The following is a 69340-nucleotide window of genomic DNA, read 5'->3' as shown; positions in this document are numbered from 1 at the left end:
ACACCCCCATGTGTCATCAATAAATTGTAGATATAACCATTGGCCCACAAATGGAGTTATTTCTGGTTACCAACATGCTAAATTGACACCAGAAAGTTCAACACAGCTGTATTTTTTAACACATTAACACTCCGGAACCATTAGGTCCAGTAGACAGCAGTAGCACATATGGATGATTACCCAGAAGAGTCATACACAAATCAACATTCTTATGAAGGAAAGTTTATACACTTACAAGGGGAAGTTCAAATTCAATATACAAGCAGCATATGAAGTTTAAATTCTTAATTTTTTTAATATAACTGTAGAACCGAACCTAATTGTTCATTCAACTATGTCCTCGGCATATATAGATTGAAAATATACATTAAAATGTGGGAACTCTGAATGCATTAGCCTTAAGAAAGAAAATACCAGAATTTCAGTTCCCTAGAATCTCTATTGGCAACGTACAGCACTGAAGACCCTAAAGCAATAAAGGCATCAAAGACTCTAATTTGTTGCATTTATGTCATACTTGTAGTTTACATCTGCCTGGAGTAAGGCACTCACCTATACATGTTGCATAAAACCACTAGGCACCTGCATCAATTAACACGAACACATTCCATCCAGTTTCCACAGTCCATACGACGAGGATCTCAAATATGCAGCAACATCATGTAGGAAGAGAGCAAAAATATAATGTAATTACTCCAAGTTAGAATACTTCGGCATTTGATGCCCTACTTTTTCATGGGTGTAATCGTTGACCAACCTATCGGAATTAGGCTTGTATATATCTAAACTCCAAATACAGACATTGAGACATATCGTTGTTGCATGTATCCACTAAAATACACATCATTTTGGTTTCAAATTAGTACCAGGCCTAAGATAACCACCTCCTAAAAACTTGAACAAATCCTCACAAAGATGGTTCATTATGCTTAATTGGCCTCTGATAACGCCATTCAAGCCTCATGGACATATCAAGCTATAAGCAGCAATTTCCAGACCGCAGCAAATCCATAAGACATCCAAATCATAATATATAACTAGAACTTCAACCAAATGAACTCAAACTCCGAAAATTAAACCACAGGGGAAAAGTAGAGTCTCAAAGTGAAGAAGAAGAAGAAGAGTTACCTGAAGAGTTCTGGTGGCGAATTCGACGCCGATGGTGGACTTGGACTCCAAGCAGAACTCATTTCTGGTGAACCTGGAGAGAATGTTGGATTTGCCAACTCCAGAGTCGCCGATTTGAATGTCTACTTTTTGAATATATTGAGGAGAAAACAAATCCTCAACAATCACGACTTAACTCTAATTGGACTCCTAATAGGAAAGGTCTTTTAATAAAAGATATCCAATTAAAATAAATAAAGAGAGTTTCTATTGGGACCTCCAAATCTGCTTATTTGATCTCACTCTATTATGAATTATTAAATGACATAGATAACCTACTATAAAATGACTATTAAGGACAATAATTATACCAAAAAAATTGTTATATTTATTTTCTCTAGACTTTCCAATTCAATAATATTAGATTGCATTCTTTATTATTTTCCCTATCTATTTCCATTTTCCAATTTCACTACATACTCATTAAAGCATTCATATATATTTAATAAGAAATAAAACTATGATTAAGATAAAAATGAATGATATGCATATTGAACACATATTGGTCAGGGGGAACAAAATAAATTGTATTATGACCTAAATCTAAATCTATCCATTATATTTGCAAAAAGAAGGAAAAAAAATAGAGCTAGCAAATAAAAATAAATAAATAAATATTTACATAATTAATCATGAGGTACAGAAAATAGAGAAACATTAAGTAAAAATGATTAATCTGTTTTTTTTTTTGCACAGCTAAAAAAGAAAAAGTAAATAAAAAAAATCACATAATAGTTCGTGTTATTTTATTTTTATTAATTTTTAAAACTCAATACCTTGTGTTTGATTTTTTTTTTTTTATCGGATAAGAGATTTATGTTGTCTGATTAAGGAATGGACATGTAATTAAGATTTATACAGTAATTAAATCATTGAAATGACTAAGTTTTTTATTATAAAGATCTTAGTTTGTTTGTAAATTATATGAGTGAGGTTATTTGAGGAACTTTAGTGAGGTTTAATGAGTAAATTTAGTATTTGAAAATTTGATAGGAGATGGAAAAAGCATAGAGGTCAAGTGAGTAAATTTAGAGGTTCTAATAGAAAAACTCATAAATAAATCCTAAATCAATTTGACAAATCCCAAATCAATTTGGATTTTTAATGGTGTGACTTACTTTGTGGGAAATATCTTTGCACAACAAAAATCAAGAAACAGAAAGATACTTTCCTAAAGAAAACTTCCTAAGAGCTAGGACGGGCTCGGTGCATATGCTGACTCATGAGATGCAATTACCTTTAGGGTTTCTCCGAGACTAGTTTGTAGGCTTTTTTAATGTTTTGTATGGGAATGCCAACACAGCAAGTACAAATCTTGTACCTACAAACCCTCTTACAAAAATTAAAGAATTTATATTTGTCAGTCAATTTAGAACAATTAAGAACCGAGCAAAATGTGATTGTTGATTACACACATTTTTATGCGCGTAATTACGTTCTAAATACTAGAATTAAACTAATCTCCAAAGTAATTATTATGTAATTAATCTATTTTTATTTATATTATAGTAAATAAGCGGAGTTGTGGATTTCGGAAGAAGCTGTGCGAAATTGGAGCAAAATGAGGTTGGCGACAAAAGAACGAAAGTCAAGCTTAAGTCAAGTACATTGAGAGGTCAGAGGAGTTACAGCAGAATTAATTAAAGGGTTAATTACATATAAAAGCATATTTAAATATTTTTTTTGCCATAAGGCCACCAATTAGTTTTTTCCCTCATAAGGCCACTAGATTAAAAAATGTGTTATATTTTGGATATTAAAAACCAACATATTTATATAAATACCACTATAGTAAAAAGTCAACAATCATTCTCTCTCTCATCTCCGGCAAGGTCTCCGACCAACTTCGGCGGGTCTCCGGTTGACCTCCGGCCAACTCCGGCCGACCTCCGGCGACCACAAAAGTTACTGTCACTAACACCAAAAGCTATTGTCGCCAGCAACAAAAGCTATTCTTGTGAGATTTCCGGCAATCTCCGGCAAAGTCAAAAAAACTACTGTTGCTAACAATAAAAGCTACTCCGTTGAGATTTCCCGTGATGTCACAAAAGCTACTGTCACCAGTAACAAAAACTACTGTCACCAACAAAAGCTACACTCTCCAAAACCAAAAGTTACTATCACCAACACCAAAAGCTACGCTCACCAACACCAGAAAGCTACACTCACCAGTAAGAAAAATCTACTCTCGCATCACCAAAACTTACTCTCACCAAAACTCTGCAAGAACAAAGATACAATAAAATATTAGTATTTGAAATAAAAACTAAAAACAACAATGTATCGCTGCGCCGCAAACGTGGCACTCTTTATTAACTAGATAATGATAATGATGATAATAATAATAATAATAATAAGCAATCTAAAAAGCTACTGTCATAAATACAGAATGTCACTATAACATACATACAAAGCTACTTTGATCAATAATAAAAAGCTACTAACACAGATACAGAAGGCTACTATAAAACATGTATAAAGCTACTGGACCACTAATAAAAAACAACTAACATAGGTATATAAAGATACTATAACACGTACAAAACTACTGGACCCTTAATAAAAAACTACATAGGTACTGCAATTTCAAGCTACTGGACCATCAATCAATACGTTATGCAATTTCAAGCATTTAATAACTTCTAACACCATAAACAACATCAAGTTCGTTCATAGCCCAGGGAATTCAATTCCTTCAAATCAATTACCAAAAAACACAAACAACTCAAATCCTCAAGATAAAGAATTAGCCAAATCATACGGCCAACAATAAAAATCTAAGGCGATGAAACTTTGCAGAAAATTACAAGATCTGAAATAAAAAAGAAAACAAAAAATTACCTAGAGCAAGCTGTTGCCGGAAAGCATCTTGGTCGGTGTTTCGGAGCGGAAAATCGTTGTGAAAGGTTAAGCGGGGATGGCGGTGGTGGAGGCATGAGACGCGTTGAAGCTGTTGCTGGATGATGTATCGATAACGGCGACGGGAATACGATTGGAGAAGGTGAGCAGATTTTTGAAGACGAAGCACAGGCCTAACCGATCTCGGAGCGACTCCAATTTGCGCCAAGTCGGCGACGGCGAAATCTTGCGGATCGAGTACAAAGCACAGCCCAACCATTTTGGTTATTCTTCGTCATCACTGCAGGAGAATCGATCGCCGGTGACATGAGAGCGACATCGAGATGCTTCAATTCAACAAGCGCCTCCCCTGTGCTTGGTACGCTGAGACCTTTCGCCGTTCCCCTGTGCTTTGATGAAGGCCGTAGTCATCTTGGAACCGTTGCCGGAAGCCTGAAAAACAAAAGCGACGAGTTTCGTTAGAGGATGAAGAGGAAGAGAGAGGGCTTCCTCGGAAGAGTTGCAGGGAGAGAGAGAGAGGTTAATCTGATACCAGGCGGTTAGTCTTCTTAGGTAGAAGGGTAAAATGGACAGAGAAAAAATAATTTAAAGAGGCAAGTGGCCTTATATGCACAAAACAATTTAGGTGGCCTTATGACTAATATAAGTCTCAAAGTGACACTTCTTTGTAATTTTCTATTAATTAAACTAGTTAATTTTAGTTTAATTAGAGAATGGGGACAGCTTAACAATTAATTAAACCAATTTGGTTTAACCAAAAAGAGAGCTGGCATTGTTTTCTACTTTTCTTTTTGGCTTAATTAAGTTCCCCAGCCACATCTTTTTGGCTTACTTAAGTTACCCAACCGCACCATCATATAGTCTTCCTCTACTCCCAGTGAACGACACGTCCCCTGATCCTCTCTCTTAGGAAGACGCCAGCCACCCATCTTTATTCTCTCTAGCTTCAAAACGACCACGTTTTTAATTAGTGAGGGATTCTCTCTTCCTTCCACCCTACAGCCGCACACCTATATATATATTCCTTATCCTCTACACAACACAACAGAGCCACACCACCTCAAAACAGAGGCAGCCCTTTGGGCTGCTCTCTTCCCCATATTTCTTCACCATTTTCCCATTTTTTCTTTAGTTTATTTTGAGATTTGAAGGATTACTCACACAAAGCTTCAAGGATTTATCAAGGAGACTTCTCCTCTACAAGAATTCAATATTTTGGTATTTTGAGTTGTAATTCAAGGCTAGTCATGCTAGCTTTTTGCTATTTGTGACTATACTTGTTTTCTCCTACACTTCTCTACTCTTTACTATTTGAATTTTGTAGTTTTGATGTCTATAATTATGGGTTGTGAGTAATTTCCTTGTTGGGGGTTAGGGTTGTGTCCCTAACCCAAATTTTGTGTAAAAGATGTTTAATTTAATTTAATGATGCAATTTTCATATGATGGATGTTTATATCTATTTTTGTTGGGTTAAAATGCATGTCTAGGAGCCTAGTCAACTCTAGGGTGTGTATTTTGAGCATGTCTAGGACGGAGTTATAAGCTTGACCCCCTCTAATTCCTAAGCTAGAAACCTTCAATTTCGTATTCGAGGGATTATAAGCATGGTGATTGACACTCGTTGCATGATTGCGCGGGGAGGTCGCTTAGTAGTCTAATTCCTCGATCTCTACACCTCTTGATGTGAATTAGTGACCCTTGAACCGGCTCTAATTCATGTCAAGTGAGTCCCTACGGCCTTTGAACCGGAGTAGGAATACCATAAAAGGGAATTTCGGTCCTTGAGCCTTGAACCGCCTTGGATACGACTACCGCCAAAGTAGGGGTTTGCATCCACATTATATTAGCTTCCGACACATAGAATTTGGGTGAAGGAACCTCCCTAACACCCAACATTCCTATTTATTTGGTTACACTTTTATTAATTTATTTGCATTTTTATTAATTGCTTTACATTTCATTATATTTTGTTAATCTAAAATCAACTCTCAAAATATTGAACTCCAACTCATTGTAAATATTCATCACTAGGCTCTTAGTTTTGATTAGGTTTTGGTGAAAATCAAAGCCGAGCATTGCTAAGGCTTGGTGCCTTAGATTAGCATTTTTATTTATTTTCTTTTTCTTTTTCTTTTGTTTGCTTAGTGACTTTAGGTCCGACTACCCAAGGATTGTGGGTTAACCACTAATTCCCGTGGTACGATAACTTTGGGCACAATATTTCCCTATCTTGACAATGATACGTACGCTTGCGTAAATGTGTATCAAGTCAATTGTTTAGTCTAATTCAGCTGAAAAGTTACAAGTTCTATCGATTCTTTGCTAGTCATTTGATTTCGGCATTTTAAACGGGAGATGATCCTCTTCTAAGCAAGCTAATCACTTGAGCTCCCTAAGCTTTCTACAATTTCTACAAATGATGACGTGGGTCCATTTTTAGATCTAGTGGTCTACAATTTCTCCTTTTATTTCCCTTTTGTTTTCCTTCTCTCTCTCTTATGTTTTTGTTTTCTTTATTCACTCTCACGACCCAAGTTTGGCGAAGCGGTAGAGATGATGACTAGCCGAGTTTGGCGACTACGATTGGAGTAGGATAAAGGGTTATTGGTGGTTGGGATTAGGCAGACCTAGGTGGAAGAATCTTCACTTCATCATTGAATTAAAGGGGAGATGAACAATGATTTCCTCTTCCATTGAAGTTTCAACCAAATGGGTCGATTGGGAATGACCCCTAATGTTTAATTTTGTTGCTCCTCATAAAGAAAGCAATAGAGGAGGGAGAGAGAGAGAGAAAGAAAAAGCATGATAGAAAGGGACACTTTCAGAGGAAAACAATAAGAAAGATTGAAAGAAACTAGAGTTTTACAAAGGAGAGTGAGATGGAGAATTTGCCCAGTTTGCCTTCTCTCTTTCTTTCTAGCTCTCTCAGTAGGATGAGAGTGAGAACTTTCTCTCTTTAGCTATTTCCTTGCTCTGAAAATCTCCACCGATTAATTGGTCCTTTGCTTTTCTCTCTCTTATTGTTCCTTTATTTTCCTCTTGGGAAAATCGTCCGTACAGTACCTGACCTTTTCCCAATTCTAAACTTCAGTACCTCACGTTCAGAAAATATCAGAACGGTACTTGAGGTTTTGACCCCGACCGAAGATTGGTAACTGGTGCCGTTAGCTTTGTTACAAAAATTAATGGTTGGCATATTTTGATCATTAAATGACCAATTTACCCTTTAGTTTTTGTTTTCTTGATTTTTTTTATATAAAAAAAAATTCTATTAGTTTTGAAAAATTATTTAAAATTTTTGGTTTGTCAAATTTTATATTTTGAGCCCATACGATTAAACTAGATGCTGTTTCAAGATTGTAGAATTTTTAGAGGATTTTTTCGTACCCCCAAGCTATTTTTAATAATTTTGGAAGTTTGTTAATTATATTTTTCCAAAAATATAATTAAAAATTGAAATTAGAGGCGTTTTAAATTGGAGCATCCATTTTAATCACCGTTTGATCTGAACTGTTGGATTTGAGTATATATAAGTTGAACCAGCTTGAGGAGCACTAGATTACATCCCAGACTGACCTTAGTCTCGACTATTTTGTAACGATGGCCCCAGACCTAGGCCTCATCAAAAAGCCCTGCCCGGCCCGTTAAAAAGCCCGCCTCGGTGGGTAGTGGGCCGGCCCACCAAAATCTCGCAAAAACCCGCCCCGGCCCTCCAAAGGCCCGCCAAGCCCGGCCCGTAAAAGCCCGTAATATATTATATATAAATATATATGTGTGTGTGTGTGTTTATATATATATATATATATATATATATATATATGTAGATATTTGTGTGTGTGTTTATAAATACACACACACACACATATAGATTTATATTTGTGTGTGCGCGCGTTTATATATATATATATATATATATATGTATATATGTATATGTGTGTGTGTGTGTGTTTATATATATATATATATACACACACACACACACACACACACATACATAGAGATATATATATATACAGATCCTATCCAGAGCGGAGCTCCGCTTTGAAAATTAACGTGTGAAGTTCGAGTTTTTGGTCACTTTTCGGTCGCATATCCACATCTCGACCGTTCAGTTTTTAGGTACTAGTGTATAGATCATCTCTGCAAATTTTTAGCCAAACTGATGATCGTTAAGGTATCTAACTCGCTTAAACCAATGGACGGACTAAATCTGTCAACCTGAACCGTACTAGCTTTAAGGAAGTTATCAATGTCTTAACGATCATCATTTTGGCTGAAAATTTGCAGAGACTATACACTAGTACCTAAAAACTGAATGGTCGAGATGTGGATATGCGACTGAAAAGTGACCCAAAACTTGAACTTCACACGTTAATTTCAAAGCGGAGCTCCGCTCTGGATATGATATATATATATACACACACACACACACAGAGATATATATATATATATATATATGTGTGTGTGTGTGTGTGTGTGTGTGTGTGTGTGTGGAAGTTCTTATAATTTTATATAGAATATGTGCATTAGTGCATATATATATATATATTTTACATATCGGTTGACCAATTCGATCAGATTCGAAAAATTATGAAATTGGCTAAATTTTTTACTACACTCATAATTTATTGTAATAAACTCATCCAACGGTCGGTTTTTCCATTTTCTTTGAATTGATAGGGGTTGCTTTTTGGAGTGTATGATATATAAATATAAGTTTATAAGAGTAGCTAAGTTTGACCTAGTGGATCGAATTCGAAACGAGAACCAAATTGGCTGAATTTTCTACAACCACCATAAAACATTACAATCTCTCCATCGAGCGGTTGGTTTCTTCGAATTCATTTTCCACTTCATGGTTGCTTTAGAATGAACCTCAACAATTTAAATGTAATGTATAAGTCATACAACTTTAGGAGGAAAGTTGGTATAGGCCAATGTGTTTGTAATTTAAATTAATTTTTTTTTTTTATCTCATGTCCACACTAGGCCTCATCATGGGCCGGGCTAGGGCCAGCCCTCCCCTAAAATTTAGGGCTTAGGGTAGGGCCGGGCCGGGCTTTGACTAGGTCAACAGAACTTAGGGCCGGGCCGAGGCCTCAAAATGCAAACCCTTACCCGACCTTAAGGCCCGTTCTGCAAGGGCCAAAAGGGTCAGGCCGGGCCAGCCTTTCCGAATAGGGTCGGGCCGGGCTTTTGTCTAACTCTGCATAAAACCAAATTTTGCTAATTATCATAAACTCAAGTCTCAAACTCACATTCTCAGTTCCTCAGTCTCACTGATTAATTGCACTGAGGCACTAAGGCTACAAAAACTACAAAAACTGATTTGATACAAGAACTGATCAAGTCCTCATCAATTCCCAAAAACGTTGTAATGTTTGATACAAAAATTGTATCAATTCCCTTAAAGTCGCAAAGGTTTGTTGTTTGCACAATCAAGTCTTCACCAAACAAAGAACCTGCACAAAAACATATAAATAATTTAGAAACTGGACATATATTTCAGATCACACAAAAAAACACAAACAAAACATACCAACTAGACACATATATATAAATATTCAGTGATTTAACAGACTGAAAATTTTGCCCGTTGCTTTATATAAACTCTTTAAAGTGTCAATTACTCAAATAATCAATACATAACATTACTGCCATCAACAAACTGAATGGTAATGAGAGATTACCTCACCAAGTGGGTTAAATCCACATTCCATACCTGTCACTACATGTCCAGCATTTAGGTACAGCCAAACTGTGTAAAATTTATTTTGTATTAATTCTGGTAATAGATAGGAAATGTTGAAAGATTCCTTTTTAAATTTTTACTACTACTTTTACATTGCTTTCAGTATGTAGTTAGAAATAAAAGCATGGATAACCAATCCAATTGCAAAATTATGGGGAAAATTCACAACTTTCAGTCCACATTACAATTTGGATTTAAACACAGTTATCTTGCCTACATCATACAAGGCTCCAAACTTTGTGATCTCATTGATTGGGCAACCAAAGATTGAAATACCCAATAAAAAAGCAAAAGAAAATAGAGAAGTACCATTCAAGGAGCTTCATAAAAGCATGTTCAATGACAAATAGCAAGATCAATGAGAAGATGACCCAATACGTATTTATCTTGTGAGTATCTGTAATGGAATTTGCCTCGATTGCTCTAATGGAAGAATACCTGTCAGAATGATTGTCAGAATGATGATCAGGGAAAACCATCATAATCATCATGAGTTAAATATTACAATTGTTAAGTTAGAGAGGGACTTACAGAGGATAGACCAGAGCAAAGAGAGGCCTGCAAGTAAATCATAAACAAAACCAAAATTGTTATTACATTCTGAGAATTTTTTCTCAACTTTACCAATTAAGGTGTTCATCTTCTTAGAGAAAGCGTACCATGCAAGAACAACAAAGCATTGGAGCGCAAATCCAACAAGACCCAGTAAAACAAAGAGAGATTCGAACCCAGCTCGCGTCAACAAGAACATTCAAACCCAGCTCGCGTCAAGGAGTAACTGTGAGATTTCGAGAGCCAAAGAGAGATTCAAACCCAGCTCGCATCAACAAGAACGGTCTGAACTTGAGAATTATACTCAGGCCCTCATCTCGCCTCGCAAGCTCCTAGATCTTTGATCCGTCGCAAGCTCCCCACAGTCAACATCACAGCCTCAAATCTCCTCGAGTCTACTCCACCTCGATCTTCGATCTGACTCGTCGCAAGCTCACCTAGCGTCTACGGGATACTGGGATAGCGTCTGGCCATCTGCTGTAGGTGGTGGCTGAGAGAGGCGGTCTAGATTCTGATGAAGGAACAGCGGGTTTGAGAGAGAGGCGGCCTATGTTTGAGAGAGACATTTATAGTGGGAATGTGGGATAACATCTCTAGGTTTTGCTTTTGCCCTATTGCTACTTGAGTTGGACTTGGACAGTTGGGCTTCGTACCTTCAGCCTTTGGGCCTTAAACACACTTTTGAGACCAGTTTTGTAATATGACAGATTGCACATTCAAATAATTCATCAAAACTTCCATAGTTTTTTACACATGTAATATTGTAATAGAAAATAACAAAAATATAATATTAAATTTTAGGGCCGGACTTTTAGGGTCGGGCCGGGCCTAGCCCAAAAGGGCACAATCGGGGCGGGCCGTAGGGTAGGGCCGGGCTTCGTTTGTATGACCCATACCCTATCCTAATTTAAAAAGGGTTGGGCCGGCCCGCCCTAATGGAAGGGCCGAGCTGGCTTTGGGCCCAAGGGCCATATGATGAGGCCTAGTCCATATACATCTATCGATGGAATATTTACAAACGTAATGTGAAAAAATAAGCACATTTCGCGGTCGTTATGCCATTGGTCAACCAAGAAAACATATAAGTGACAACGGTTGACCAATTCGAACTGATTCGAAAATATGGTGAAATTGGCTAAATTTTTTACCACACTCATAATTTATTGTAATAATCTCATCCAACGGTCAACTTTTTCATTTTTTTTGAACTGATAGAGGTTGCTCTTTGGAGTGTATGATATATAGATATAGGTCTGTAAGAGTAACTAAATTTGACTTAATTGAACGAATTCGAAACGAGAATCAAATTAGCTGAATTTTTTACAATCACCATAAAACATTACAATCTCTCAATCGAGCGGTTGATTTCTCTAAATTCATTTTCCACTTCATAGTTGCTTTAGAATGAACCTCAACAATTTAAATGCAATATACAAGTCATATGACTTTAGGAGGCAAATTGATATAGGCCAACATCTTTGCAATTAAAATTGAAATTTTTATCTTATGTCCACGCACATCTATCGATGGAATATTTACAGATATGATGTGAAAAAATAAGCACGTTTCACGGTCGTCATGCCATCGGTCAACCAAGAAAACATACAAGTAACGACGGTTGACCAATTAGATTGGATTAGAAAATATGGTGAAATTGGCTAAATTTTTTACCACACTCATAATTTATTATAATAATTTCATCCAACGGTCGGTTTTTACGTTTTATTTCAATTGATAGAGGTTTCTCTTTGGAATGTATGATATATAAATATAAGTTTATAAAAAATATTATCTTTAAAGATTTATTTGTAAATAAAGCCTGCAAGGCCCGCCCCGAAAAAGCCCGCAAGGCTTAGCCCGGCCAGGCCCTAAAAAGGTCGCGAGGCCCGCATTAAATGGGCTTGGATCCTTCAATTTACAATAAAGCTCAGCCCGGCCTGCTACTATTTAAAAATGGAGTAAGACCCAGCCTGGCCTGGCCCAAGCCCGCTACCAATGAGCAGGGCTAAGCCCGGCCTGGCCCGTTGATGAGGCCTACCCAGACCGATGGTATCTCCACTTTCGGCCAACACCCGACGTCAGACAGGCGTCGTTCGACTCCTCTTGGCGTCACTAACCGGAGCTCGGTCGTCCCTGCTCCGAATGACTGGGGATGGAGGCAGGAAGAAGCCCGGAAACTTCTCGGGTTCTCCGGCGAGTTTTCCGATTCCATCTTGATCATAGCGTCTCACTGGTGTCAGAAGCTTCCTTTCGACCTCGCTGACCTATCCATAGTGTTGCTTTGTCCAGATGATAAGACATGAGAGAGAATCGAAGGGGAGAATAATTTTGGGATTTCCGGCAAGTTTCCAAGCTTCTGGCCGGCCAATCTGTTTTAGTTTTCTTGCAATTATTGTCTTTTGAAGATTATGATTTTTGGGTTTTGATTGCTTCAGTGAATAATTGTAGATTTGGGTGCTGTGATTTGTTGGGCCACTGTGTTCTTGAATCAGAATATGCTTTGGATTTTGATTTTTGTGTGAAATAAATAGATAGGAGAGATAGCTGATACAGATTCATAATCAGAGAAGAGAAATAGAGGAAACTGATAGCGGAGTGGTTAGTCCAAAGACTCCAAACTTGAATAGACCAGAGAGGATGAGAGAGAGAGAGAGAGAGAGAGTTCTGGGTTTGAATGGGGACGAGAGAGAGGAACAATAGGGAAAGAGAAAAAAAAAAGAAAAAAAAAGTTTAGATAAAAGAATAATGAATTAAGACATGAAAAGACAAAATTATCCTTCAGCCGTTAATTTTTGTAACAGAGCTAACGACACTAGGTACCAATCTTCGGTCGGGGTCAAAACCTCAGGTACCGTTATGATATTTTCTGAACGTGAGGTACTGAAGTTTAGAATGGGGAAAATGTCAGGTACTGTACGGACGATTTTCCCTTTCCTCTTAATTAATCACCATGAACCCATCTTGGGTGAGACAAGATCTAAGAAATTGGCAAAGCAGAAAAGAGGGAGAGAGAAAGATGGTGGGGGGTGACTTGTTTTTTGCATCAGCAGAGATTAAGAAAAAGATAAATAAGTACAAATTTAAGAAACTCCATATAGGCCATTGGATGTAATTTTATACTAGTGTTGCTTTGTCATCCAAAGCTTAGGCATGTTAGGCAAAATTTGAGCTCAGGAGAGCATCCTCTCCCATTTTAAACTAGGTCTAGGCTATTTTTTTTATATATTTGTGTCCAATCAATATAGGTCAGTAATATTTAATATATATATATATATATATATATATATTTTATGTTTTACATGTATTCCCGGTTACTTCATGTATTAGTTCTCGACTTTGACGAATAGATGCAGATGGTAGCTCTCTGATGTTTTTTTTTTTTTTTAGGGGTCTTTTCCCTTTTTAATGAGGTTGTATTTTAACCAAAAAAGAAAAAGAAAAAAGAAGAACATTGGTTTGGGCTTGGCCGCTCAACATAAAGTTGAACTTAGGGTTTGGTTTTGGTTTTGGGTCATACCTTTTGGGCCAGGGACACGACAGTAATTTCGTTCACTAGGTCTGTACTAAAAGCATTGCTCGCTTCATTCAGTTGCCTCAAACCCTAGCCGCGTTGCCGCAGCTCCCGCAACAGAGAAACCTTGGAACTCTCCTTCTGCCAAAATGGGTACCTCCCTCCTCTCTTCTTCTCTCATTCTCATTCCACTTTTCGATTTCTCCACTTCCTTTCAGTCATGGGTACCTCTGTTTTTGCTCAAATTGTTTCAGTCTCTGTTCAAGTTTTGATCTTTTCTGTGATGATAATCTTGAAATCTGGTGTGATTTGTTAGGTATCTCTCGAGATTCCATGCACAAGAGACGTGCCACTGGAGGCAAGAAGAAGGCGTGGAGGAAGAAGCGAAAGTATGATTCTTTCATTGTTCTTGGTTTTGATTTATATATATTTGTTAGATCTTTCAGTAGATTACTATGCGTCATGTATGTAAATTCGTTATACACTGTTTTGATTTCTTTGCTCTTGAATGTTCAATGTATGTACCATGTTATTGTTATTATTATTATTTTTTTATATCTTGCAGAGATTAATGAAACCTTTTGATGATTTTGGTTATTGAGTTGATGATAGTATTCCACTATTTTGCAAAAATTTTAATGGGTTGTTTTGATTCGTTTTCATTGTTATTTTCATTTTATGGTGTTTTTGTTTATGGATTCACCGTGTTAAGAACACAGCACCAAAGCATCCGTTTTTGCTAAGTTTTGCATGATTAGAAAGCAGTGAAGTTGGAATGATTATGTGGTGCTCAATGGTTGATGTCTATATTTTGCGCTGAAGTATAGGAATTGATTTGGTTCTAAGTGAGTGATCTCAAAATTGATTTTGTTTGAACTTTCTGTTTGAAGGTATGAGCTCGGAAGGGTGCCTGCCAACACTAAACTGTCCAGCAACAAGACAGTGAGGAGGATCAGGGTTCGAGGTGGAAATGTGAAGTGGCGTGCTTTGAGGCTCGACACAGGAAATTTCTCTTGGGGTAGTGAGACTGTGACCAGGAAGACCCGTCTTCTTGATGTTGTCTACAATGCATCTAACAATGAGCTGGTGCGTACTCAAACCTTGGTGAAGGGTGCCATTGTTCAGGTTGATGCAGCACCTTTCAAGCAGTGGTATTCTACCCACTATGGTGTTGAAATTGGGCGCAGGAAGAAAACTGCAGCTGTTATCAAGAAAGAAGCAGAGGTAGGGCTCTACTATTTCTTTTGGTTGATGGAAGTTATAATTAGGCAGTATTTTCCATAAGGTTGCACCTGCTTTGTGATATTTTCTTTTAATTTATGTAGTTTTATAGTTATTGGATCCGACATTATGTATGTGTGCTAAGTGTAAACTTAAATTTATTTGGAAGTGTTGCAAGAGGCAACTAAATTTATGATGAATAAAAATTTAGTTACACATGCTGATAGATGAACTTAGGTGTGGTTTCTCTAATCATTTTTTTACCTTTGGTTTCATAGGATGGTGAGGCCGCTACTGCTGCTGCCGCTGCTGCTGAGGAGGTGAAGAAGAGCAAGCATGTAGCAAGGAAGCTAGAGAAGCGTCAGCAGACTCGTGTGCTGGACCAGCATATTGAGGAACAATTTGGTGGTGGTCGTCTATTGGCTTGCATCTCTTCACGACCTGGTCAATGTGGCCGTGCAGATGGGTATGTTGCTTTCTCTACTTGTGCTTCTCTCTTATTGGAATATTTGATCACAGGCACATTCTTCGTAGTTGCATTTACAGTATTTTGATTCTCATTTATAATTTTGCAGATACATCTTGGAGGGCAAAGAGCTGGAGTTTTACATGAAGAAGCTCCAGAAGAAGAAGGGAAAGGGAGCAGCTGCCTAAAATTTTGCTGTTTGAACTTAGTCATTTTAGACTCAGAATATGCTGTTTCCTTCCTCCTTTCTTACTTTTTAATGGATTGCAGTTTTTTCAGTTGAAGTTGAAAACAATCTTTTTATGGTTGAATGTTTAATCAGGAGTTACATTCTTATGTTTGTTTTTGGACTAATCTCATTTTGGGTAAAGTATGAAACTGTAAGTTTTATTGAACTGTGTGTTGTAGGATTGAGCTCGTTTCTTTGAGGATTACTCGCTTTTATCTCAATGAGGTAGAACAGGAATCCCAAAATTCTTTAGAAGTAAAATTTTTGATGGGAAAAGAGTATATCTTTTGATAGAAAAGTGAAACAATTGGTATGGAAGCTATGGACATTATCTGTTGTGAAAAGAATTTTTCTCAACTGAACAGTCAGTTTTTGGGTTTTCCTGTTTTCTGGGTTTCATAGTAGTCGTGGCAACACAGACCTAATGTTGGATGTACCACCAAGTATGTGTTGTAGTCTGGTTTCCATTTCTCCATACTATCAGCACTGAGGTTCTATTGTTTCTTTCCTGTTGTAGGAGGTTGGATTGTCTCTAATTTCTTTTCATGTGTTCCGAAATTTAGATACAAGTTAAATTCAAATTCAAGCCCTCTGCAACCTGAGATCCAAGTGATTGCTGGACTCCTTTTTGAAATCCCCTTTGCACGGCTTCAAGAAAACAGCATTAACCATTCACCCACCTTTCTCACAAACGAAACTGATTCCTTGACGGCTTGCAATCAATATCAAGTTTTTGATCTTGTTTAATTATTAAAATTTTGTTCCTCCAATTGGCTAATTCTATGGCGATACTGGGACAGAAGTAAGATTCACTTCATTTTAGGCTCTAATAAATTTGAGTAGGACAGAAGTAAGATTCACTTCATTTTAGGCTCTAATAAATTTGAGTAGGACAGAAGTAAGATTCACTTCATTTTAGGCTAATAAATTTGAGTAGGAGATGGTGCAAGTCAAGTTCTGGAGCTGTTGAAACTGCTGAAATTGAAACTGATAGCTATGTGGGATTGTGGGAGATGGGAGGAGATCTGGCATTCCCAAGATACTGAATTTTGTGGAACGAATTTTTCACCAAAGCCGGTAATATATTATCCAAGAATGAAGCAAATCCTGAAAGCAAATCATCCTAATTTCATTCTTTTAGCAAGTATACATTCTCATTTTTCCTTCCTCCTTCCTTACTTTTAATGGATTGCAGTTTTTTCAGTTGAAGTTGAAAACAATCTTTTTATGGTTGAATGTTTAATCAGGAGTTACATTCCTATGTTTGTTTTTGGACTAATCTCTTTTTGGTAAAGTATGACACTAAGTTTTGTTGAACTGTGTGTTGTAGGATTGAGCTCGTTTCTTTGAGGATTACTCACTTTCATCTCAATGAGGTAGAACAGGAATCCCAAAATTCTTTAGAAGTAAAATTTTTGATGGGAAAAGAGTCTTTATATTAAAATTTTGATAGAAAAAGTGAAACAATTGATATGGGAGTTATGGACGTTATCTGTTGTGAAAATAATTTTTCTCAACTGAACAGGCAGTTTTTGGTTTTTCCTGTTTTCCTGGGTTTCATAGTAGTCATGGCAACAGAGACCTAATGTTGGATGTACCACCAAGTATATGTTGTCGTCTGGCTTCCATTTCTCCATACTATCAGCGCTGAGGTTCTATTGTTTCTTTCCTGTTGTAGGAGAGGTTGGATTGTCTCCAATTTCTTTTCATGTGTTCTGAAATTAAGATTCAAGTTAAATTCAAATTCATGCTCTCTGCAACCTGAGATCCAAATGATTGCTGAATTCCTTTTTGAAAGCCCCTTTGCACGGCCTCAAGAAACCAGCATTAACCATTCACCCACCTTTCTCACAAACTTCATATCAGTTTCTTGCTTCAATTGCCATGACCTCCCTGAAGGCTTGCAATCAATATCAAATTTCTGATCTTGTTTAATTATTAAAATTTTGTTCCTCCAATTGGCTAATTCTATGGCGATACTGGGACAGAAGTAAGATTCACTTCATTTTAGGCTAATAAATTTGAGTAGGAGCTGGTGCAAGTCAAGTTTTGGAGCTGTTGAACTGCTGAAATTGAAACTGATAGCTATGTGGGATTGTGGGAGATGGGAGGAGATCTGGCATTCCCAAGATACTGAATTTTGAGGAATGAATTTTTCACCAAAGCCGGTAATGTATAATCCAAGAATGAAGCAAATCCTGAAAGCAAATCATCCTAATTTCATTCTTTTAGCAGTCCCATGAGGCCACTGTACATAATAGACCAACATAGTCATAAAAGAAAATGGGGGAAAGATGTTCATATATGGGGAAGTTTACACGAAGAAGGACCATATTGTTAAACCAAACTTACCAGTTGCATAGAAGCAAATCTTACAATGTTAGTGACAGTACGAAGTATAAAACTAGTCCTTTCCTTCAGGTAATTGTAGAACATAATGGCAATCAAATCATGATCACGAGCATTCTGTATCATCCCAGAATTGGTGATCACAAGGGATAAAATTCATAAGCATGACAAAATGATCCGACAACCTGAACTCTGACATCGCAACCTGCATGCTCATTTCCCATATTTCTGTTTCAATCGTTCTCTAACAAACTCATTTCGAGCTTTGGTTCGAGCTTGCTGAGGTGCAACGTTGACATAGGAGAGATGCACACCGTAAGCGAAAAGAGCAGCAGCCGAAATGAAAAATCCCACAGCCAAAGCTTTCTTCTTCGGCGTGGAGGGATAGCAAACCACCATTTTGCACTTTCCAAATTTCTATATGCAGCAAACAAGGAAGAGATATAAGATAGTTGACGCATTGTTTATGTTCATGATTACCAAAATGCATAAAACCGAGCAGAATCAATTGAAATGATGAAGAAGTTAACCGAATTGAGCGAAATACGCGTATACTCATCCATCACTTGGAAGAAAACCCAAATGCAATGAGTTCTCAGAACAAATATTTCTCTGGGGCATTTCATCATACATTTGGAAGGCATTGGGATTTCCCCAAGAGAAGTCTGGCTCTCTGTGAGTGTAGCTGTTGAGTTGTGTAGAGACAAAGAACAAGATTACCTGAGAGAGACGACTGGTTTTCGAATACAGAGGCAAAGTGGGTTCCCTTCTCTGGTGAACGAGTTCGGACTTCCGAGTTTTATTTAGACCCGTTTGTGAGGAGGGAAGGGAAAGTGACTCGCAAAAACAAAATAGGAAAAGGTTTTAGCGGGTCAAATATAAATCGTTCAGATCATGAAATTTCTTCACCTAGCTCAAAAGAGGGAGATTTGCCTAATTTTTCTCCACAAAAATTCTCTCCACTCTTGAAAAATTATCGATATAAGGTAAACTAGGTATGTACTATAGCTTTTTTGTTTTTTGAATAATCATTTTTTTGAATTAAAACAGAAGCCAATATATTGATTACAAGTCAGAATGACCATTACATACCCTTCTGCTACCAATTATGGATAGTCAAGAAATTGTGCTACCCACATTGGTACGTAGAAACTAAGAGACTTATTTGACATCAAATACATTGGACTAACATGAATATTCCTTCAGTACTACCCCAGAAGATCTGCTAGAAGCACAAAAAGTGCATTGGTTTATAAAAAAGCTTAGTAAATTATTGAAAGTAAACTATTTACTAACATAGAGTAGGCCTAAAACACATGCCCCATTCACTCAACCCCAAAAGAGAGGAGCCTAAAGAATGTCCTCCTCAAAACCCTTGCAGGCCGGCCCAGAACCAGGCCCAGTGCACTATACCCCTACGCCACAGCATACGATTAGCCGCCATGCCACTCCACGCTCCAGCCTCCACGCACACATCTCTAGAGACCTGCGCCTATCCCAGATGTTGCCGCGCTGACCACCGTCACATGAAAGACACAGACCAAGATCTCGTCCTCCAAGCGCCCCAAGATTACATCCTCCAAGCACTGCAACTTCGAGATCAGAACAGTCTGATCTTAGTGCTTCAGGGTCGCATCGAAAAACCACCGCCGCAACCTATCTTGCCAAGCTTCCAAATAAGCAACACTTGAAGAAGCATGCTCATGAGCCCAAACATCTAAGTGCCCGTCCAGCGGCAGTCCACAGGCATGGGCAAAGCCAGAGGCTTGCCTAGACACCACGCACCGCCAGACGAACGTAGTTGCACAAACTTGAAGGGTTGGCTTTGTGGCTTTGCTCTTTAGAGGAAAGAAGCTATTGGTACTCAAAAGTTAGTTTATTTTTTAATAATCATCTTAAATTTCATTCATCTCAAGTTATTCGTTACATATCTTTTGGCTAGCATTTAAAGACAGACAAGAAGTTGTGGTGGTACTATAGCGGCACATAGAAATAGGTCCACTTATTTAACGTCCAATGCTCATTTATTCTAAGCAAGCCTATTATACCATGACTAAATATTTGCATAGTAATAATAGATTGTTAGCAAGAAACACTCGAATAAGAAGGAACTTGACACAAGTTAATCCATCTGGATCCCATATACGAAACCCGACAGAGTAGAAGCCCATTAATTTAGTCTAGTTGAAAGCCGTAGTTGAGCCCATTGCCAAGCCCTTCTCTAATAGGCCCCGATTTCAAAATCCAACTATAAAAGGGCAGCTGATCTCCATTACTCCTCTGCCACAGATCTGCCACCACCACACATACAGACCCGCGCGTGCGTCACCGTAACCCGCACCAACACTATCGCCACATGTATGAGGTGCAGGCGTCCTCGTCTTCGAACCTTAGACGAAGGGTCTTTCTTTTATAGTTTAGAGTATCTAAATTGCCCCTGCCACCACTTCTTGAATTACATAGCTTTGTGCCACCGTCATCGCAGTCGCAAAGTCCATCGCCGCCCAAATCCGTTTAGAGAGCGGATGACAGACCATGGAGAATGGAGAGAAAACCTTCAGTGAGAGGGGAAACCAATGTCGGCCACCATGAAAGAAGTCTAAAGCCTTGGAAACTAGGTTTTGGAGAGAGCTAAAGGATAATTTACCTCATTATATTTAGTATGTACTATAGAATGTGAGCATAAGAAATGACAACTATCACTTAAATTTAGTCCAGCTTATTTATAGATGATAGGAATATGGTGTGTGCGCACACAAACAGCCCTTCTAATAAGAGATCCTTTTTTTTTTCCTGTCATTGTAAGAGATAGCTTATTAGACCCACTTTTCGATCACATATCTGCATTTCTACCGTTCAATTTTTAGGTCTATATGAGTAGATCACATCTGCAAATTTTCAGCAAAATTGATAATCATTAAGACATTCAAAACTGTGAATTAAAATTAGAGAAAAATTCACTGTCAGTGCCTGAACTTAAGTGCCAAGGCCAACGTGATACCCAGACTCATAAGTGTACCAATGTGATACTTGAAGTCCCAATTTCATATTAACGTGATTCCTCCGTCCAAATTCCGTCACTACTCCGTCTAAATGCTGATTATCCAAATGGAGCCGTTCTTGAAATTAAAACCCGATTTCCCTCCATTCTATATCCATTATCTCCTAAACCTAATCAAAGGCATACCCAAACACTCCTAAATCCGATTTGACTTTTTTTCTAACAAAGTGACGAAGGAGGGGAATCTATCAGCTTTTACAATCTGATTACAGCAGCAAATGGACGAGATTCACGAATCTCCGATAGTAGAGGATCATGAAGGAAAGGAAGATGTGGGGGATTTTTAGGGAATCTGGACCACCACCCCATTGTAAGTCTTCGAATTTCAGATATGCTATCTTTGTCTCTCTTGTCTGTTATATCGTGAATTCGCACCTCGTACAACAATTAAAAAATCTGGGGTGGTCACACGGGGTCCATGTCACGCCCCCGCACGTGTGACGAATTTTCAAGTCATACTCGTGGACAACTTTATTGGGTGATGTGGACCACTTGTGCATGAGTGATGTGGACCCCATGTGGCTGCGAGGCATGCACGTGGGATAACCCACTCTGATACCACAATAAAGTAATATGGGGTTCACATCCAAAACCAATTGGCAATGGATGGAGTGGCCCAACCCGTTATAAACTCATAGGCAAGGTCTTATTTTTCCCATGTGGTATGTATACATTCTCAACAAGGGATAGGTTTTTTCTAGTTAGATGGGGAATCTGGATTTGCTTAGTCATCTAATTTTGATCTTTAATTATATTTGACTAACTGATGACCAACTAACATCAACTAACTAGAATACCCTCCACAATTATATAGAAAAACAATGGCTTGGAATCTCTTTATTTTCTATTTCTTTTTGCCTGATCTGGGTTCAAGAACATGGAGAAAATGGCTTGTGATTTTTTTTCCTTTTTTATTACCATGAATTATTGGAAATGGTGTAGGGAAGGGGTCTCGACTGAGAAGAGGGAGTTGGAGGTAGGATTAGGAGTTGCAGAGGATCGTGAAGAAGAAGAAAAATCCAGAGAGAGAGAGAGAGAGAGAGAGAGAGCTATTCATGCTTCATATGTTTTTTTTTTTAATTTTTTTTAAAAATTAATTAATAGAGAAAAACAATTTTGCTCTTCATAAAAATATCACATGCGTAACACGTGCTTGCCACGTCATCAATTTGACGAAGCCGTCACGGAAATTGGACGGATGCATTTTATCGATGTCATAATAAGACTTCAGGTATCACATTGGTAAAAGGGTGTTTTTAAATGTACTCAGCAAATGTCTAAGTATACCCAGCAGCTTTTTTACACCCAGCAAAATCATAAAATCTTTAACTACACCAATCAACTTTTCCAATAATACCCTTATTTTTACACCCAGCAAAACCTTATCACACCCAGCAAATACTTCCTTCTTCTGAGATGGTTTATATTAACCTTCTTAACACTGATCTTGTAACAAGGATGCATACCCAGTCCCAAACTCAAAAATTTCTCCATTTTAGACTTCATTGTTATCGCTACCTCCTTCGCCCTTCCTATTTAGTTTGGTGGCCAACTACCAAAGCCTATATTAAGTTTTTGGGGCAGCGTCGACACAAGCTAGCTCTCATCGCTGCTTCCGCTTCCCAAATGGTTACCTACACATATATATTGCCATCATATGTATAAACATCATTGAATTAGCTACTAGTACAAACTAACCAAATTAATATCATAATCAATTAAATATAATCATGTATTTGTTTCATCAAGATATTGCAGAAAACAATTATTAAACCATGTGTCTAATATTTACCAAAAAAAAATGCATCTGATAACAAGATCAAAATAAAAGAATTGAAGAAGAGATGGATGAATGGAAGAGAAGGATAGGATGCATATAAGCATATATCCATAGGCCTTGGATCTGTCGGTGGCCTTGTCAGTGATGACAACAGCCTCCAAAATGTCACCAAAATGCTCAAAGTATCCCTTTATGGTCTCCTTCTGGATCTCCTTAGCCAATCCTTCAACAAACACCTTAGTGTACGTCGTGTCCCCAAACTGACCTGCCGCTCCTCCTCCCAAATTAATTGCTGCTATTGTTGCCGTTGGTGTTGCTATGGCCTGACTCATGTTTTCGATCTTTTAATCCTTAGCCACCTAGCTGTCTATTTGAGCCAATCTTCGTCATCATCGCTACTTTCGAAATCATAATTGCACTCACAACTTTGTCAGAGAGATGAGACAATTATAATGATAAGTGAAATTTGGGTTTGAAGTTTTGCGGGAAGAAACAACGTAACAACTTGAACTGCTGGGTACATAAAAAAAAAAGAGTTTCAATCATAAGTTATTATATATCTTAGTTTACCGTAACTTTTAATGTCATTTCATATGAGGATACAATTGTCTTTTCATGTAAAATTAATTTGCTGGGTACATTTAGAAACACCCTTTGTAAAATTGGTAGTTTGCATGGGTATCACATTGACCTTGGCACCAAAGTATAGACATTGATGGTGAATTTTTCTCATATATATGTGTGTATATGCGCGAGCGCTCACGCAGATTTCTTCAGTAATTCACAGTCTACTCACTTATAGCTTCCAAGTTTATGAATTAATGGTTGTGGTCCTTGGTATCGGAAGGTGAAAACATGGGTTAGAAACTTCTTCTGGTCAGGGAACTCTCTGAAGAAAGGCTCCACTTTAATTTCATGGAATAGCTGTTGTATTGAACAAGGCGGGCTGGGTTTGAGAAATTTATTTACTCTAAATCTAGCTCTTCTTCTTACGCGTTGTTGGGATATTGTTCAGGCTTCATCTCCTTCAACGAAGTTGATCCGTGCTCCTTTTTTCAATTCATCTTTCCAGTTCTGAAGTATTATCTAACGTCCTCTGTTTGGGTGGGTTTAAAAAAGTTGTGGCCCTAGTTTTTCGGAGAAACTGCAATAGGTGGTAGGTGATGGATGCAGAGTGAATTTCTGGTTGGATAATGTACCCATCTCCAGCTCTCTCTTAGTATTGCACAGCAGTTGTTGAATTTTCTTAGAGAAAGGTTAGTGCATATATTACTGATGGTAAGCGGTTTCTTCCACCTTCATTTACTTCTTCTTTTGAACAGGTTGTTTGGCCTTCAACTAAATCTTGGCAGCTCTAGGCTAAAGAGGCCTATCACTTCTTGTCTGATCCTACTCCAATTACTAATTGGGGAAAGCTAATTTAGAGTGAAGCAATCCAACCTCGTAAAAATATTGTCACCTGGAAAGTCTTGCATAGGAGAATCTTAACTGATGATGCTCTACAGAGGTGTGGTACTCAGCTCTGCTCCCAATGCTCTTTCTGTCGAGAGCAGGTTGAAAGGTTACAACATATGCTCTATAGCTGCGGTATGGTAAGCAGCTTCTGTAATTGGTTGCTACTTCTTTTCAGATTGCCGCAATCTTCTCAAGTAGAAATTATGGAGCCTTTCTCTTCAGCAAAGTTGAATTCCATGACTCCCTCAACAAAGAAACTTTGGTGCTTTGCAGTTTGGTTGTGGTGTCTTTGGATTGAACGCAATAAAATAAGGTATGATAATTATTTATTCACTTTAGACAGATTCAAGCTTTTTTCCTGTATTCACTCAGAGATTCGGCATCAATTTATTTTCATCCTCATATTTCTTCCTCGAGAGTTCTCCCAATATTTATGCTTTTGGGTTCATCACCATTGAGACTCTCGGCCCCAAAGTTCATCCGTGTTTGCTGGCAGCCTCCTCCTCTAGATTGGTTGAAAGTAAACACTGATGGATCTTTTCGTGATCCTAACACAGCTGGGGTTTGGGTTATTTTAATATAGAGATTCAGAATGTGCTTTTCTGGGTTCCTTTGCTCATAAAGTGGTGGTTTCTAGTGCGATTGTGGCTGAAGTACTTGCAGTCATTGAAGCTTTGCGTGTTGCCTAGGTAAGAAATTGGACTCATGCATATTTGGCTTGAGACAGACTCTACTCTTGTAGTTAATTATTTCAAGTTACCAACTCTAATCCCTTGGAAGGTACGTATTGCTTGGCTTAACTGCATTCGTTTCACTACCGCTATAAATTTTCCTGTTTCACATATCTATAGGGAGGGCAGCTTCTTGGTAGATAAGCTTGTTATCTATGGTGCTGCAAATGAGGGTTCTAATTGGTGGAGATTGATCTGAGGTTTCATTTCAAATTTTTATGGTAGAGACCGCTCTTCTATTGTTCAATACAGGTTTAGCTAGTAATTCAAATCATATATTGGTCTTGGGTTCGCATGTATTATTTTACATTGCTTGCTTTCCGAAGTGCTTGAGGCTTATCATCTGTACTTTTTAAGTTTGTATTTCCAACTCTTGTTCTCTTTGTAAGGTTTTGGTCTAGCCACCTTTGCTATGTATTTTTTTTTTTTTTCTGGTTATTAATAAATTCGGATAAGGGCGTTGGATTAGCTAGCTTTATTCCGCTTCCTTGGTTAGCTAGCTAGATTAGGCATACTAGCAGAGCATGTTTGATAGAGTTGGAAGGATTTCTGTGGCCTACTTGGATATACTTTGTATTCTAGGTTACATTGTTTAACATATTATTTATGGTAAACATCGTTTTCTATGACTCATACCTTCTTGGATTTTCCAACCTTTCTATTCCATGCTTTCAGGTTAAACAGTAAGGACATGGTACAACAACCGTGCAATTCACGAGGGAAGTGGTATTTATTTATTTTCATATCATTCTCACTTCAAGAACCTTGCAATATAAATAAAACCCCTCAACGTACCAAAGATTCATCCCTAAATACAGTACCAAAGTACAGAGAAAGAACCAGTTCGTTGGAAACACAAAGGAAGTGCTTGATAAGTTGGAGAGAATGGGTTCAGATTCTCAATACCAAATTCCGGCAATAGAATTCATAATGAATTCGCCAGAAATGGACCGAGGAACTGATGAGTGGTACCATCTGTGCAAGAAGGTTCGAGAGGCTTGTGAAAATTATGGTTGCTTCGAAATTGTGTATGATAAGATACCTCCGCAGTTAAGAGCCGAAACCTTCTCTGCGTCAAGGAAACTCTTCAGCCTTCCACTTGAGACAAAGAAGCAGAACCTTAATCCAAAACCTTACCAGGGTTACGTTGGACCAAGTGTCCGTGCTCCCTTGTATGAAGGCTTTGGCTTTGAGGAAGCATCCAACTATGAATCCCTTGGTAGCTTGACAGAAGATATCTGGAGTCATGACCAGTTTTGGTAAGTAGTCTCATTCATGTTTAGTTGACTATGTTCAACATATAATCTTGATATACATTGTTGGTTAATCTACTGCCTACTTAAACTAGCTCATGTGTTTGCGCGTTCTACGACCGATTGTCTAACATGGTATCTGATACTTTTTGTGCTCAACTTGATCTCCACTTTACAATTTTTAGTTCAGGTTGAGTATATAGCATGGTCAGTTATCGTGCGATTTTACGTTTCAGCCTTAATTTATGGTTACGTATAGTGATTTGTTTGTTTGTTTGTTCATTTTATATATGTTGCAACTGCAGCACTGTCATTTCTATGATGAAGCAGCTGGATGAGCTGAAAGATATGATTAACTTGATGATTCTTGATAGCTATGGTTTGGAAGAGACATCAAATTTGATCATGGTGTCCAAGACACTGCTACGGTTACAGAAGTACACGGCACCTCCTTCAAGGGAGTACACCATGGGATCCCCGGCTCACACTGACAAGAATTTTGGCACAATCCTTTTTGATGATCAAGTTTCAGGTCTTGAAGTTCAAACCAAGGATGAACAATGGGTCAAGTTGTCTATATCTCCTCGCTCTTTCGTCTTTGTTGTTGGAGACTCCCTCATGGTACAGAATTAATTTAACTAATCATAACTGAAACACTTTAGACAAAACCCATCTGAGTAGAGTCCCACAAGTGGGGTAAGTTTATAAGCTTACTAAATTGTGCTTGTGAATTTCCAAGTGCTGAAGCTTACTATGGGATAATTGACCACACACAACTTACAACTGATGATTTAAAAGCTCCATGCAAAGTGTGATAATGACTAATGATGACTTGCAGGCATGGAGCAATGGCAGAATGCATTCTGTGAATCATCGGGTGATGATGTGTGGGGAAAAAGAACGACATTCTTTAGCAGCATTTGCACTTCCAATAGAGGGTTCCATTATCAAGGCACAAAAGGAGCTAGTAGATGAAGACTACCCCCGTATTCTTAAAGATTTCGACTATACAGACTTTAGCAAGTTCATCTTTTCAGAAGGAAGAGCCATCGAATCACAAATGCAAGTTTTCGCATATGCTGGAATTAGAACTTGATTTGTTAATTATAAAAATTGGAAATAAAGGTTCTTGACTTATGTAATGCCGCATTTGCCTGATGTGTAGTGTCTGATTGGATGAGGCTCCTCCTTTTATCCTACATCTTCGTTGACACGCTTGGTCTTCTGAATTTCCGGTTTCTTTGAGTTGTATTTTATTTATCCTCTTCATCTTTTTGAATGGAGATTAGTACCTCTGTTGATTTTCTGTTTTTGGCTAGGGGCATGGCCGTTGTCCTTCCTTCCTCTGTTTGTAATCCTTTTCTCTTTTAATAATTTGGGTTGGGAAACTCTCCAATCCTATCTTAGCCAAAGGAAAAAAAAAAGGTGGTGTATGATTCAATTTCGGCATACATTAGTAAAAGTTTATACTGTGATTACATCCTATTGCCGCCTTAGACCAAGTAAACTATACACAATCGATGAACTAATGTGAAACTGAAAAATAATGTAGTCATCAACATACTTGAAGCTGATGGTGGCAGAGGATGAGGTTTGCTCACTCTCATCTGATAAGTGGGTTAAGCTCTGGAAGTCAAATGATCAGTACTCTATTTTTGTCAAGGAAATATCGTACATTGATTAACTGCACTTTGTAATATAGGATTCGTTTTCTACTGATCATGATCCAATGCTTGTAGTTTGTGTCTTTTGGTTGCTTGATTAATCGCCGTCCTGTGCCTTTTTGGACCTTGAACGAATCCACATGACCCCTGAAACTTGCTAGAAATTCTGATCATGGTGAAAAAGTTCATCCCTAAGCTAAAGAACAGAGAGAGGCGAATAGAGTAGCCAATGATGCACTCTTCGCTAGTCGGTGCTTGTTAGAATATATTATTTTAGTTGACACTCTTGTTATTATCTCAGGAAGTTCTCTCGATGCTTATTGTAATTTGGGGTTTAGGTCATGTCCCCTCATTTATATATATCGTCTCCACTCTCCATGAATCGAATCGGGAACAAAATTTCAAGCCGATACTTTTGCTTTTTCTTTTTCATTTTTCTAATTCATTTCCAAACCGATACTTTTGGTTTGCATTTTTATGACCACCGTTTTGTAAATTAACCACAATTTGGTTCCAATTTCGCCTTATCTAGCTCCAGCTCGTGATTGCAATTTGAAGCCTTCAGTTTGTTTAGGTTGGTACATCAATGCATCTCATCTAGTAATTATCACCTACATGTTGGAAGAGTTTGTATTGAATTAGAATCATAGACTTCTAATTGATGGCAAGTGTGTTGGTTCTGAGAAATTTTAAATTTTTTTATTATCAAATATATTACGTGCCGATTATGAATTGAATATTTTTGATCAAAATGCATATTAAAATTTAGGTAAAGGATTCACAGCACAACTTTGATTTTGATGGCTACACCATTTACTTGAACAGTAATCATTTTACACCGTTGATAACCGTAGCATTCAATCCATTATGCTAATCAACAGTTTGGGATTAAACTGCTGAAGGCATGTGTAATATACACACAATTTAAGCAAAAAGAAAAAGGAAACAGCATTTTGTATGCATTAAGGTTTCTGATAAAAAAATTGGATACATGCATTGATCTATTGTACAAGAAGATGGTAAGAAAGAATCAGTATACAAGCAAAACCAGGCCTCAACCTGTCAGGTTGTGTTCCTGAACAAGTGAACTAACAAATACAATGATTTTGGGTGTCAAGGTAACTTAACATACATGCACACACTGTTCTACTGTCCACAGAGTACAGACTGTTCATACCTTTCCGCTGATAATTGGACGCTTCCTGATCCAAGTCAGCTAATTTGCCACAATGCTCATATGCTTTTCAAAGGGCATACATCTTCCCGTACCATTGCTCAAGCACCCTAACTATAATTCCCAACCAACTATGGGAAAGTCAATTAGAGTCCAAGAAGTGTTAACTTATCTATCTTGACTAAGATAAGTTTGATCTACCGTGTAATATAGTGTTAGCATTCCCAATCAAACCTGATGGAAGAAAGTAACTTCCAACCAAATGGTTTTCAGCACCCAAGGGTCCTCAGTATACGGCTAAGGTTGTCAATAACAACTGATGGAGAGGCATACAAACCCGCAAGATTAATGGCATGATATTCCAACCCTTTCCACTGGGCAATTAAAGCAAAATGTGGCCGTCTATATTGGCTGCTAATGATCTCCAGAACCACGGTTTTCGGCAATGCAGATACTATATGCGTGAGACCTGCACCATGAGCACCAATAATAACAGAAGCATCTTGAATGGCCCGGACTTGTTCTTTCATCGACATGTGTGCAAACAATCCGTTCACTAAGTTTATTTTGCATTCCTTGTGATTCGACACCCAGCTCTTTAAGGCATCAAAGACTTCTTGTTCGTTGCTTAACCTTGATTCAACTTTACCACCGTGACGTGGATGCGGTAGATAATCTTCACGGCGAACAAAAAGGATATTGAGACCTGAGGCTTGCTTCTCTATACGCTGCCTATGCACTGGAATTCCAAAAGCAGCTCTAATCATTTCTCCAAACTCAGACAGTCGTGCAGTTTTCTTGTCATCAGGGTGTTGCCACAGCTCTGGTGCAGAAGCTCCCTCACACGCTATATCTTCAGTGAGCCCCTTAAACCATGCAGTTTCATATCCAAGAGGTGAAATAATAGCATGACGAAAACAAACTGGACCGCTAAAGTTTTTCGCATATCTAATGCTAGAGAACAACGCTTTCCATGTTTCTTCCAATTGTGTCTGAAAATGACCAATGCAAGAGAGATCAGAAGCAGGAGATTGGACCAGCATTCCGACAGAATATATAATCAAGGCCATTTTAACTATAAAAAATAAAAGCTGCATTTTATACCCTAAAGTAGAGCTCTTCTAAGGAAGATGAAGAAGGAAAAAGAACAATATGCAGCAGAAAAACCAACAAAACATGTCACCCTATCCTTAAGAAGGCATCCTAAATTGCTAATTTTTTGGGGAATACCCATACTTGGAATGATATTAGTAACACTGGAAGACCAAAATTTAAAAAGATTGTAAAGGTACTATGTCCAGTTGTAAAAGGTACCTTTTCTAAGGCTCGCCTACAAAACCCCCTTATTATGGCCAATCATATTTAATTCATCTGAACTTTTCTCATTCTTTATCATGATTGATACAGCTCAATGTTGTTGGATCACCATATTCTCAGTTTCTCTCAATCAGTCATGATATCTTCGATGTAGTTTTTTTATTTTAAAAGTAAGTTTTGCTGACATCACATTCTAAGTAAGTAGCAAAAGAATCCGGGGGGCAGAACATTGTATCAAAATTGAATATGACAAAAGAAATTGGCAATATTTATACTAGTATATGTAAAAGGACATCAACTGCAATACATATGTGTCTTCCTCAAAAGTATGGTCACTTTCACACTTCCAAAAGAATAATGTACCTCTCAACTACAAAAACCAGTGGAAAAATCTACCCTAGCATGTCTATGGAAAAAGAAATTGATCTCAAAAATACTAGACAAGTAACCAAATATGCAGAAAAGAATAATAAAGCATACATACCCTACAATGGCCATCTACAAAGACAACATGAGGCCGGCTAGGTAAGCCAGTGACTCTGGAAGCTACGTAACCGCTATACCAATCCGTGAATGTGTGGAAAACATTTGCATACTCAAACCGTGTGACCAGAAGCGTTGGCTCCTCAATCCACTGCAAGTATAGACTTTCATAGCAAAGTTAGAAACAAAGAAGAAAAAGAACAAATCTACAATCACAATAGAACTAACTAACTAACAGACGACAAACAATCCACCATAGTTAACTGAATCTGGATTCAACAAACTTAGAAACTTTGAAACTAACAAAAGATCAAACTCGCGAAACCCAAATGCCAAATCTCATAAACCCTAAAGCCAAATGCCAAAAATAGAAACTAACAGAACCCAACTCACCCCAGTGCACTGAAACTCTTTACTGGGCACGACCCGAATCGACGCGATCAGCTCCCTCATAGTATGCTTCCCAATCTCACCACGCGGCACATACTCATCAAGAAACTCTCTGCTCACAAGCCCTCTCTCCTCTCCTCCTCCACCAACCCCACCATCGACCTCAAACGCACCGTTTCGAAACTCCGGCAACTCCACCTCCTCCCCTCTCCCAATCACATCCTCTAAAACCTCGCCGCCGATCGACATCTTGACCCTGTCCGGCACCATCCGGATCCCCCCTCCCTCGCACACGGAGCTCCTCAGGGTCTGGCTGAACGCGCAGCGGAACCAGCTGCCGGAATCTTTAGTGGGCTTGAGGAGATCGACCCGGCGGGTGAAGCCGTTGCCGAAGTAGGCCTCGCAGGAGCGGAACTCCGCGTTTGGGGTCTGGGACCAGGGGAGGTAGGAGGGGAGGATCGGCCATGGCTTAGAGAAGCGGTAGTGGTGGCGGTGGGTTTGATCTGTTAGGGGGAGGCGGTTGACTTGAGGGTGGGGGTTGAGGGGTGGAGGGGTGGGGGTTTTGGAGTGGGAAGTGAAGTACAGGCAGAGAGAGAGGGAGTTTAGGGCGAAGAGGAACACCACGATCTTCAGGAGCCACGAGTTTTTGTTCATGGCTCACAGACTCTCTCTCTCTCTCTCTCTCTCTGCTTCTATCTTTCTCTCTCTCTGAAAAATGGAGTCTTTTTGGAGTTCTGGGGGTTTTTGTTGGGGAAGAAGGAGAAGAAGTACAGTAGTCAAACTAATTTGTGTGTCACGACCCAAAAAAAGGTTTGCGTGGGAGAGCTGTGATTAGCCAATGGGAGTTTGACAAGTGGTGATGGGGGGCCTAGTTTTATGTTTTTCGGTTCCAGTAATCAAAGTTGATTACAATTTTCTTTTTAACAATGAATTGTTATTAACTTTGGTAACTCAACCCTAGACAATGGGTCGTGTCGGGTTGGGTTCGTGTCGGATCAAGGTATTTGTCGTGTCGCAAGATACAAATTCAAACCCAACCTATTTAATAATCGTGTCAAAAATTTAAACCCAAACCTAACTTATTTATTAAACGGGTTACCCGTTTCCAACCCTCTTAACCCATTCAATAAATAGGTTGTGTCGTGTTTGATAAAATGACTCATTTAAGAGTTAACAATGCGACCCATTTAACTAAAAAATCCATAAATTGATTAAATTCACTAAAAACTCCATAAGACGAAGAATATAAATAACTATATATAATTCATAAATAATTAAATCCAATAATTATAAAGCAAAATATTTCAAATTGTCTAATCCTATGATCAAATACTCCCAACGTCTAAAATTTCAAGATGAAGTATAGCATAATCAGGTTATACGGGTTCACTTCGTGTTGGCGGGTTGACCCGTGGCCGACCCATTTATTAAATGAGTCATGACGAGTTGACCCATGGCTGACCCGCTTTTTAATCGTGCGGGTTCAACCCGCTTTATTTCGTGCGGATTTCGAGTCGTGTCGGAATTGACAGCCCTACTCAACACTGCTTTAACTCTCAACAATTTTTTTTTTTTTTGGATCAGAAGGGAAGATTCATTCGTTATCATGAAAAAATTATATTAAATAGTATATAGTGATCTCATTAAAGCCCCCCACAAGTTGGTTGGGAATAGTATCACACTCCATTTACACATACTCAAATACTTGACTCTTGAACTAAAATTGAATTAAGCAACTCTGGCGCCATCCTCCACCAATAACTCAATAAGTAGGGAAATGTAGAGAAAGCGCGGTTCTTGTCACACAATGGGGTTCTTGAACTCTAACATATTTTGTACTTTATAATTTTGTTTGGTTCGCGGAATTGAAACATCGGAAAAGGAAATTTAATCAATTCTTGTGTATGGGATGTAAAAAGAAACGAAATACTATCTTAAAGGAAAGATAAATAAGAGGAAAAGGGTTCCTTCCCTGCCTCAATGATTTATTTTCCCCCTAATTTTCTTGCATTTATCACTCACATCTCATTATTTTATTACATTAATTACAAAAATTTTAACAACTTTATTAAAATAACTCTTATATTACCAAACATTAGAATGGAAAGTTTATATAAAATTTAGAGTTTCTCATACCGATTGAAATAAAATACTTAGGGTGAGTAAATGAATTTAAATTTAATTCAATGTATCGGATTCATATATTCTCATTATTTTCTTAGATAGTTGGAGATTCATGGATCACACTCAATTGAGTGAGACTCAATATAGGTTTGGGATGAAAGGAAATGATTCAAATACGCGATTTTTGAATGCAACTCGCATAATATCAAAATATAAGTAAGATTTTTCGTTCATGATTCCAATTATGTAAATGAGAGGTAGATAGTCAAATCCGTCAAATCCTCATTAGTGAGTTTATTTTCATTGAATATGTTCATCTGCTCCATTAATTCTTTTCTCAATTGTGCTTAAGTACGAATTTAAATATTTTCAAATTTTGTTTTATAATGAGAAATATTTTTTTTTTTTTTTTTTGGTTACAGGGTATAATGAGAAATATTTTCAAGTTAAGAATATTCTATCTTTTGTTTTTGGGTACAGAATATATTATATCTAATCAGAAATTATGATACACAGAATAATTAATTTAATTAGCAACATTTATTTGCCTCTTCCAAAATAAACCAATAAATAATCTTAAATAATACGACAAGATCTAAAAATCAAGGCTAAGTGCAGATCCAGATCTCCAATGTGTTGCCTTCTCAAATCCATTGACACAGTTTTCAAAGTCATCAATGGTTTGATCAATCTCTTCCTCAGTGTTCATCACAAAGGGCCCTAGTTGCTTTACAGGCTCCCCCAAAGGTTGACCTCCAACTAATATAAACCTAAGGTTCTTGGAAGACATGTTCCATGCCCCCAATCCATCCCCAGATCCTAAAAGAAGAAGGTGGTGACCTGCCACTGGCAATGACTTTGGAGTTCCAAAAATGCCCTCCCCCTCCAAGACGTATACAAATGCATTCCATGATGTTGGTATTGGTTGCTGAAGGTGAGCTCCTGGTTTGAGAGTGAAGTCCAAGTACATGGTTGGGGTTCTTGTGTAGATTGGTGACTTTGTTCCCAAGGCTTCTCCTGCTATAACTCTAACCTCGATCCCATCTTTTGTAGCCTCTGCAATGTCCTTGCTGACCATTTCTTGGTACTTTGGCTCAATCCTGTGTTGAAACAAATTACAGAAAGATTAAAATCACAGAGCTTAATCAATTGCATATATGGGTAGTATGATTGGAATTTGAAAAGGGATTCTCAGGTTTAAAGTGGTTTAGAAACTAATGATGTTACACTATGAAAGGTTATAGTTCTGCTTATCAAAACTTCTTCTAGGTTTCAAAAAGTTAAAAAGGAAGCAGCACTAGCATAGGATATATCATCACACAAGATTCCTTGGTCACCATGATATGAGTAAAAAGTCGCATGGTTTGAAAGGTCCCCAGGCTAGATATTTCAGGCTAGTAGTTGCAAATACAATAAACACATACACAAAATGTGCGGTTGGTGCATTCAAAAGCAGCCAAGTGACAAAAGAATATATCCCATCATGAACAATCATACTAGTCATATGTGATTTTCCCTATGCTCAATCAAAAGTTTGAACCACCCAAAACAATTTCATAAAGAATATACGAGTCATATTATTGGATATCTAACATGTTATGTTATTGGATAATAATTTAGACTGTTAAATACATGAGTTTCTATTTGAACGTGTAATCGAACTTTAGAGCTTGAGAAGATAAAAAGAAGAGATGCATACATTTTATGTTTGGAGGAGAGGTTTATCCACAACTGTAGACCCTTTTGGGTTCCTTGGGCTGCAGGCATTTCCGAGTGAACAATACCTCTACCTGCAGTCATCCACTGCACATCGCCGGCTCCTATTGTCCCTTTGTGCCCTTCGAAATCTTCATGTGTGATGGCTCCCTGATGATCCAAACAATTTCATTCAACTAAGTTTAGTGTATCAATCATGCATATAACCTTCATTCATATACCCCCTTATAGAGTTATAGTTCAAGATTCAGGGAAATAGTAGACTATGCAATGAAATTAGTCCAAACTTAAGCTACAGCTATATTCATCATTTTGACTGGTAACTTTTTACCAAGTCAAAGTAAATAATTATTATATTTAGAGGATTAAGTATCTGGTTTGCAGATGATACATGTTTGAAGTATTTTTTTTTCTAGTCCAACTACCCTAAAGTTGGCAGATATTATAAGAAACCTAGCTGGATACACACTTCCAGCAAATAACCACCTAAAGATTTCAACCATTTCAACCCAATACTATAAACAATCATGAATAGTTTTTATACCTGCAACATGTAGGTCACCGTCTCAAACCCTGTAAAAAATTCAAATGGAAAAACAAGAACATGCACGAAATCAGAGTCCAATAAACCCATTGTTCATATCAACGAGTTAGCTAATGACAATGACAGTGACCAAAACCTCTATGTGGATGATCAGGGAATCCAGCAGGAGCAGTAACTGCACATGAAAATATCAAAGGCAATATCAGCATACATTAACATTATTGCCGTTACATTCATGAAGAAACAGAGGAAAACAGGGAGGTACGCACCTGAGAACTCATCCAGAACAAGAAAAGGATCAAAGTATCTCAGCTCAAACCTGCAAACGCAACAACAACTACCCATTGAGATATTGAATCAAACACCGTACCTTATAGCCGCATCAACAATCTTCTATTCATGTAGCGAAAAGTCGAAAACTCGACTAATACGTCTACTTAATATGACTTACCTCCCAATGCTTCTTCTAACAATGGCACCAACTCCTTCATGCTGAGGCCTAGCCAAGAACTTCCTCACCACAACTCGACCTTCTTTAAAACCAAGTGAAACTTCTGTCTCAGACATATTCTTATTTATATGATCAACAACAGTACTATAACTGGTACTTCAGAAAACTTTGATTGAAAATTTGAAAAACTTGTGCAAATATGATGACAAATGAAAAATATCTGGTGCGGTATATATAGGACTCGGAGAGAGAGGAATCCAGAGAGACACACTTGGTATTATATTGGAAGGTCAAAGTGAAATTTTGTGGGCGGCCAATAAAGACCCAGAGAGGCATGATGCTTTTCTTTGCTTGAGCTCCAGGGAAATTACTAGATTTACACCTCTGCGAATGAAGTCACCATGACGTTGGGGTGATGCTGTGGACAAAAAAGGCAATGGCTTAGGGGATCCATGGGTCATGCTTATGCAAATTTTATTGTGCATTTGCTTTATGGTATGTGACAGGCAACTTCTTAGGGAGGAAAAACTTGCTGAAGGTTCATAAGTCCTTTCATTAATGAAGGGAGATCTATTCCCCGAAAGTTGATGTTGCATTAATCATAATATAATTGGAGGTACTCCAATTTTTTTCCCTCTTGTTTCCTGTTGTCTAGATATGAGTATTTGGTGGGAGTTTCTAACTTTTCTCATTGTCTTTTATTTGCAAGCGACGAAGAAGAAAAAAAAAAAAGAGGAATTCTAAGGACTATTCATGACGATTTGCTGGTGTACATGTTACGGTTATATAATCACTTGAGTTAAATAAAGGGTTTAAATAAGTTTGAAATTACTCAAATGTTTGCATTTTGACAATAGTTATATTTGAGCGATATCTTTGTAACTAGTTCTTAAAGAATAGTTATTAATAATATTCAACTGATGCTGATATTTTTTCTAAAATTTTTGTAAATTTAGAGCACCGAATGTCAGAAGAATAATTCGCCGATCTAAACAATTTAGTAAAACAATGAAAAATAAAATATGAATTTCAAAAAGAAGACTGACAAAACAATAAAATTGATGTAATCTCAAATAACAACCAACTTTAGTTCTCAAACTGAACGATTAAAAGTATCAACAAGTGCATAACCTATGAAGTCGGAGGCTGTCGTGGTTCGGTTAACCCAAGTTTTGTCGACTTCTCTTACACCATCACCTGTCTGAGCTTGAAATTTGTACATTTTAAATTTTTAGCATGGTGAGATAAGTACATGTGATATGTTTTTCTTTAATATTAATTACCACAAATAGTCGCTATAAAATTTTACTTTTCTAATAATCGGTATGATGATTTGTACCTAGCATGCGTGGCATGTCTGATATTAATTATGGATTCTAGATTTGTTAGAGACCCCCCAATTAAGACACCATAACCATTACTGACCACGTTGCATTGATCATTACTAACAACAATCTTTCCACTATTGATGGTACGAACCTTGATTAAGACCACCATCCAAATCTTCAATTTAGTGAGTTACTAGAAAATGAACCCGTGCGATGCTGCGGGAATATGAGCAATATTGTTTGATTCGATGTTACTGAATTTAGAAACACTGTTATATTACATTGCTACATTATATGTTATATGCTAACAACAGTAGGTGTTTAAGTAAAAAGTCTGATTCGTCATTTGCAACAAATGATAAGTCCTCCGAAATTTCAGTTGAGCTGTTGTAATTGGAAAACATAAGTAATACTGTCAATCAATAAGAAAGAGTGATTATTTGGTTCTGTAAATTGAAATCATTGAAATGGTTTTGTATGGAGTAAGCACAAACATTAATCAATGAGGCATTGGAATGTAGAGATGAGGTTACCTATAAACAACCAGCTGCATATGACGTGATCAGAGCTCTGCAAAATACTGATGTGAAGTGAAACGTAGAGTGCAATGAGTGTTGAGATATTTAGCAATGTGAGTATACTATGTTATAAGATAGGAATGTAACTGATTTCAACAATAACTAAGAATAGGAATCAAATTCTCGAATTATCAGAAAAACAAAACGGACCTTACCAACTTTTGTGTAGAAGTCTGTAGGGAGAATGAATCCAAGGGGGTTTGATTAAAATCCAAGTGACATCCATTGGCCATAAATGCTTTCACCTGTCACCTGTATATTAACATCAATCCTCTGAGATTATTGCTAATATGCCAAAAATTCAACTCAAAGTAAATAAATTGTCTTCACCTTCAATGTCTTTGTCACTACCAGGTCTTTTTAGGATCAAAAACCTCATCATTTGAGCCCTTGTGCATAAAAAAGGCAGGGCCTCATCATTGGCTCTAAACATCCCATGCATCAACCATCGTGATTTATCACATCCCTGTCATAAAATTTTATATGCATTCAGGTTATATTTCTTATCGATCAAGGTCATTGACATATCATCAGGTTCTAAAAGTTTCATGAAACTGGAAAACTAACCTGCACAGTAGACACAACCATTTGAGCTCCATACATCCATCCAATATCAATTCTATGTTAACTACATACCTGAATAGCAATAAGACGGTGAGATAATTCTAAACAATGTACAGAGGAACAGCGGCAGAAGAATAACTTTTGTTATTAGGGAGGTTACTGAAGGCTGTAATTGACAATGTAGAGGTCAGATTTTACATACAAGTTCTTGTTTTCTGATGAATTAGATGGAAAGTATATGTTTTAGGGTTTGATTGAGGTTTGGCTCTTCGATTTTCTGTGTATCTGATGTGAATGTGATTCAGGGGAGCCCTTTAGCAATGTAGAGGTTTAAGATGCAATGAAAAATTGAGCCCTTCTAAGCATTCTCTCTTGGTGTTTATGATTGCCTGCATTCTTCTGTGAATAAATTATATATATGTGGGTTGAGAATTGAGATATCACAAATTATATATATGTGGGTTGAGAATTGAGATATCACAATAAAGGGGAAGACGGAAATGAAAGCAAATTTGAGATCATTGCAATAGGCGAATCTGTACATAAGAATCTGGATTACAATACTACACTCGACTAAACTTAACTCGGAATGGAACTTCGCTCCACTCGGTTTTCATTTTTCTTAATAATGACTCTAAATTTGTATAACTGGATTCTAATCTTCAAGCTTAGACTCCGTTTGATATGTTTGATGATGTTACATCGCTGCTGCTATTATGACTATGATTGTTTGAACTGCTCTTCATACTTTTGTCTTTTACGGGTAAGGATTGTTTCGCAAACGCTTCCTCCCTTTGGGGGCGGTTTGCATAGAGTACCCAGAGAAGAAGACAGAGCAAGACTCCAACTGATATCAGGGCCAAACCTGCATTCACAATTTTCAGGTAGTGGTCCAATGGGGGGCAATAACTCGAGGTGATTGTTCGAAATGTGTCTTGGACAAAATTACATTCTTGGAGGCTGAGTAAAGGAGGGGTTTAGTGCTGTAGTGCATAGCTCTCATTAACTACTGCAACTAGCTGAGTGTAGATCTCTGGCTTCACCCTTCCGGGAGTGATGCACATCCCAGATGCTGAGACTTCACATGTATAGTTCTGCCAAACCTGAAAGAATTCAAACAACCACATATAAGAGAGATTTATCGAGTCTAAAATGGTCAAAACTAGGTGCCAAACTTCATAGCCCTTCTCTTTTTTCAAAGTTTTGTTTGTGAATAAACTTCATATCCCTTATTCTTTTCCAATGTTTCCCTTCTCTTTGAGAAGGTTATAGCTCTCAGCCCCTTGCTCCATTTTACATTACTTGGCATTGTTCTAACTTTGATAAACAAATAGAAATTTTATCAATTAAGTACTGGCCTACAATGCCTAGAGCAGGAGAGTGAGTTGTATCGTGAATTTCCTATTTCAAGTGACATGGACATAAGGCATGCAACTAAACTCTCTGAAGATAAAAGTCCACTTATTGGAATTAGTCTTTCAAGTACATGTGCCAGGTGTTAGAAATAAGAAGACGATTATGATATGGTGACTCCATTTCATTTACCTGATATATAAACTATACCCATTTACTATTTTATATATACCCTAGCCTCTCCACTTTCACAGAAAACAGTATTTCATTTGGCACATTTTGGGTGTTGAGTTCATTCCATCAAATGCTAGTCTAATCCAATTATTTCCATAAATCAAGCAATTAGAACAATAATCATCCAAAGTAGTCTAAGTGGAAGATTCTTACCAAAGAAGCATTTGTAATAGACACCTGTTGATCCCCACACTGAGTATCTCTTAACTCAGAATCATATGGGTAACAAAGAGCTGGCATCAGAGGTCCAGACTGATTGTAATAATACAGATCAGAATGCGATGGATACGTATTGGCATAGGTGTAGATGAACGTGTTGACAACAGTGACCATGTCATTGATAATTCCTTTACTCTGGCTCAGTGTGTGGTTTGTGGTTTTTTGGTCAACACATGGAAGGACATTGCTAAGTGCTGTTTCAGCGTGGGGATTTTCTACCCATTCTTCCATTGCCATACAGGTGTCAGAAACAGCACTGAAACACAAAGAATAAACAAAATAAATGTAAAGTAAGGGCATTAGCATGCTCTGTTTAATTAATTCCCATTTAGACCTATTCCCATTTACACAATGGCTTAAGATATAATTAAAGTAAAAGCAGCTGCATAACGCAATGAATACGTAGTTTAACTTGAAAACGAAAACGGACTCGCAAAAGATGTACTGTATAGTGCCCAAAGTAATTGGTTGGGTTTCTGATTCACTAGACAAGCAAATGAAATAACCTAACAGATGCATTTCTACATAATATAACATCATCTTACTTGTTGAGGATCACAAAGGCTCCACAAAGAATGAATGTAATTGCAACAAGTAGCCATCCACTAACAATGAATCTGCAACAATATAACAGCTTTGTCAGAAAGAAGTATAAAAAGCCTCCAGAATGTGAAGGGTGGTAACAACCACCAAGGTAGAACAAATCAACCAGACACAAAGGGCAACTTACATGTGAATTGCATGTTGGTGCCGAAGGACGGACAGAACTGCAACAAGATCATAGTTGAGTTACAAGACGGAAATGTTATAATAACAAGAGCACAAAATAGATTTTACTGAGCAAGTTTTTTAAGGGCAACACTTACAAAGACCGATCACAGCTAGGAAAAGCATTACTGCTTCTATGGCAATTAAAACGGAACGCCTGCAACAGTAACCTCAATATTAACCATTAAAAACTTGGTTTCAGTATAACATTTGACAGATAGATTGTATAAGGCACCCACTCAAGACCAACTCAAACATCTTTTAATTGACACATCCATTATATGTAAACTGTTTTCTTACCTATGATACAAAGTTTGATACAGAAGTGGAGGTTTCCTTGAAAGCAAGCTGTGACTCTAAAAACAGATCAGACGATGCACTCCAAAGTTCCTGTGCAAGTTTGGCATCATATGAAAGCATAGAAGAGCTGACAGTGTTGCCCTTTCCACCAAAAAAGTAAACTCCAGATGTTTCCTAAAATTAACAGAGAGTGGATCAGATGAGGAATCTTTGGAGATCTATAAAATATTAAGGGGATAGTTAATGAGATCCCTTGGCATAGAACTTCTTACTAAGTTAAACCATCATGGACATTCACAACACATAAACAAGCTGCATAAGTATAGAATTAGAATAAGCTTACTGGTGGAGCAAATGCTGCATCGAGAATGGAACTGATTCCAACTTCAGGTGACTGCAAGAACCAAAGACTTCTCAAAACTTTATTGGCCAAACTGGATAGGCATGGAGGAACTTCTCGCAAGATGTTGGTTTCAACAACACCAGGATCCACAGCACTTCATAACCAAACAAAACCGTATTTAACATGAGATTCTGAAAAATAGCATCTAATGCATGATCCTAGAAAAGAATTCTGCACAACTCTTCCCAGGAGAAAAAAAAAACTTGTGACCACTAAGCAGGAGAAAAAAAACACATACATGACGGAGACGTGACGAGATATGTCCATCAAGCCAAGTTGGCGATGAAGCTCATAGGAGAAGAGCAGTAGAAACACTGTCAACAAAATGGGGCAGCTCAAAATTAGAATAGGAAAACTAGGAGCTTTTCTATAATAATGACATCTAGAACTTACATTTGGAATACTCATATACATGAGCATATGGGTATCTTTTTAATCTGCTGAAGCACTTCCCAGATACAGTATCCTTGGCAACCTGTATATTCGATACTGAAGGGGGGGGAGAACATCAGTGGAGAAAAAGGATTCAGAAAAAAGCATCTAAATTCGTAAAACAATTCAGTGAAATAGAAAATGAAGCCACTTTTTAAAACCAAATTCTACTGAAAGTGAGTCATATCCAGGAATTCTAACATATTATAAAGATTCTCCCTCACCACTTCGATGTGTGAAAGATGTGACATTCACTATACGGGAAGGAATCAAGCTGTTTCTGAGAAGCGGTAACAATAGTTTACTAAGAAAAAATGCACTCAAGTAATTTGTAGCCATCATCCTAGCAAACAAAATAAGAAGAAACAAGGTGAGCTAATAATCACCAAACAAGGCCACACTCCTTAAATCAGAACACAGATAAAAGATAAATGAACTCATTACTGATCATAGCCTTCAGAGGTGAATCTAGACGAGGTAGCAAGTATTCCAGCATTGTTAATTAGGAGATGGATCGAAGAGTGCATTTGCGAGTCGGAAAGCCACTGCTGTAGGGAGGCTTTAAACTGAAGAATCGACTGGAATGATGAGAGATCAACCTCGAAAGCTTTCAGCTGTGCACTCTCATTCTTCCTCTTAATTTCCATCATCGTCTGCATACAAAATAGCATCACTAAACCCAATTTTCACCTCTTCGAAAACCAATACAAAATTTGAAAGTCGAGAAGATTAGCTACCTTTTCTAACAAGCGAGATGAGCGTCCAACTGCATACAGAATCGGATTATGAGCTATACACATTGCCTATAAATTACAAACGAAAAAAGAAGTGATTAAATCGAATAATATGATTACCGAGAACCACAAAGAAGCCACGAGCGGAGAGAGCATGGGCCGCGGCGGCGCCCAATCCAGAAGTCGCCTGCAAATTTCTTCAGAGTCAAATTGAAGAGCAAGGAAGAGAAAAAGAGACGATTGTATAGGTTTACTTACGCCGGTGATGATGCAGACGGGCCTCGACGGAGATGAGGGAGGCGGTGATCTGGAAGGAGGAGTAGTAGTCGAGGCAAAGAGGAGGTGCCAGTAAGAGATGAGAAGACTGAGAGTCCATCGCAGGCCCATTCTCCAGAATTCCATGGACAGTACAAAATCCAATGCCTCCTTCATCGTCTTGTAAATTTCTTGAATTGAAGCCGAGACTGAGCGTCCAAGAGAGCCTGCTGACGGCTTTCTATGGCGATTTGTGGGACTGGGGGTTTAGAGCTCCCTCCACCTTGGGCCATTTATACGTTACCCTATTTGTGGAATCGCCGTGCATCCAAAGGAGGAAGATAGGACACCCGTATAAGTGAAAAGAACATAGAATTAATTTTTTTTTTTTTTTTACCAAACATACAACATAATTTTGGAATCTAATAATACTAACATACAACATCATTGATTATCAAAGTTAAAGGACTGCTCTCCATGCTGCTGTCATCCATGGTTTTACACTTTTACCGAAGTAGGAGGAGATTTCAAGATGTTTATTGACCATGTCAACAACATTATTGTTGTGTCATGGCGTATCATTCAAACATGAAATATTTGGCTAGTCAATTCCAGGACATTGGATTCAATCATTCAAACATGTATGGAGAGAGGCGAACTTTATGGCTGATGTTCTTGCCAATCTAGGCCATTCAATTGATGTTGCAAGTTGGAATCAGGGGTTTCCTTTTAATGTTCTTAATGCTTTTATCATGGAATAGTTTGTAATTTCTTTCTTTCATCGAAAAAAAAAAAAAGTTAGAATGACTTGGACCATATCACTAAGATCCGAGTAAGTTAAACACAATAATTATTATGACTAATAAACTTGTCTATCTACCAAAACAATTGAACCTACAAAAGGACAAAAACCGAATTCAAAACACAACTCTCAAAAGCAAAAAATCCAATCGCCGAAAGTACAATTGGACTACTAAGAATCAAGTTAAAATAAAATTGCTATCACTATTGGATAACATCTTTAGCAAAAAACTTCTTGTCGGGATTTTCTCATGGTTTCTCAGCACCTCCGCCGTTAAACAATGGTGAACGAAGTCTCAGCTAGGCTAGCAGCATCTTTGGCTATCTCTGAAAAGGGAAAGATCCCTTTCGATTCTGATAGCAGCTTTACCATTTTGAACCACTACTATGTGGTACGGCGACTGCAGTAAGCTTAAAAGAAGGCGAACCCGAAAACTTTTATGGGGAAGGTCTGGGGTCCTCAGAATCGCCTATCGATTAGGGCATAAGATGACAGGTTCATTTCAGGTTTTCGAGGGAAGAGAAGAAGAAACAAGTTGTTTTGGGCGGCCCATGGTTCTTCGGAAAGGCTTTTTTAGCGCTGGAGGAGTTTAATGGCCTTACTGAGGCTGCTAGGGTTCAATTTATATACATGACTTTGACAAAATTCAACTTACATATATATGAACAAAATGTAAGGTATACTCTCACAGATTCTTCATGTGAGACAAATGGATGTATTCAATATTAAAAATCAATTAAGACTTTATCATCAAAGAGCAATACTCTGCATTCATGCAGTTTGAATAATAATTAAAGCTTGCACAGATTGGAGATACACAGAAGCAAGGGTACTCACAATGATAATCAACACACGTCCACGCTCTTGACAAACGCACGTCCACAGCTTATCAGCAACCTAAGACAAAAGCAGCAAATTAGAGCCTCTAAATTCAACATAGCAATTTCTCAATTGCAATAAGTCAATCACAAATATAGTTTAGTATCTCAATGTTTGCCGTTTATCAATTTCTCAAACGCACAGCACCGACAAAAGTTGCTTTCAGAAAACAATCCTAAGTAGATAAATTCACCATTAAGCCTATGTATGTTATTGAAAGTCAAAAACATAATTTCGTTTGGTACCAACTGTAACACCACCAAAACTTCATTAGCATAGTAACACCAAAAGATTAAGATTTTGTAATCCGAATACTTCAATGTTAGAATCAGAGAGTGAAATCAAATACCTAATAGCAACAAAAACAACCTCTAAACATCATTTCAAGCCAAAAGTAAATCATCCTGGAGCCAACCTAGTAATCAAGCCAAAAACAGTCCAGCTAACTTTAATATTGGTATGTGAATGTAAAGTAATGAAATATTTAGAGGCAAAAAAAAAAAAAAAAGACTATTACTCAACAAAAGTCTAAATAGCACAACCAAACTTTAATAATTTGACAATTCATTGAGTTCTACAAACTCTTGAACTGATTCTACATGTCGTTCTCTAATTCTTTTGATTTTAAAAGCAATATTTGGCTTCAATATGTGTTATTGTTAAAAAGACCAAGTCCAACGATTGAGACAGATTCCTTAAGTTGCTATAAATCAATTGAAATTTACATAACTTGCAAGACAAATGATCCCCAAAACAATATGGGTTATGATAATGACCATCCAAAAAGGGGGTATACGTGCACTAAGAGCAATGGCAAAAAGAGGAGATTTTACCACAGATATACCCAAATCAAACAGACACCTCTTCGAAAACCCAGCAACCTCTTCGACCAAAATCTTCAATCTCTCCTCTTCTTTCTCGTACCCCAACTATCTACCATCAAAATCAAAAACCTTATATCAAATCCAAAGGAAAAGAAACTACCATATTACAAAACTTCACTTCAGTTACCACTTCAATTAATCATATTAGCCAACTCTTCAATTAAGCATAAACACAGCAAAGCGACTAACTGAATTTAACTTTCAACAAACTCAGAATCGAAACTCTGAAATTATAGAATCAAATTCAATCACCCAAGAAAACCCCCAATTCAGTAACCCTAACCATAAAAGCTAATCAAACCCAACACAACAAAACTCAATTCCCAATTTCTGAACCCGCAATCAATAACCTTGAATCAGAAGAGAACAACAAAAACCCCAACCAAAACGAAAAAACATAGAAATCTGGGAAACAATACCTTCGATACGAAACGCTCTTCTCTCCACCGATCTGAATCTCGCAGACTCGAGTCTCGTATAAAACTGCTTCGACTTCTTCTTCTACTGAATCAGAGGGGATCGAACACGATGATGATGAGATTATGAGCTCTGGTAAATGATTTCTATTGTGAAACACCACCACCGTCAGACTAGAACAGAAACCATCGCGTACGAAGAATGGCAGACTTGTAATTGACGGAGACAGCAAGGGCAAAAGCGGTACTTCATTTTGAACAGTGATGAACCGGGGGCTTTAGATATACTAGAAAATTTGCCCGCGCCTTGCTGCGGGATTTACTATTATTACAAATAAAACCCCTTGTATAGACAAAAATCAAATGAAGTTTTCAGTTTCAAACAACCCTGAAGCTTGTTTGTGTACTGATCTGAAAGGTCGTCACCTTCGTGCATTGTAGAGTGGAAATTCTGTCCCTCGATGGGCAAGATTTGAAGAACGCTTGAAGCTTATATATCAAGTTTCCCTTCTCAACTTCCTCAGTTGTCCAGGAACTCAACACTTCTGCTAGCAGCTACAATGTGTGACCTGTGAAAATGAATGAATTAATTTCAAGAAAACATTGACTGCAATAATCTATTGGATTTTGTGAGGAACTTCTTGAGTATACCTTGTGAAGCAAATATCTGCTTCCCTTCACTTGAATTATGAGATCACCTGAAGTTGCAAAGAAAGATGTTACTGAAAGATGAAACACCTGCATTGGTCATTGTGTGCTCTTTGGCTGTTGAAGAATAAGAAGAATTACGGTTATTAGTTTGGTTAGTCTCATGATTGACATATAGGCATTAGAAAAAGAAGAATTGACCAACCTGGTTTCACAAAATTTGACAGGCCAAAGTCTATAGCCTTCAACTGTGAATCTTCATCCAGATATTAAGCACACTTGATGAGTACGCAAAGGGAAAGAAATGCAAAGTAGCAACAACCAAATGCTGGGGGAGAAAATGCAACTGTGTTATATAGATGAACAGATAACAGATAAAGTTGGTCAGACTTAGATGTATTAAGCTTAAAAAGTTGTTGATCCAGCAAGGCATTCATTAACTAATTATATTACCAATATGGATTCATTCACTTTCAAGTTGACTTGAATCAATAGGAAACTTGGTATACATCATATCAAGATAGAATCATAAAGTGAACCCAAGTTGATGCCACTATGAGCAAAGCACAGCTCACAGTTTACACAGCAATCAAATGCCTATATGTGATCTTTTATCAAAGCTTATCTCCCTGTGAACAATACGGTTTACTTCTAATCTAAACCAACTTCAGAGTAAATCATCAATTTCATGTTCAAAACAGTGTGTGATAAACAACCAATATAAACACAGTGGGGAAGAATAACCTGCTGCTAGAATTGAACTTCAAATTTTCAATTGGAAATTTTCAAGTCAAGAAAGTTGGACTGTTCCAGGTAGGAAACTCCTCCTGATCCCCACAAAATGGTGGGATATCAACTTTTTACTTAAATTGACTAAAAGTTGGAAGTTAGTTCTGTTTCTTCCATTATTAATCATTCAGTCTAAACGTGAGTTTGGATCCCCAATCCAAACCTAGACACCAAACACGGCCATAAAGAACAAATGACCAACATATATCCAAACCTAGACACCAAGCAGAGCACAAATGACTAACAAATGATCAACATTTATTTATGGGGTAGATGAATTGCAGGTAGTCATATTTGGAAAAGTGATAGCTCAAATGCAGTTAGCACATCATAGTTGTCTAGAGCCTTCCTAAATTTGATTTGTCTTGCTAAACTAGAACTTTAGAGTGAAGAACAAATAAATTTTAGGATGAAGCTGGAAAGTTAGAACTATAGGTAAATAGAATAATATTTGCGTTGAAGACATACCTGAATATAATAGTATCGGAAAGTATAAATTTCTTGCACTTCAGGCAGATCTGGGAGAGAAGGAGAGTCAGCAATATGAATATGTTGGTCACAAAATGCATAGGGTGTTGTTATCAAGAGAAAAAGGTAAAGGAACATATTACAGTTCTTCAAATGGAATTAGACTCACCAATATTAATATTGCAGTGGCTTTAGCAAATGAATGTAGCAGCTAAATTCAAAGTTGTTGTGCATGCAGCTGCTAGATTGATTTGCTGGATTGTGCCTACTTGTGATGGTTGCTTGAGGAATTTGTGCAAGTGCAGCACCATCAAATATGAATTTACCTGCATTTTTCATTGCTGTAAATTCTGTTTCAAGTTGCACATGGAATGGAAAAATTAGGCATGAATGTTGCTGCAACTTTGATGAATATTATTCAAATTAGAAGTACAGGTTTTCCATAATCTGAGGTATCTGTATTTATGTACAATATGAGTTATAGTAGTTTATCAAATTGAGTATGATAAAGTTCGGATATATCTATGAAATGAAACTGAAAAAAGGACATACTGAATTCAAGGAATAGGTTAAACAGTGTTGCTATTCGTTGTACCAAATGAAAAAGCTCACCAAGTTTTGATGACAAATGTAATCTTCTAGGGAGAAACTGTGGTTATTCAACACGGAAAGCACTGGATATAATCCTAGAAACAAATGTAGAAAAGCAAATAATTAATAAGAGATCATTTTGTTTTGTTAAGTAAATATAACTGGTGAATCTATTTGTGTAGAAGAAAAAGAAGCAATTGAGAATGAACTACCTATAGCAGGAACGTTACAATTTTATTGGTTGGCTTGATTAGTTTTAATCAAGATTTTCCCTTCTCTCTTCTTCTTTTCTCTCTTTCGCCGTTGTCAAATATGTTGTGAAGCTTCAAAATCTGCAGATGTTCCAGATGAATCAGCTGTTAGACAATGCTAGAACCACTTTTCAATCCGTATGACTAAAACAAAAGCAATGTTCAGATACAGATGAGAACATTCAAGATCACAAAGCAAATTCATGAAATCAAGTAAACTACCATCTAATCAAGCAAATTCATGAAATCAAGCAAATTCATGAACTTTAATACATTTTGGACTACAGAAATCAAATTTTCAGCCACCAAAGACAAATAAGGGGGCAAAAAAAAGGCAATCAACTTACATCTATTGAAAGAAGCATGATCTTTTTGTACTACCCATTACCCAATCATGAAGCAGCTAATCCATCACTAACTTACGAAATATATAAAACCTCTAAACATGTATGAAAGGAAACAGAGGATCGCGTGGAAATTGTCTATATCTTCTAGCCATATATGAGCCACCCTGTCCAACTCCTAGACAAATTAGGAGCACTGCTGTTAAAACTATCTGTACCAGGAATGACATTTAATAACCTATGAACTGATCTTTTAATGTTGTTGCCTAAGCAAAAACAGAACGAAGAACAATGATGCAAACAATAAATTCTAGCATTAACCCAGGTTAAATATCCAATTGAATCTCCAAAATCGAAACATAAACCCAATCAAATGACATACCCAGTAAAGTGATTAAATCCCTTTCCACAGCAATCAAACACAAATATTGTTCCAATTCTCTATATTGCAGTTTGTCCCTTCCCCCAGAGACACCAAACAGGGCCATAAAGAACAAATGACTAACATATATCCAAACCTAGACACCAAGCAGAGCACAAATGACTAACAAATTATCAACATTTATTTATGTAGTAGATGAATTGCAGGTAGTCATATTTGTAGAAGTGATAGCTCAAATGCAGTTAGCACATCATAGTAGCTCAAATTATTGCATTCGGAAGAACAGAAACAATCAATCATTAATCCAATAACCAATTCTCAACAAAAAGGAAGAAGTTTAAACATAGATGAAAAAACAACAACAATGACAAAACAAAGAAAGACCATCCTGGAAAATATCGGAATACCCTGAGCTACAGAATCAATGAAGGTTTTCAAATGGCCAAAGACTATAACTTTACCACAAAAACTAACCAAAAATCAAACTCAAATCAGCAAACAACCTACCTCAAACCAGGCCAACCGATCACTAAAATGAGTAAAATCTGAAACTCCAACACAAACAAAAACCCTAATCAGTTCAAAACCAACGGAAACGGAAAACAAAATCAAAACCAAACCCATAAAAAAAAAAAGACAAATCGGATGTCGTCCAACATAAACCCAAATCAATTCATCCTTTTATCATTCAAAATTCAAACTAATAAAACTCAACCATTACCTTAAACCACCAATTATGCGAAGATTCTATACGAATAGCTCTCTGGATACAAAACAAAACGAAACGAACCCGATCCAAATCTTGCTATGGACCTCTACTTCGCTATCAGTGTTTCTGTCTCTCCCAATCTCTGTACTGAAACCGGACCTCTTCCAAAACAAACCCAAACCTCTATTATTTTTTCGCTCTCAGAGTTGGCGTCTCTCTCTCTCTCGATCACTGTCGCTCTCAGAGTTTGTCTCAGAGTTGCTCTCTTTCTCTCTAACGACCTGGATTGTTCTGGCAGCAATCGAATGAGAAGGTCACGGAAGAATGGGGCGTCTAGGAAAAGACGCATATGCCCGGCTGACATCATTTCAGACACCAATACGAAGGTGAAATTGTAGGAGAAAAGCAAGGGCAAAGGCGTCACTCCACTTCGAGCCAAAGTACTGTTAGATGAACAGTATCTCTCCTTTAATAATATGTGTTATAACAATTAACAACCTTGATTCGTTTATTGACATCACCGATACAAAAGCATGACGCAATAGTAAGATCAGGATTATCAAAAGCATGACGCAACAGTAAGAACACAAGCGAGCTAGAAATTTAGTCAAATCCAAGTTGAGGAGTCCCCAGTTTAAACTAGACTACTAGTTTCAGCAATAACGTGTAGACTTGGAATTTTGAAACGATTTCTTTCAAATAGATGAATCACAGGTGATCAACATATGTGAATGTGTTTACTTTTCCATTTTTTTTTTCCGATAGAAAATGAAATGTGTTTACTTTTCCATGAAAATTGCACCATTACCAATCATGATCTTCCGTCCCTTAATTTCCTTCACTATCAGGTGAAATGTCTCGTCGCTTTAAACTTTCTTTTCTGTAAACCCAAAAGAGTGTCTAAATACCAGGAAAAAGAAAGGAAAAAAAAAAAAAATACAGGGAAAAAGATCAAAGAACTTTCCTTGTTTATAATTTTTCATGGATACATTGCAGTTTAGATTTCAGTCTGATCCTTATGTTTGCATGTGCAAGTAGTTATTCATTTTGAAAATTGATTAGACACAAATTCACAATAATTGTTTTTTTTCCCCGTTTTCGATTTGAGCATCTTGGTATTTCTACAAATGCTTCAGAAGAAATTGCTGATCGAGTTATATGTAATCCCTTGGAGTGAAATTTCAGATTGCATCTTCAATTATGTTGTAGTGGATGGGAGGATCAAGGAGGAAAGTGATCGAATACAATAAGAATTGTTCAAACTTAAAACTTAAAACTTGAAAATTCAGGTTTTCCTTCTGTTGAGAGTATAGATCTCACATGGAAAAATGAGGACATTGCTTACAGCATATGTAGCCATGAATCAAGGGCAATTGCTGATTTGTCAACCAAATTAATACTACCAATCCACTATTCAACATTCATCCAAAATCAATTGTCTCTAGTTTACACAATGCACCAACAAAAGACAATTTACCTGCTAATCCACTATTCACACTTCAAATTTAAATAATTCATTAATTCAAAATAATATTAAACTTATAATTAATTTGATTAATTAAATGATTAATAATGAGATTAATCACACAATATTAATTTAAAACAAAATTAATGAATAATTTCTTTTAACCAATCAAATTCTATCAAGCATAGATATCGTTCCTGATTTAAAAAAAAAAAAAAAAAAAACATAGATATCGTTATCATAAAAAAAAAAAAAACTATGACAATTGATAATATTATCGACCAATCTTCATTTGCCACGTGTAAACTTTAGATACTTTTATCTTACAAAAAAAATATATATGATTTCTGATAAGATAATCGCTTAATCTTCATTTGACGATAATTGCCAGATTCCCATTGTTGGATGAGAATTGAAAGAAATGAAGAATAAATTGATAGAGGAAGAAGATGGAGAGGTAAAACTTTTGAAAATTTGTTGTGAGAAATTAAAGAGGATGAGTATTTATAGAAACTTTAGAAATAGATTTATGTACTTTTCATTAACTTTCGAATTAAATTTTTGGGTGAAAAATGAAAAAAAGAAGAAGATTATTGTTGGTATTTAATTAAACCGTTGGATTGAGATCCAACGACTGTGATTAAATAACCGTTACACACAATTTGGGCTTTCGAAATATGGCCATTGTGCAGCAGGTGTCGAGCCTACCCATATCAGTCGAGCAAACCATTGGGCAAGAATTAGGCTTAGGGCTAGTTTGGGATTGCTGTGACTTTTAAAAAAAAACTGTTGTTGCTGTGTTGTGAAAATAATCAGCTGTGAATTAAAACAGTTTCGTGTTTGGTAAATAATATTTTTAAAAGTGCTTTCAGTACATAAAACAACTGTAGAGTGTGTTTTTATCTATAGCAGCTTCTAATAGCAACCTCTAGGCTACTTCTAAAATCTGTGTTTGACGCGTAAATCCGGTAGGGGTGCAAACTGTCTCTTTTGACCGAGTGATTGCGCAGGCGTGCCAGCACCGGGGGGTGCAGTCGTCGTGGTAGTCCCTTGACCTGACTTCTTCTTCAAGCGCTGTGGACGAGGAGAGCACCAACCTCGTCACAGGGTTCTTCTCTAGCCTTTCGGGAAAGGACTTTCGCCTTACGGATAAGGACTTTGGGTGTGATCTCTTCGCGTTCACCGTATCAATACTTAGTGTTGTAGACTAAGCAAAGCAATCACTGGGAAGTTGTGAGAAAGCACGGGTTTTTGCTAAAGCGTGACTTTAGCTTCGCTGGGTTGCGAGGGCGTTACCTTTGCTTCGCTGGTTGTGTCGGTGGCAGTAGTACTGACAGTCGGCTCGCGAGGAGACTAGGACTGGAAGCACTGTCGCCGGGTTTCAACGAGGTTGAAGGTTTGCTCCGGGGAGGCTTTGTAATCGCTGGGATTAGTTGATTTGAGAGAGGCCTTCTTTGTGTCCTTGAACCCTAGTATTTATACCTAGGTCTTCGATTGTTCCTTGCTACCGAAGGATTATTGATTGAAGTTTCCTATTCAATCTCTGCTACTTGACTCCAATAAGGTTTCGTTTTCCTTATGGATTACGGAATGGGCGAAGCTGTAACCCAAACCCAAGTAGGCTTATTTTTGGGCCGCAGGTATCGGCCCGCTACGCTAAATCCACTAAAGGATCTTGCCAAAATTACTTTTTGGGCTCAAACATTGCCCCCTAGGCCCCGAAAGCAGGCCCACGAAGATGTAACTGCTTGAAGGGGACTAAAACGACGCGCCGATCGCTTGAAACGATGTCATTAATGAAGGTTGCGTCCTTTTGTTTGCAAAACGCCTTTCTGTCGTATTGTTTCCCTCACAAAAATCCTTATTTAAACCCAAAGCCGCTAGACCTGTCACATCAGAAACCCCTCCAGTCTGTTAAACCCAGAAAAATCCATTTCGTCCATTACCTCCTTCGCAGAAACCCAGAAATGGCTCCCCCAAAGAAGATAGTCATCGATCAGGAGGAAGAGTTAAACGAAAAGGTTGCCCATACTTGGGGAACCAACATTGGTACCCGCATTCATCTCCACACATCTATCCATCGACCCCTGCTACTTCGATTCTCCGACCATCAAACCGGACTGGGTCCAGCGCCACGAGATGCTATCCCTGACGACGCTATCGCTCTCTATGGCCTACCAGTCTGTCGACCCATTCCAGTCCTCCGAAGGACCCCTGGAGATTTCAGTAGCTGGGGCGCCCAGAATCATCGAGCCAAAATAGGGCATTGGCCGTCCTCCATCAGTGCAGCAGAGACTTCTTAGTATCGCGCAGCGCGGGCGAGGGATCTGGCTCGTTGGAACGCAGCAGGTATCACGCATACTATCGATCTATGTTTCAATCTTCCTCGCGGCGGCAATCGCTCGCCACTCGCTGCTTTCCTTTGTTTCTGGAATACCGCCACCAACACATTTGACTTTAGATTTGGTCAAATGAGTGTCACTCTGTTGGATATTCTTGCCATCACTGGCCTGCCCATCGATGGCCAACCCTATGTGCATGGTCAATTTGATTATGTCAACTTCACTTCGACCATGGCCCAACACGGTCGTAGTTCCCACAGTGGCTCCTACCCACGATGGTTGGCGTATTATAGCCGGGAACACAATGCGACCGGCGGAATCGCTTTTCTGGAGTATTGGCTCTGCAAGTTTATATTCTGCACCTCTTCCTGCAAGCCCACTGGTACTTGGACTCTTCTAGCGACGGCCCTCTACAACGGCCGCAACATCCGACTTGGGCAGCCAGTATTAGGAGCCCTTTACCGCATGCTATACCAGGCCACCATGCACCCATTTGAGACTAGCATGTCTGGCCCCTTTTGGATTTTGGATTTCTGGATCCAAACTTACTTCCCGTTCTTCCGTCGTGATGACATCCCGTTACTCCCACCGGCCGACCAACTCTTGGGTCGGTGGTTCTGCCGCAAGGGGAGGTATTCATCCCCCCTTACTCCGAGTGTTTTTCTCATATGTACCTTTTAAACGAGATGCCATACTGCGACATAATTTTGGGTAGAAAATTCACCTCTTTACTTGAATATGGCTTTCTTCCTAGCGATCCTCGCTACACTGATCGCGCACGCTTGGCTTTCCGTCGCGCGATCTCCTGTTTAGACATCAGGATCGCTGCCGAGGAACTCAGCTATGAGCTCTACGCTCCTAATCATTTTGCTCGCCAATTCGGCCTTGTCCAATTGGTGCCATTCCCTCTATACGACGCCTGGAACTACAACACTTCCTGGCGCAGATTCGGGCCCCCCTTGGATTGGTGCCGGCGCAAAGTATGCTTGAGCTGGTTGATCTTCCTGACTGGGCCCAAGTTATTGATGCTGTGGACGGGGCTGAAGAAGGATACGAAGACTGGTGGGCGGAGGTTTCAGTTAATTGCTGGACTCAGCAGGACGACGAACTCTTCGCAGCCCTCTTTGGAGAACTGAAAAACCCCTATCCTGTCGATGTTGAAGTGCTCGCTCGCTTTCCCGAGGATGCGACACGGTCCCAGCCTCTTCCGGTGACACAACCGAAGCGAGTTCCTCGCCCGGCACAGGCTAGTATTGTAATCCGCGAGCCCCTTCCGGAGGTAAGTATCTGAGCCTTATCTTCTGCAATTTTCCTTTTATTTCTTTCTACTCACCCCTCGCTATGTCAGGGAACTACGCCACGCTCTGGTGCTCGCACAATCCGTACTTCCCCGACCGCTGGCCAGTCTGGAAAGCAGAAGGCGGTGCTCACAGAGCCTGAAGCTGAAGAATCTTCTTCTGACGACGATAATCCGCAAACTGTAAGAACCCTCTACTCTCAGGATCATGCCTCTGATGAATCAAGTTTAACTTTACAATTTTGGCAGATCGCGGCTGCTCTGGCTCGCAAGCGCAACCGCTCAGACCCTCGCACTGACCCATGGGAAGAGGATGAACCACTTGCTGATCGACTGGTAAGAGATAGGAAAAATCATACTAGCCATTATCTATCTTTTAGTCCAATTCCTATAACTATTTCACTCGTAGATCCGTCACCGGCCCTCCGGACACACTGGGGAAGGCTCTTCCGCTGCTGGTGAAGGAACAACTGCCCCGCGGGCCCAAACACCCACGGATTCTAGTAATCTCCCACCTCCCGCCAGCAACGCTAGCGATATGCATTTGGCTTTGATTCCGGTGCAGGTTATAGACGACAGCTCGCCCGAGCTGGACGAAGGAATAGCCCCTTCAAACTTGCCGCCTGAGGAACCGATCGCTGCACAACCTTTAATATAGGTAGCGCTTGATCCCCTCCCTGACGAAGCAACTCAAGAGCCTGCGCCGATAGCAATTCTGCATGAGCCCCTGGCTGTAGAGGTACACTTTGAACCGAAGGCCTTAGTCTGTTTTATTTTCTGTGCACTTTAATAAGTCCTTCTTAACCACAGAGTCCTGATCCTGTCGGGGAAACAGCAACTGCTGCAGAGGTGCCTGTCGCTGATCCGGCAGACCCAATCGGTGGAGATGTGGTGGTCCAGGATCCTGCCCCCCATGTCCCTGAAGTGGGAGAAGGAGCAAATGTCGAACCAGAGCCAGAAACGGTCCCTGTTATAGAGCCTCAGGAGGCCCCTACTGCTGCTGCTGATACTGATGCTCCTGCTCCACCTTCTGAACCCCCTTCTAGGCTGGAGAGACTTGTTTGCGTACTCGAAGTGGCCCCTCCAGGAGTCATAGATGAAGCGAGGGATGGGTTGCAGCGACTTCTGGGTCCTGACATCTTATTGCCAAGTGCGCCAGCCAGAGCTCAGGAATACTTGATGGTTCTTCGCCGCGAGCGAACCATCACTGAGGCTGAGTTCACCGAGATATATGAGCTGTTACAAAACCTTCCTGAGCGGATCAATGAACGAACGAACGCGACCGCACAAGCGAGTCAAGCTCAGGCCCATTATCGGGGCCTTGCACACCAAACAGAGACATCTCGTGATTTCTTGGGCGATAGAGCTGTCCTTGTCAGAGACTTGCGCATCACGCAGAATCATCTTCAGACACAAATCCGGGACCTGCAAGCCCAACTAACTGCGGTGACGGCCCGGCTTGAGCATGAGGAACCTCTGTTAGAGCAACCCTTAGCAGCTTTCGAAGCGATGTCTCAAAATTTAGCTCAGGCTCGCGAAGCAGCCAGACAAGCGGAGCGAGCTGCTGCCGACGCCAGTTTTCGTCTAGATGAACACTTACTTCGCTTGACCCATGGGGGCCGAAAATTTTAGGCCCCTATTAGGCCCAATTTGTATGAACAATATCATATTTATCTAATATATTTAGCCCACATTGCTTGGCCCAAACATACATTCAATTTACGAATTAATGTCTGCCTTTATTGTCATTGAAGTTGGTTTGACAAAAAGTTTCGAAACAGAGCGGTTATCTCCTCGGAGACTGCCCCGCTTCCCACGCGTTTTCAAGTACCTTCATTTCCAAGATCTTTGCATTCAATTCCTCTGATACTCTTATTGATGGCATTGAAAGTACTTCAACCGTCCATCGCACGGTTGAGGCCACTGAACTCGGCTCTATAAATACCAACACTTTGGGGAAAAGATAAACACCAACAAGTATGGCTTTCCCAGATATAGTTTCGCAAACCTTACTTCTCTTTCTTCATTTTCTGAGATCTTCCCCTTATAGCTTCATCTTCAGCCCCAAATACCTAGACTTCATGGCTTAATCTCAAGACCTAGATAGGCCTCATGGCTTAATCTCAGGTCTAGTGGCATGTCTTCGGTTTCTGAAAATCTGGATGAACTTGCCAGTCTCAGTTAAACCGAAGAGCATGTCACGCTCCTAACGCGGCATAACCCTATTCTGAGGGGTCCCTCTTCTCAGACTACCCGCGTGGAGCATGGGGAAGAAGGGCGGAAGGCCACGTTGAGGCCGACTGTTCTTCTTTCGCTGTCTACCTCCAGGGCCTGACTACGAGACTTCTGTTTTTCCCTTGGAGGTAGATGTGGTTGTGGGTCGCGCTCGTTCTGGATACCAACTTCATCCCGGGGGACAACCAACTAGAAGGGTTGGGATGGATTATTTCCTTCCCTCTTCCTCCGGTACAAATGAGAGCAGCTGCGACTCAGATCAGAGGAGGATGTGGGTGAAGAGAAGAAGAATGCCAGCGGTACTGCCCATGTCCTCCTTGCCACCGCAAGATCCAGAAACTCTTAGAAGATCTGAAATCCCTATGATTCTTAAAGCCACTTTTGGCCTTGTAATTGCAAATGTAAATGTTTCTATCTGTACTGCTTTTGGCCGCAAAGCCACTTTATGAATGAATGTTTTTGTAGTTAAAAGTTATTGTTGTAAAATAAGGCCTCTTGTATAGGCCCCCATGTATATTCTTAACACATGTTGTCAAGGAAAAAGTACAATCAAAGTTGGAAATTATTCCAACATAAAGCCTCAAGAGCAGGCCTGGAAATTAATCAAGAAATTAATCAAAAATAAAGCCTCAAGAGTAGGCCTGGAAATATATAGTGTTGCCCCCCTAGTGGTCGTAGGCGAAGCAAACACACGAGATGAAGGCCTGAACGTAAAGGTGGTGTGAGCCGAGGAACACTATGATTGCCCCCATATCTGGGACGAAGGTTAGTCCGATGGATCTTCGAAATCCCAAACACTAGGGTAATATTTCTTCAAGAATCGTCCGTTGATGGGGTTGCGATGGATGTCCCCATCGATGTCCCTGAGGTGAAAAGCCCCGCGCTCCAAAATCCGGTGAACGACAAAGGGCCCTTCCCATCGTGGGGTCCATTTACCGCGGCCTGTTAACTGTTCGCCAAGGGGTAAAACGGCTTTCCAAACAAGCTCCCCTTCTTTATAACTACGACCACGCGTTCGCTTATCATAGGCGCGAGTGATACGCTGCTTTTCCATGACCAGATTATCCAAAGCCGCTAACCGCTGCTCGCTTAAATCTTCGTGTTCCTGCCACATTGCCTGGACGTAGTCTTCTCCGATCAAATGATGTTGCTCTTGGACGCATAAGGAATGAACGTTAATCTCCAAGGGTAGCACAGCGTCGTGGCCAAACATAAGGGCATACGGTGTCGTCGCGGTGGGACTCCTCTTAGAAGTGCGATAAGCCCAAAGTGTCTTGTACAAAGTATCGTGCCATTGGCGAGGGTTCTCTGCCAGCATTTTCTTTAGTAGGGTAATAATTATCTTGTTGCTAGCCTCCGCTTGACCGTTGGACTGAGCGTAATATGGGGTACTGTGGACAAACTGGATGCCAAAATCAGTGACTAGTTGCTCGACGGGACCTCCCATGAACGTTGCCCCCCGGTCTGAAACGAGCACCTCAGGGACACCAAACCTGCAAAGAATATTACGAAAAATAAACTGGCGAATGGTGCCTCCGGAGGCCTCCTTTAATGGCTCCGCTTCAACCCATTTGGTAAAGAAGTCAGTGGCGACGATGATGAACTTATGTTGGAGAGACGAGTGGGGATGGATCATTCCAATCAAGTCCAGTGCCCAGCCTCGCGCAGGCCAAGGCTTGATGATAGGTTGCATAGGAATGTTAGGAACATGTTGGACTGGACCATGTGCTTGACAATCTTCGCATCCTTTGGCGAATGCAATACAATCCTTTAGAATGCTGGGCCAGTAATAGCCATGTCGCCTAATAAGCCATCGCATCTTGGGTCCTGCCTGATGAGCCCCACATATCCCTGTGTGCGCTTCACGCATTAATCGTTTAGCTTCTCGACCATTCCATGCCATCTTTCCCACGGCGTCGCAACTCGTCACCCCTAAGGAGATAATTTAGAGCGAGAAAGCGAATCTTTCTGTCAGCTGTGGGGTCTGGGCGTTTGAGGTAAGCAACCAGTGGGATGCGCCAATCCACATCTATAGGTTCTAGCACCGCGACCACTGGATCATCTGGCGGATCAGGTCGTGCGAGCCATGAGGGCAGTGTGCGACGCTCAACCTTTAGAAGACGCTCGCGAACTCCATACTTCAATGTAATGCCCGTGGCCAGCTGAGCGAGCTCATTGGCAGCGAAATTGCACTCGCGGGGAATATGCTCCAAATCGACATCGGTAAACTGATCCAGAAGCTTAATGGCACGATTCAAATATGGCATGAGCAGCCAACTTGCACATCGATATACGTTTTGAAGTTGGTTTATAACGAGCTGAGAATCGCCGCGGATCTGAACGTCCCTTACACCCATTTCTAGTAAGACTTCGAGCCCGATAATAAGAGCTTCGTACTCGGCCTGATTGTTCGTGCATTTGAATTCTAATTGGAAAGAGTAAGAGAAACGATCGCCAGTTGGATTTTCCAGAACAATCCCTGCTCCGGCCAATGTTTTGGTTCTAGAGCCATCAAAGAACAGTACCCAGGGCTGCAAGGCTACTGTGGCCTGGTACCAAACTGCGTATTCTGGGATGCGCGCCAAATCTGGCCGTGTCATAGTGACTGACGCTATTTCCAACTCCTTTACCGTGGGTATCTCCAACGTAGGATGATGTGCCAGAAAATCTGCAATGGCCTGCCCCTTAACGGCTTTCTGAGGGACGTATTGTAGCGAAAATTCTGAAAGGGCCAGGACCAACTTGCCAATGCGGCCTCTCAAAATAGGCCGCGATAACATGTATTTGACTAGATCCGTTTGAGCGATGATGCAGGTAGTAAAGGATAACATGTAGTGTCGCAACTTGCACGCTGAAAAATATAAAGTCAGACACAGTTTCTCCATAGGGGTGTACCTCGTCTCACAATCTGTCAGTGTCCGGCTGAGGTAAAATATAGCATGCTCGATACCTCCTTCATCATCCTGAGCGAGCAGGCTGCCAATGGAAGCCTCAGATGCTGAAATGTATAACTTCAGCGGAATTCCAGCCCTAGGTGGAACTAGGACAGGCGGACTCGCGAGGTAGGTCTTGATTCTGTCGAAAGCCTCTTGATGTTTAGGCTCCCACACGAACTCAGCCTGTCCCTGTAGTTTCAGCAATGGGGAGAAGGGCTGGATTTTACCTGCAGAGTTAGAGATGAAACGTCTCAGAAAGTTGATCTTACCCAGCAAGCGTTGCAACTCCTTTTTTGTTTGTGGGGCGGTAGCATTGATGACCGCGCTCGCTTTGTCTTCAAGGACTTCGATGCCTCTCTGGTGAACAATGAACCCTAGAAAATCTCCCGCTCGAACCCCAAAAACGCATTTAGCTGGATTCATCTTGAGCCTGTGTTGTCGCATGCGCTCAAACACCTTCCGGAGATCGGTGATGTGGTCACCCTTCCTCTGAGACTTAACCACTACGTCATCAATGTAGACCTCTAAAATCTTCCCCAGTATGTCGTGGAAGATCAGGTTCATGGCTCTCTGATATGTTGCTCCGGCATTCTTCAGTCCAAAAGGCATAACCACATATTCAAAAACGCCCGCGAAGCCGGGACAACGGAATGCGGTTTTATGTCTGTCTTTTTCTGCGACTGGAATCTGGTGATACCCCGCGGTGCTGTCCATGAAAGATAATAATTCATGTCCCGCTACAGCGTCTACTAACATATCCGCGACCGGCATAGGGTAGACATCTTTAGGTGTAGCGACATTAAGGTCTCTGTAGTCAACGCAGACCCTCATCTTGCCGTTCTTCTTGCGAACTGGCACGATATTAGATAGCCACTGATTGTATTTGGCTACCCTGATAACGCCGGACTTGTGCATTTTCTCGACTTCCTCTTTGACGAGAATTTGGGTTTCAGAGTTCATTCGTCGCGGCTCTTGTTTCACAGGCTTCCTGTCAGGGAGTGTTGGTAATTGATGGCACACCAAGTCCGGTGACAGGCCTGGCATATCCTCATACTTCTCTGCGAAGCAGTCTTTGAATTCATGTAATAACTCAATGAGCCCCTGTTTCTCGCTAGGCTCCAAGTAAGCGCTGATGGCCACTTCTATGGGTTCATCTGCTGTTCCAAGATTAATTTTCTCGGTAGGATCTTTGACCTTAGGAGGTGTGTCATCCAGCGCCGCTGGGGCGAGCTGAACATCGACCTCAGCATCTTGTTCCTGGTTAGAGAGTTCCTCATGGACGACCTCTAAGGTTGCGACCCGCTCATAGGCCTCTTTTTCCACTAAGTACGATGACAGTCTGTCGTATAGCGAGTGGAAGGCCTCTATCCCTCCTTCTGGAAGGTCGTAATCCATTAATCATTTAAGGGTTTGGGCACAGCGTGGCCAGGCCTTTCCAAGCCCTCTTTTGCGAGCGTCAGCCCCCACTGTGCCAATTCAGAGGCCGTCACCCCTGTGGGGCGGCCTTTATCGTCGATGCCACTGACCTATAATGGAGTGATGGGCTCCAAATAGTACCTGGCATTTACATAGTTTGTGGAAACGGGGAATGGACGAGGATCCGCTTTAATCACCTCCGCTTTATCAGTCTTCCGGTCCCACATTACGAGCTCCTGATGAAGAGTCGACGGAACACAATAAATCCTATGGATCCAATCTCGGCCCAAAATTGCACTGTAGGCCGCATAACAATCTGTTACAAAGAAAGCATAAACCCCCTCAGCTGGGCCAACCTTGATGCGCAGGAAAAGAAGTCCCAAGGTTTTTGTTACGGTCCCTGCGAAGTTCTTGAGTGTAAGGGATGTAGACTGGATCTTCTCTCTCTCGATTCCGAGCAAGTGCATGGTTCTGGTAGTGATGACATTAACAGCCGCGTCGGTGTCAACCATGATCTTGCTAACTTTGGTGCCGCTCATGTCGGCTGTGATATACAAGGGTCTCATGTGTTGGACCATAGCAGGTGTTCGCTTAGTGAAACTCATGAAGAACTCTGTGTTATGAGCCTCCCCTGTCTCAAGGAGCACAACTTCTTCCACAGGTGTCGTGACCGCCGACGTGATCTGCAACGGCTGCAGACTATTTTCTCCTTCTTCACCGCAGTCCTGAGCTGCGACCGGTAATGCATACCGCGCGGGGAGTACGAAAACCATGTTGCAGGATATATCAGTCATATCCATCTCCTCCACGTCAGTTTCCAGACCAGGCTTGTGTTCATTGACAGGGACGGCAGTGTTGAATTTCTTAGCCAAGCGATCGACTAATGACTCCTCTGTAAGGCCTTTTACCTCATACTGCTCGCGCTCTTGTACTACAGGTGTCGGCAAGGGTGAGTCTGGCTTCGGTGGCGCTGACCTTGGGGGATGCGACCACGACACTCTGGACCCTTTTCGGCCTCCACTGTAAAGTCTCGGCAGTCCTTTCCTTGCCCCCCAGTCTCTGAAAAACCGAAGGTTTAGCCTCTGGTTCTTCGCGAAATAGCTTGCACCTGACATGAGGTCGTCTTGTCGGTGAAGTTTCAGTTCGAGACGTCGGAGGTATCCTTTCTTCAGTGATTCTGCAAAAAACACTGGGCTTGTCTGCCCCTGTTGCTTGTTTGTGGAAACTGCGGGGGGCCACTAATGGCTTGGCCGCGAGTGCCTCCATTTCCTTTTGATACTGCTCAGGTGATTTGACCAGTTGTGAAGTCTTGATCAGGGCCTGGTCAAGGGCTTCTAGTGCGCGCTTGGCTTCTCCAAACCTGCGATGCAGCTTCCTTTTCTTGGAAGAACTTATCTCCACAGCCTTCCCCTTTTCCCTGGTGTACCATTTGCCTTCCTTGATTGTATTAGCTGAGGCAGGAGGGATGTAGGGCTTGGTCAGAATATTCCTGCACTCAGTCCTGGCCTTCTCCTCTTGTTTTTGATTGTTCGCGGCTGCTCTAAACTTTTTGAACAAGTTGGAATCCTTTGGGGATGGTGAAGATTCCATTTGCTCTCTATTTCTTGGGCTGGAAGGCTGATAGTTCCGAGAGGATGAAGCCCACTTGACCGGTGGGAGAGAACCAAAGTGAAATGTCTGCTCGACCTCTTCATGCGACACCTGAATGCCGCACTCTTCCTTGCATCGTGAGCATAAGACTACGGGCGAGGCCTGGCTTTTTGTCTCAGCCTTGCCCCTCGCGGGTGTTCCGCCTGCGGTGGACTTCTCCCCTTGCTCATTCGAGCTTAAATCGAGAGTGGGTTTCCGTTGCTGTTGTTTGGTCCAGTTTATATCGACCATGTTGATCCCAGTATCAGGAAAGGGATCCAAGTCTACTAGCGCTGCTGCCGTGACTGGAGCTTCCACCTGCAAACTACCATTGTTAAGCTATACCTGAATCTGGTCTTTGAGTTTCACGCAATCTGCAGTGTTATGATTCCATAAATTATGGAACTTGCAATACTTCTTCCCCTTCAGCTGCTCCGGTCGAGGAAAAGGTCCAAAATCAGTCTTCACCATCTTCGCGGTGATCATTTCGTCGAGGATCTCATGGGCCTTGTTGGCATCATATGTATATGTTGTGAACTCAGGTTTGGTGAAGGCCATTGATTTGAGCTTAACGGGCTCCTTGGAAATTTTGAGCTGCTTCAATGATGGACTCTTTTTCCCGGTTAACTCGTAGGCTGCTATATCATTTTCCTCTTCCTCTTCATCATCTTGGATCACTTCTTCAGTGCTATGATGGTAATAAGGGTCATAGGTCGACGGCTGGTAGCTCAGGGCCGCTACGGTACTATGTTTCCCCGGCACATATGTCCCTCTGGAAGCGTTTTTCCTTGCATCCGTCTCTCTAAGGAGATGCTCGAAGCTTCCCACCTCTGTGATGAGTTCTCCCATCGACTGAATCATGCTACCGTGCTGCTTCTTCCGTTGACGTGGTTCCAAACCTTTCACTGCCAACTTGACTAATTCCTTTTCGGGTAGGATGACGTTTAGCTTGGCTTTCTGGATCTGGAAGCGTTGAAGGTAGGCCACCGCTGATTCTGTAGGCTGTTGGGCCATCTGGGTGAGAGAGGCCAGGTCTACTTCAGGCTCGATAGTTCCGAAAGTTTCGCGGAAGAGCAGTTCCATTGCAGGCCAGTTAGCCACTGTTCCTGGCCGAAGCTTGGAGAACCATCTGAAGGCAGCGCCTGATAGAGAAGTGCCAAAAATCCTGCATTTAAGGATATCATCGTTCTGGTACTGGCCGCACTGTACCCTAAACCTGGCCAGATGTGTCGCCGCGTCCTCAGTATCCTCCCCTGAAAAAGTAGAAAATATTATGTTCTTATAGCCTCGGGGAAAGGGTGCGAGCATGATATGTGGCGGGAAAGGTCCCTCATAGACCCCATCTGGCTGGGCCCTAGGGTTAGCCAATCTGATCATCTCCTCTACTTCATCGCGTCTTACATATTCTGGACCCGGAGGGGGGGGGGGTGGTACTGCCATAGTTTGGCGAGCAGCTTGCACAGGTGTTGCCTGGTTCACCGTTGCCGATCTCCCTTCGACGTGTACCGCGTGGGTAGCAGTTGCTGGCTTAATCTCTTCTTTCGACAAGGCTGTTATCTTGATCGGGGTACCAGTCTGGTCGAGCCCGTAATAACTTCCTGGCAGCTCCTGATATGTCATTTCTGTTCCGTCGCTGTCGTATTGGACGAACGTGGCGGGCTCGGATGAAGTTCCTGCACCTTTCGAAGCCTGATGCTTCGGTCTGGTGGCTTGTCCGCCCGACGAAGCAGGCTTTTCCTTGCTGCCACCGATAACCAACGCTTGCTGTTTACCCCTCAGTGGCGTAGCAGTAACTGTAGCTGAGGCAGAAGCGGTATTATTAGCCTTCTCGCGCTGATTTGGTGGCACGTACTTGCCTGAACCGAATGGCTGGCCAAGAGAGCCAAGGATAGCATTAGAATCCCCTAAGGCTTTGTTCAACACTTCTCTCACTTGGTTCAATTCAGCTCTCTGCATGGCCACTTCAGTTGCCAGGTTGGCACCGTCCTTGCGAAGACCTGCCATATCTGACGCGGTCTGTTTGGTTTGGTCGGCGATAGCCTCCAAAATCTGTGTTTGACGCCGGTCCTGCTCGCTAGCGACGCTGGCAGCATGTGCCTTCACCGCACTCTCTGACTGTGCGATCTGCTGCCTAGTCTCCTCAGCATGGCGGATAACTCGCTGATCTATTTCTCGTATGAGCCTCTCCGTTTTTACTGTCTCTCTGGCGAAGTCAGCGTCCATCTTCTTGCGATGGCTTTCGATATTCTCCATGATGATTGCGAACCTGACTTCGGAGGACGCTCCCTCTGGAATAGGCTTTGGAACGAAAGCCTCCTCGTCTCCACTTCCCACTATGGTAGCAACGGTGGTGGGGATAACATGTTCGCTGACCTGATTGGTATTGACATTCTGGCCCTCAGTAGTGGCCGGATGATCTTTTCCTTGTTTAGTTGACATGTTGGATGAACAGGTGGGGTAAGCCAATCGCTGAGTCACTTGTTCTTCGGAAAGACCACGACAGTCCGCGCGAGAGTGCGGTCTGTAACTGGAGGTCTTGTGTTTTGAGCAATTAGCGTAAACCTTTTGGTAAGGGTTTTCCCTAGACTTCCCAATGGCTACGTTCACGAAAAGACACTATTTCAGAGTCCTACTGGGCGTGCCAAAATGTTTGACGCGTAAATCCGGTAGGGGTGCAAACTGTCTCTTTTGAGCGAGTGATTGCGCAGGCGTGCCAGCACCGGGGGGTGCAGTCGTCGGGGTAGTCCCTTGACCTGACTTCTTCTTCAAGCGCTGTGGACGAGGAGAGCACCAACCTCGTCACAGGGTTCTTCTCTAGCCTTTCGGGAAAGGACTTTCGCCTTACGGATAAGAACTTTGGGTGTGATCTCTTCGCGTTCACCGTATCGATACTTAGTGTTGTAGACTAAGCAGAGCAATCACTGGGAAGTTGTGAGAAAGCACGGGTTTTTGCTAAAGCGTGACTTTAGCTTCGCTGGATTGCGAGGGCGTTACCCTTGCTTCACTGGTTGTGTCGGTGGCAGTAGTACTGACAGTCGGCTCGAGAGGAGACTAGGACTGGAAGCACGGTCGGCGGGTTTCAACGAGGTTGAAGGTTTGCTCCGGGGAGGCTTTGTAATCGCTGGGATTAGTTGATTTGAGAGAGGCCTTCTTTGTGTCCTTGAACCCTAGTATTTATACCTAGGTCTTCGACTGTTCCTTGCTACCGAAGGATTATTGATTGAAGTTTCCTATTCAATCTCTGCTACTTGACTCCAATAAGGTTTCGTTTTCCTTATGGATTACGGAATGGGCGAAGCTGTAACCCAAACCCAAGTAGGCTTATTTTTGGGCCGCAGGTATCGGCCCGCTACGCTAAATCCACTAAAGGATCTTGCCAAAATTACTTTTTGGGCTCAAACAATAACTTTCAATTAAAGCTGCTTTTTATTTATTTACCAAACACAATAAAATCTAAAATTTTGAACAAAAGTTTTTTTTTTTCAAAGCGAAGCAATCCCAAACGGGGCCTTAGGGCTAGTTTGGGATTGCTGTGACTTTAAAAAAAAACTGTTGCTGCAGTGTTGTGAGAATAATCAGCTGTGAATTAAAATAATTTCGTGTTTGGTAAATAATATTTTTAAAAGTGTTGTCAGTACATAAAACAATTGCAGAGCTTATTTTGATCCACAACAGTTTCTAAAAGCAACCTCTAAGCTGCTTCTAAAATCTGCTGTCAGTGACCTATAACTTTCAATTAAAGCTGCTTTTTATTTATTTACCAAACACAATAAAATCTAAAATTTTGAACAAAAACTGATTTTTATAAAAGCGAAACAATCCCAAACGGGGCCTTAGTTTGGGATTGCTGTGCTGTGAGGGGAAGCACTTCTGATCTTGCTGTGAGAGGAAACACTTTTGATTCTGCTGTGAGGGGAAGTAACTGAGTGTTTGGTAATTTTTTTTCAGAAGTGCTGTGAGATTGAAAGTAAACTTTAAATATTTGATAAATTGTAGATAAAAAAATATTGTGACTTGATATAATTACGAAAAGAGTCATTAAACAGTTAACATGTTATTAAATCTGTTAATGCTTGGATCCGTTGGGGATCTAATTAACGATAAGTAAGAGATAGAGAGAGAGAGTGACACAAGGTGTATAGTGGTTCGCCTCCCGCCTTAGCGGGAGACTACGTCCACTTGAATGTTTAACTAGTGTGTCGAGCCTTGCGGCCCAAGCGCATTACAAAGTGTGTAATGGAGTCTGTTGAATTGTGGGAGGAGGCATTCCTTTTATAGATGAAGGAATGCTTCTCATTTACTTGTTCTTCGATGTGGGACAAGCAAAGTTACTATTCTAGTCTATTTAACATGTAGAAAGCTATGTTATGGGGGCATCTTGGCAAGGGCGGAAAGGTGGCTTCCCGGTGGCGGATTTGAGACTTCCGGATACCGCCGCGTAGCCTGAACATAGGGCTACACGATGCATGTCTCGGTTGGGCCTTGCCATGTCTTGTGGATGTCCCAAAGTAGGTGTTACTTATGCTTGGTGATGTAGTAAATACTCCATATTGTTGGAGGTATGTACAAGTCCCCGAAGTCCCCAAGTAAGAGGAGCTTCTTGGTTGGGGAGTTATAACCACGATGTCATCAAGCATAAGTAACCGGGCGGCACGGAGCCCCTACAAGTCCCCGAACTCCGTAAGCAAGAAGGGACTCGTGAACCTGCAGAACAAAGACAAAAAACAGGCATATGTAGGATTCTAGTTGTATTGGGCAACAAATGTGAGTTGCACTTATATGCGTTGGCATATATGAGCGTAATAGTGCGCATATGGTCGTGTGAGCAAATGAATTGCATATGATAAATGCGTGACGCGCGCAAGGAGACGAACGAGGTCGAGTTTGACGGGGTTATGCTCGCGAGATGCAAGTTGCATGAGCGCCGCGGAGGTATGCATTTGTAACTCATGAACGATGATCGCAAGTACGGTTGTGTTTGTTTGGTTGTCTCTCGTATTAATGGAACGCGAAAAGAATTTGATTTGTCGCAATCGGTAAACGACAAATGGTAGAAAAATTCAATGTTCCATTAACGTGTAGTGTGTCGAGTAGACATGAGTGTAAAGCTCGAGGATTGCCGGGAAGGCATGAGCGGTAAGCTCGGGGGTGCCGGGAAGGCATGAGCGGTAAGCTCGAGGGTGCCGGGAAGGCATGAGCGGAAGCTCGGGGGTGCCGGGAAGGCATGAGCGGAAAGCTCGGGGGTGCCGAGAAGGCATGAGCGGAAAGCTCGGGGGTGCCGAGAAGGCATGAGCGGAAGCTCGGGGGTGCCGGGAAGGCATGAGCGGAAAGCTCGGGGGTGCCGGGAAGGCATGAGCGGGAAGCTCGTGAGCGGAAGCTCGTGGGTGCCGGGAAGGCATGAGCGGAAGCTCAAGGGTTGCCGGGAAGGCATGAGCGGA

General features: G+C 40.2%; 6 protein-coding genes and 3 long non-coding RNA genes across 16 annotated transcripts; 2 read left to right on the top strand and 7 right to left on the bottom strand.

Moving 5' to 3' along the window:
* Positions 1 to 10123: 10123 nt before the first annotated feature.
* On the bottom strand, positions 10124 to 10488 carry LOC112164575. The gene is made up of 3 exons (XR_002922374.2): positions 10440 to 10488; positions 10312 to 10338; positions 10124 to 10218 (listed from the first exon to the last, which is right to left on the bottom strand). It is a non-coding gene; the product is annotated as an uncharacterized LOC112164575 (long non-coding RNA).
* A 3423-nt stretch (positions 10489 to 13911) lies between these two features.
* On the top strand, positions 13912 to 15925 carry LOC112168134 (40S ribosomal protein S8). Its single transcript, XM_024305256.2, has 5 exons — positions 13912 to 13996; positions 14160 to 14232; positions 14734 to 15067; positions 15343 to 15530; positions 15640 to 15925. Exons 1-5 carry the CDS (start codon positions 13993 to 13995, stop codon positions 15716 to 15718), a joined length of 678 nt encoding a protein of 225 aa, XP_024161024.1. The 5' UTR covers positions 13912 to 13992; the 3' UTR covers positions 15719 to 15925.
* Positions 15926 to 18033: 2108 nt separating this feature from the next.
* On the bottom strand, positions 18034 to 18988 carry LOC112167348. The gene is made up of 2 exons (XR_002923733.2): positions 18829 to 18988; positions 18034 to 18525 (listed from the first exon to the last, which is right to left on the bottom strand). It is a non-coding gene; the product is annotated as an uncharacterized LOC112167348 (long non-coding RNA).
* Positions 18989 to 23791: 4803 nt separating this feature from the next.
* On the top strand, positions 23792 to 27866 carry LOC112166897 (probable 2-oxoglutarate-dependent dioxygenase AOP1). Of its 6 annotated transcripts, none has more exons than XM_040505462.1 (4): positions 23792 to 24205; positions 24302 to 26394; positions 26694 to 27009; positions 27227 to 27866. In XM_040505462.1, the coding sequence occupies exons 2-4, from the start codon at positions 26021 to 26023 to the stop codon at positions 27482 to 27484; spliced, it is 948 nt and encodes a 315-aa protein (XP_040361396.1). In that variant the 5' UTR covers positions 23792 to 24205; positions 24302 to 26020; the 3' UTR covers positions 27485 to 27866. The 6 variants fall into 6 exon arrangements, with proteins under 6 accessions (XP_040361396.1, XP_040361395.1, XP_040361397.1 ...); XM_040505461.1 differs by having other exon boundaries at positions 24272 to 26394; XM_040505463.1 differs by having other exon boundaries at positions 23792 to 24456; positions 24580 to 26394.
* A 1137-nt stretch (positions 27867 to 29003) lies between these two features.
* On the bottom strand, positions 29004 to 32248 carry LOC112165880 (beta-1,2-xylosyltransferase). Of its 2 annotated transcripts, XM_024302577.2 has the most exons (4): positions 32128 to 32248; positions 31420 to 32097; positions 31028 to 31177; positions 29004 to 30218 (listed from the first exon to the last, which is right to left on the bottom strand). In XM_024302577.2, exons 2-4 carry the CDS (start codon positions 32068 to 32070, stop codon positions 29496 to 29498), a joined length of 1524 nt encoding a protein of 507 aa, XP_024158345.1. In that variant the 5' UTR covers positions 32071 to 32097; positions 32128 to 32248; the 3' UTR covers positions 29004 to 29495. The 2 variants fall into 2 exon arrangements, with proteins under 2 accessions (XP_024158345.1, XP_024158344.1); XM_024302576.2 differs by having other exon boundaries at positions 31420 to 32168.
* A 1754-nt stretch (positions 32249 to 34002) lies between these two features.
* Positions 34003 to 36472, bottom strand: LOC112166107 (pirin-like protein). The gene is made up of 6 exons (XM_024302875.2): positions 36252 to 36472; positions 36070 to 36119; positions 35937 to 35975; positions 35801 to 35829; positions 35240 to 35406; positions 34003 to 34640 (listed from the first exon to the last, which is right to left on the bottom strand). Exons 1-6 carry the CDS (start codon positions 36365 to 36367, stop codon positions 34136 to 34138), a joined length of 906 nt encoding a protein of 301 aa, XP_024158643.1. The 5' UTR covers positions 36368 to 36472; the 3' UTR covers positions 34003 to 34135.
* A 1368-nt stretch (positions 36473 to 37840) lies between these two features.
* On the bottom strand, positions 37841 to 38822 carry LOC112202624. The gene is made up of 3 exons (XR_002937491.2): positions 38725 to 38822; positions 38488 to 38623; positions 37841 to 38402 (listed from the first exon to the last, which is right to left on the bottom strand). It is a non-coding gene; the product is annotated as an uncharacterized LOC112202624 (long non-coding RNA).
* Positions 38823 to 39218: 396 nt separating this feature from the next.
* LOC112202623 (dehydrogenase/reductase SDR family member on chromosome X) lies at positions 39219 to 50871 on the bottom strand. 2 transcript variants are annotated; one of them, XM_024343621.2, is made up of 25 exons: positions 50595 to 50869; positions 50381 to 50418; positions 49109 to 49228; positions 48918 to 48991; positions 48475 to 48631; positions 48306 to 48355; positions 47254 to 47376; positions 47052 to 47165; positions 46404 to 46969; positions 45934 to 46033; positions 45059 to 45118; positions 43423 to 43724; positions 43285 to 43351; positions 43168 to 43196; positions 42875 to 43083; positions 42655 to 42773; positions 42392 to 42487; positions 42237 to 42312; positions 41939 to 42092; positions 41596 to 41769; positions 41394 to 41452; positions 41258 to 41294; positions 41073 to 41144; positions 40462 to 40783; positions 39219 to 39824 (listed from the first exon to the last, which is right to left on the bottom strand). In XM_024343621.2, exons 12-20 carry the CDS (start codon positions 43594 to 43596, stop codon positions 41596 to 41598), a joined length of 1098 nt encoding a protein of 365 aa, XP_024199389.1. In that variant the 5' UTR covers positions 43597 to 43724; positions 45059 to 45118; positions 45934 to 46033; positions 46404 to 46969; positions 47052 to 47165; positions 47254 to 47376; positions 48306 to 48355; positions 48475 to 48631; positions 48918 to 48991; positions 49109 to 49228; positions 50381 to 50418; positions 50595 to 50869; the 3' UTR covers positions 39219 to 39824; positions 40462 to 40783; positions 41073 to 41144; positions 41258 to 41294; positions 41394 to 41452. The 2 variants fall into 2 exon arrangements, with proteins under 2 accessions (XP_024199389.1, XP_024199390.1); XM_024343622.2 differs by lacking the exon at positions 43285 to 43351 and having other exon boundaries at positions 43168 to 43233; positions 50595 to 50871.
* LOC112203745 lies at positions 39699 to 41421 on the bottom strand. The gene is made up of 5 exons (XM_024344668.1): positions 41394 to 41421; positions 41258 to 41294; positions 41073 to 41144; positions 40462 to 40783; positions 39699 to 39824 (listed from the first exon to the last, which is right to left on the bottom strand). The coding sequence occupies exons 1-5, from the start codon at positions 41419 to 41421 to the stop codon at positions 39699 to 39701; spliced, it is 585 nt and encodes a 194-aa protein (XP_024200436.1).
* Positions 50872 to 69340: the final 18469 nt, after the last annotated feature.

The sequence above is a fragment of the Rosa chinensis genome, chromosome 5 (assembly GCF_002994745.2).
Source record: "Rosa chinensis cultivar Old Blush chromosome 5, RchiOBHm-V2, whole genome shotgun sequence".
Taxonomy (NCBI): Eukaryota; Viridiplantae; Streptophyta; class Magnoliopsida; order Rosales; family Rosaceae; genus Rosa; species Rosa chinensis.
Note: the sequence above shows the minus strand (reverse complement) of the source record. Positions and strands in the feature narration are given on the sequence as shown.

Coding starts and splice junctions, on each gene's coding strand:
- LOC112168134 (XM_024305256.2), top strand. Junction 15,068..15,342: donor TTATCAAGAAAGAAGCAGAG/GTAGGGCTCTAC, acceptor TTGGTTTCATAG/GATGGTGAGGCCGCTACTGC. Junction 15,531..15,639: donor CAATGTGGCCGTGCAGATGG/GTATGTTGCTTT, acceptor ATAATTTTGCAG/ATACATCTTGGAGGGCAAAG.
- LOC112166897 (XM_040505462.1), top strand. CDS start 26,021: ATGGGTTCAGATTCTCAATACCAAATTCCGGCAATAGAATTCATAATG. Junction 26,395..26,693: donor TGGAGTCATGACCAGTTTTG/GTAAGTAGTCTC, acceptor TTGCAACTGCAG/CACTGTCATTTCTATGATGA. Junction 27,010..27,226: donor TTGTTGGAGACTCCCTCATG/GTACAGAATTAA, acceptor GATGACTTGCAG/GCATGGAGCAATGGCAGAAT.
- LOC112165880 (XM_024302577.2), bottom strand. CDS start 32,070: ATGAACAAAAACTCGTGGCTCCTGAAGATCGTGGTGTTCCTCTTCGCC. Junction 31,178..31,419: donor AAGAGTTTCAGTGCACTGGG/GTGAGTTGGGTT, acceptor CTATACTTGCAG/TGGATTGAGGAGCCAACGCT. Junction 30,219..31,027: donor TTGTAGATGGCCATTGTAGG/GTATGTATGCTT, acceptor GGTCATTTTCAG/ACACAATTGGAAGAAACATG.
- LOC112166107 (XM_024302875.2), bottom strand. CDS start 36,367: ATGTCTGAGACAGAAGTTTCACTTGGTTTTAAAGAAGGTCGAGTTGTG. Junction 36,120..36,251: donor GTTAGAAGAAGCATTGGGAG/GTAAGTCATATT, acceptor TTGCGTTTGCAG/GTTTGAGCTGAGATACTTTG. Junction 35,407..35,800: donor CGGTGACCTACATGTTGCAG/GTATAAAAACTA, acceptor TTGGATCATCAG/GGAGCCATCACACATGAAGA.
- LOC112203745 (XM_024344668.1), bottom strand. CDS start 41,421: ATGCTTTTCCTAGCTGTGATCGGTCTTT. Junction 41,145..41,257: donor CACCAACATGCAATTCACAT/GTAAGTTGCCCT, acceptor ATATTGTTGCAG/ATTCATTGTTAGTGGATGGC. Junction 39,825..40,461: donor CTATTACAAATGCTTCTTTG/GTAAGAATCTTC, acceptor GAATTCTTTCAG/GTTTGGCAGAACTATACATG.
- LOC112202623 (XM_024343621.2), bottom strand. CDS start 43,596: ATGAAGGAGGCATTGGATTTTGTACTGTCCATGGAATTCTGGAGAATG. Junction 42,774..42,874: donor ACCTCTGAAGGCTATGATCA/GTAATGAGTTCA, acceptor TTTGTTTGCTAG/GATGATGGCTACAAATTACT. Junction 42,093..42,236: donor TCTCGTCACGTCTCCGTCAT/GTATGTGTTTTT, acceptor TTGGTTATGAAG/TGCTGTGGATCCTGGTGTTG.